At 37.5% G+C, this 72,089-nt stretch overlaps 1 protein-coding gene and 1 pseudogene across 1 annotated transcript in view; one reads left to right on the plus strand and one right to left on the minus strand.

Moving 5' to 3' along the window:
- The first annotated feature begins 27,005 nt into the window (after nt 1-27,005).
- On the plus strand, nt 27,006-58,782 carry LOC102426135 (annotated as a pseudogene).
- Nucleotides 58,783-69,853: 11,071 nt separating this feature from the next.
- LOC102426456 (cGMP-dependent protein kinase 1-like) overlaps nt 69,854-72,089 on the minus strand; it is a 79,655-nt gene continuing 77,419 nt past the window's right edge. The window contains exon 3 of the mRNA XM_014446130.2: nt 69,854-69,957. Within this exon, the coding sequence (XP_014301616.2) occupies nt 69,854-69,957 (104 nt within the window). The remainder of the gene's footprint in view (nt 69,958-72,089) is intronic.

Consider the following 72,089-nt stretch of genomic DNA (forward strand, 5'->3'; position numbering starts at 1 on the left):
TACTGTCTTATTAAGCATAGTGGTGCATTCTTTTAGCCCTATCTTTGTTTTTGAAATTTCTTCTTTCTCAAGCAGCCCTCCCCTATCAATTTTGCTGATAAAATGTTACTAATTCTTTAAGATTTATCTCAAGTGCTCCTTCCTACACTGTAGGTTTTGTAGCTTCATTGCATTATGTACTTTAAATATGTTTTATCTTACTCACCTTTAACAAAACCATGTAGTTCCGAAGGCCAGAATCTCTCTTTCAAATCTTTGAGTCCTCTCCAGTGTCTAAGAAGTGTATTTACCCAATTGAATATATTTATTCAATTGAAGGAATGCCTCTACATAACACAAAATGATATAGGAACTAGAAAAACGTCAAAAGAAATAGCACCATGAACACAAGGGGCGGGTGAGAGTGGTTCCTCAGCCTGGTCTGCACCCTCTCCAATCCTGGACCCTTTGGGGGATGTCTGACTGCCTGTGGTATCGGGCCTAAACTGGCAGTCGGACATTCCTCTAGCAATCCAGGACAGCTGGCTCCTAACCGCTCACCTGCCTGCCTGCCTGCCTGATCGCCCCTAACCACTCTGCCTGCCTGCCTGCTGATTGTCCCTAACCACTCTGTCTGCCTGTCTGATTGCCCCTAACCACCTCTGCCTGCCTGATCGACCCTAACCACCTCTGCCTGCCTGACTGATCAGCCCTAACCACTCTCCCCTGCTGGCCTGATTGCCTCTAACAGCCTCTGCCTCGGCCCCACCACCATGGATTTTGCCCAGAAGACATCTGGTCTATCCAGTCTAATTAGCATATTACCCTTTTATTAGTATAGATTAAACCACAGCTATTCATTCAACAGACTATGTTGAGTCCCTCTGATGTGCCAGGAAAGTCTCTAATAGATATAAGTAGTAATATTCGTGACATCTAAACCAATCATACTCAGATGTGAGAGATTGGAGGCCACTTGAGTGGAGAGTCTCAGAAACATATTCTGTACCTTCCTTAGGTCTTCAGTTACTAATAAGAAATATTTCTTGGAAATTTCTGCATGCCAGACATTGTGTTACATGCTTTTCACGAGTAATTGGGTTAACTACCATGCTAGCCTTATGAAGTAGGCACTATTATCCCATTTTACAGCTTAAGGCTCCTAGGTACCAAATCACCTGCTCAAGGACATACCACCAGAAAAATCACAGAACCAGAATTCCAACCCAGGGCCTTCTTCTTCAAGAATTAGACTTTCAACCACTATGCTACATCGCCTCTTCTAACCATTTTCTATCCATGCAAACCCCCAAATCCCTTCATTATAGAGAAGTACTCAAGGTGTGAGAGCATGGCTCTCAGCTTCTGTTTCTCCATCACGGACCTGCCCAGCCATGGGCAGCGTCAAGGCATCAGCCTCACTCTCTCAACACAGAAGGTGTCCAATCTTTTTATAGCTGGAAATATTTTCACACATTATCCAAATGTGCAAATAAAACTAAATGCCTAATGCCTCTATTTAGCTGTGTGGCTAAGTGTGCTTTTCATAACCTCCTTACACAGCCTGTTCTAAAAAAGGACTATCTGGAAAGCACCAATTTGAACTTTTATATATACTTGTTAGCGTGCCACTCAGGGTCGGAGGTATTAAAGTTGGTCCCCTGCTACTTATTTTTATATTTTCTTGAAAAAAAAATCTCATGAAATCTGGCTTGTTGCTGTATTGTTTTTATATGTTCCAATATTTCTATCATTTAGTTCTGGTTTCTGGGCTACAGATGCTATTTAAGAACCAGTTTCTTTTTGCAAGGTTAGAGAGGCTGTGAGTTGATATTTTAGTTAAGAACATAAGTTCTATTTTAATTTATTTCTACAGAGCAGCTGGCCAAACTCCAATTTTCTAATATGTTTATCATGTTTTCTAAAACTAGAGTTATCTTTCAAAGAGAAAATTTTCAATTATTATAACCTCAAGTCCTTTCTGTTAGTCTTTTTTTTTTCATTGATTATCTTAAGCTAGCTATACTCCTGTTGAATTTACTATTTGACTTTGGGTCCACACATACCAAATGAGGAAAACATGTAAAAATTATTTTACAATAAAAATAAATGATTTGTGTAATTGTAAGTGTGTTTTAACTTGAGGACTATATTCCAGAATTTTCAAATAACTCTTTATAATTTTATTTTACTTTTATGATTTTTTATAGATTTTTAGAGAACATAAGGGAGAGGAAGAGAGAGAGAGAAAAAAAAACATTGATTTGAGAGTGAAACATCCATCAGGTGCTTTTCCCCCACTGGGGATCCAGCCTGCAACCCAGGCATGTGACCTGATCAGGAATTGAACCAGCAACCTTTCAGTGCATGGGTTGATGCTCTAACCAACTGAGTCACACCTGCCAGGGCACAACAGCTCTTTATATCTATAATAATAAAAGCATAATATGCTAATTAGACCAGATGACCTTCAGGACGAAGCCGGGGCTGCAAGGGAAGCCAGGGTCCCGGGTGCCTGCTGGCAGCCAGAGAGAAGCCCAAGTCCCGGGTGCCAGAGGGAAGCTGGTGCCGGCAGCTGGGGGAAGGAAGGCCTACTCCTGCACGAATTTCATGCATCGGGCCTCTAGTTTTAAATATAAAATCCCTATGTTGAAACAATGTGTGAAAACATTTGTAAATAGCAACAATATTGTCTATGGTGATTTGACAAACTGCATTATTGAAAACTGGATGCTCTCTAACATTTGAAGGTTCTGCTATTCTATTACTACTTGTAGGTAAGTCAGTGCTTTCCAGGATATAGGGAAAAAAATCATGCTTCCAACGAAAGCAGCAGAAGTTAGAAAATGAGTTCCAATAATTCTTACATTGGAGTGTTAGAAGTATACTCATAAATGAAAAATAATAATTAAGTATCTGTGTTTTAACAATGAGCAATTCAAATGAGATCTTACTTTCTCCACCTAGAAAAATACAGATATGTCAAAATAATACTGTACATATCAGCAAGTGAGATAAATCTGGACTTCATTCATTTGTAGCAATAATACTGTCTAAAGCTGCATCTAATCTACAACTTGAAAGTCCCAGGGACATAAATATCTTAAGGAAAAGACAGTAAAGTATCAAAGTCAATGACAGGATGTTCTTTCTTCTTCAGGGGTAAATTTCCAATGAGAAAAATAACTATCACTTGTGTCCGAACTGTTTGTGATTTTCTAATCAGAACATACTATCTGTGTACATATTTAGAGAGGTACTGTGGCAAGCATTTTATTTCTGTCAAAACACTCTCTTTTATTTATTTAGTTGATTATTCTCAAAAATCTAAAAAGTCCATTTTGCATGTGCCCTTTCTCTTTAGGGGAAGCCTCCTAAGTCCTTGAGCATGGCTGCCCTACAGTGCTGTATCTCTCACCACCTGGATCACGCATTAGGATTCTTATAGGAAGTGGGATCCATTGTCTCCCAAACCTTCAACATCAGTCTATGTTAGTCTTGCTAACTGACAGGTCCCATTAGGTATGTAAATGTGTGCTGGGCCCCATGGAAAGGGACTGCTATGACATCCCCACCAAACCTGTGTGTTCCCCCAAGAAAATGCCTTTGGAGCCTTGTGCATTCAGGGAGTGTACATTTTTTAGCAACTCTTTCATGCAAATAGCCACCCTGGGCCCCGAGGATACTAAAATGTTATTTCCAATGGTATCAATTAACTTTGTTGTCAATATTTGGCATCTATCATGTAATACTTTTTCCAACTTCCCATAAACGTGGAGATGAGGGAAGTAGTTTGCATTCTGAACACAAATTTGAGGCATAGTATAGATGTTAACCCATTTAAGAACCAGGTTCTTTTCAATTCTGTAAAATTCTAAAATAACCCATTTGAATTAATTAACCTACATAAAGAAGCAATGTGACAATCAGAAAAAGGATTGGACAGTCTTCATCCCAACTTCTGGTCACAAAGCTATTCCCGACGTGAAGATGAACTTGGAAAGTTTTAGTTAGAGTGATCATACCTCCTTGTTAGCCTCGTCTGGTTGTTCTGGTTTATGTCTGTTGTTCTGGCATAACTATGAATAATGCCCTCTTCCCTTTCAAGAGTGCCCTGTTTAGATAATATATTTTATATGATCTTCTGTCTTTCAGTACAACTGGGGTAGAAAACACTACTAATTCCAAAACAGAACAGAGATTCATCAGTTAAAAGTGGGAGTGGTCTCATAACCAGAAAGTGTTTTTCAGAAAGATTGGTGGGTATCATAGCAGGGAAGTGGGCTCCACTATCATGCAAAACTTAGAGAGGCAGGAGGATCCTGGATGACCATTGGTGATTCAGACAGGCTGGCCTAAGCCAATGGCCTTGAGAAGTTAAGGAGTTTGTCCAAAGTCATGTAGCTGGGCAAAATTACTCCGTGGATAGATTTAGCACTAAATAGAGGCAAAATTATTCTCACTAGTGTCCCTTTAAAAGTGCAATAGTATTTATCAAACTTCCTTAATTTATCTCAATCACCTATGATGGATATCTCTTGCATGAATTTATCTGAGTCCCTCATTATACGCTAAGCCTAAACCATGCACTGACTTAATTAATTCCATACCCCCTTCCTGTTGGAAGTAGTGTTGCTCAATTGAATGAAAATAATCCTTTTCAAGTCTTAAGGAATGCCATCTGGTTCTGATATTCAAGATTTTGGTGAATATGTTCATATTTACTCTAGACTTATAAGTTTTAATAACATTCCATCTGGAAAACATTTCCCATACTGGAACACTACTTTTATTACATCCTAATATTGTATCCCTTCTAGTATTTTGATTATCTTAGGGGCTTTTCCTAGAATAATCTTATATTGCCTATTTGAGTGTGGAAATAAATTCCAAATCATGGTCATGGACACAAGAGCATGTTATAAAATGGAATATACTCAAGACTCTTGATTGTAGAAAACAGAAACTCATTCCAGATAGCTTAGATAGACGGGAGTTTATAATGTGGATAAAATGTCAAGCATAGTCTTAGAGAAACTCGAAGAATGTCAAATCCTGAAGGGGATCCTTCTAGCTCTCTCTTTTAATTCTGCTTCTATATTTTCCACCTCATTCTTTTTGCCTGCCCTCCCATCCTCACCCATTCACCTTCTAGTGCATGTGTGTCCTGCATATAGTCTTGCATACACAGACCATTCTGTGCGCCACATACCAATTTTGGAATTCATCTCTGACTGGCTCAAGTCTTTGTGCCACTTTGTTCAAACACTTGAGAGAAATAATACGATTGACCTCTGTCCAATAAGTAGGTTAGCTCACTTTTGATTAGGACTCCATTGCTAATGAATTAATCTGGGAGAGTAACAGGGAGGGGTCACCTGATAGGTGTGGCTACCCCTTCTAGGAGCCAAGGGAGAGGCAGGACTGCGGATTCTAGCAGGCAAATAAACATGTCTAGTTCAGGGCAGAAAAACAACTCACACTTGATTTTAATCCTTTTTGGGGTGATGCCCTATATTCCAGAAACAGCCACCACTTCTGTTTGATCATTTGTCAAGAATTATTATTTGTGTCATTGTACTGAGGCACCTTCACAGGTCTTTTCCCTCAAAGGGCAATAAGATAATAAATATTGTCACTGTTGATTTTATAGCTTTTCAAATGATGATATGGAATAACAATCATCTGGGTGTGAAATGCTTACTGTGATATTACAGAGCCTGAAAAAATTAAGCATAAAACATACACAGACACAACACACACACGCGCACACACACATACGTCCAAATATATACAATTTAGCATCTCCTTTTTGCATTTTAGTGTCTGTATTTATTTTTAATTTTTAAAAATTGATTTCAGAGAAAGGAAGGCAGAGGGAGTGAGAGATAGATACACCAGTGAGAAAAGAGAATCATTGATTGGCTGCTTCCTGCATGTCCTTTACTGGGAATCGAACTGTGACCTCCTGGTTCATGGGCCGATGCTCAACCACTGAGCCACACCTGCCAGGCCAGTGTCTGTATTTCAAACAGGAGCATACCATACTTGGTAAACAGCTGCTTCTTGAGTAACCAACTCTAATTCCTTATTAGAATAAAACACAGCACAACCAATGATTCTGTATTACTCATATCTGCAATTATTAATGTGTCTCTCATTAAAAGGCCATATGTGAGGTTTTGCCAACAAACCAGTACAGAGGTTCGGTTGAAGTACATTGTCCCAAATAAATCAGTCTGTTCTACTTTTAGAGTCCTGGATACTGGCTCTGCTTGAGATCTCAGATTTAGTTTGTACGCACACGTGCCCCCAGAAATTGCTCCCCTGCATACACAGGTCTCCACTGGGAACCTCTTTTTATTGCCTTTAGTTTGCCAAGTGAAAAGCAGTTAATCAAAACCACTTGACGATGTGTCAGTGGTGGAATCTTGTAGGACTATAAAGGTATGAGCGTTGGCTATTTTCAAGAATATAGGCAGTAAAAATGAGGCTGGTGTACAATGACCTTGACAATAAGACATAAAACCCCAGATTGTTAACCAGGATAAAACACTGTGTTTTTATCTGGGGTTTACATGACAAGGTACAATATATTTATATTGTGATGTAAAGCTTAGCTTGAGGGCAGCTGAGGACTGCCAGATCAGTTACCAACACCCCAGAAAACATCAAATCCACAGAAATCTTAGAGAAAAAACATCTCAGACTTTGCCAAATAGCTCCAAAATGGTCTGAGCTCATCAGAACATCCAATTCAAGATGGGGCTTGTGTGTGTGTGTGTGTGTGTGTGTGTGTGTGTGTGTATGTATGGTCACCTCATGTTCAATGGTAGAGCTCAACAAAAAAGGAGAGTCCCAGTGAAAGGCATTTTTATATACCCCCAAGGATGAGAAAAAGGAACCCAGGTTCAAGCAGCAAATAAGGGACCACGAATTATGTGGTAGGGAAGTAATATGCTTTGAAGAGACTAAAAGGCCTCCACAGGACAGATGTGAAACACAGACACATAATTCAACCACTAACGCTGACCTGGCAATAAAGACAGAACGCTTCATGAGCCCCCCAAAATGGATCTCTTTTAACACAATCTGTTCAATGCCCCAAATACTTGTTTCAAGCACTCATGTTACCTTCCCTTTTTGCCATTAACATTTCTGTATCTTTTAATTTTTTATAAAGAAATTATACAACTTTAGTAAGAAAGCAACTAGGAATTGTCCTCTAAAAAATAACTTCGGCAACTTTATCATGAAATATGTTTGTTGGGATCATATTTGACAGAGAGACCTCGCCTAGAGACTTTTTACCCCCTGGAATGAGGAAAGGCTGGGGCAGACCTTACCAGTTGATCAGGACCTGCTGTTATATTCCAGGCTACAGACCACGGCTAATGGTTACTGGGCTGTCAGGGAGCAGCTGAAACTTTGGTGATAATCTTCCAAACTGGGAAACCCTTTTCCAGTGCACATCATGGCTGCTCCCCACTTTTACAGAGACCAATTAACTCTTCCGTATGTTCCAAACATGTTCCCATAGGGCAGCGGTTCTCAACCTGTGGGTTGCGACCCCTTTGGGAGTTGAACGACCCTTTCACAGGGGTCACCTAAGACCATCGGAAAACACATATATAATCACATATTGTTTTTGTGATTAATCACTATGCTTTAATTATGTTCAATTTGTGAGAATGAAATTGGGGGGTCACCACAACATGAGGAACTGTATTAAAGGATCGCGGCATTAGGAAGGTTGAGAACCACTGCCATAGGGTCTTATTCTCACAGCAACCTAAGAGGATACTATTATAGTTTATGAGATTTTTTAAAGTATGTAAGCAGTAGGTGACTTTGAAAAATGGAAAAAAGTAAACTATAAAATGAAAAAAAGTAAACACTACTGCTATTCACACATAAGGAGGTAACCACTATTCCCTGTGCTTTGGGTACCTTTCAGAAATCTTCTATTCATGTGTCTTGGCTTTTTTTTTTCAGTCTTTTGAAACATTTTATTTCACACTGTGTCTTGGACATTTCTCCATAACTATTTTATTTGCATTCCCCATATCAAATTCATTTTCCCATTGCTAATTTCCACATCTAAGTCATTTGCATTCTTTTATTGGCTGTATAGTTTTCCACTGAATAGAGACTGTATTATTCACTTGACCAGTTTTCTCAAAATTTAGTTTCTAGTTTTTCACTATTAATAATTGTACTTCTTTGAATATTATACTTGCAAGTGACACTGCTTGGTTAAAATGAGTAACATTTTAAATTTTGATAGGTATTACTACATTTCTGAGGTGAGGATTTCAATGCCGTTTTACTTGGTGGGGAAACGAGGCTCAGAGAGGTTAAAATCTATTGCAAAAGTCACAAAGCTGGGGAGCTGAGTTGCAAAGCAAGGATTTGGAATTGTGTTTATCTGATCCCCAACTTCACCATGTCAACCCTTGTCACTTGATTTCATACAATCTTAAAGGTCTAATAAGTAATCTAGTAAGTCATTCTTCAGTTTCTGGAAGGAACAGAATCAGTTTGGTACTAGCATGAATAATAAAAAAATTTATTCAGGATAAGACAAACTAATGAAGGGACATAAGATTCTAAGAATGTTCAAATATGATATTTACCAAAAAATAATTTAGCACCTATTCTCTACCAATCATGGTTGTATGCCATTGAGATCCATGGTAAACAAAACTGACAGGGTTTCTACATTTTAGTTGGAAATTAAGATATTAGCCAAATCATCCTAAAAATGTAAAATTATGCAGTCGTGTGCTGCCTTAACAACAGGGATAAGCAATTTCATCATTGTGTGACCATCATAGAGTGCACTTACCCAAACCTAGATAGAGTAGCCTATTGCTCCTAGGCTACAAGCCTGTACAGATTGTTATTGTACTAAACACAGGAGGTAATTGGAAAAAAATGGTATTTGTGCATCAAACTTAAAGAAGGTGCATATAAAAGATAAAAAAAGGTACATGTGGACCAGAGGGCACGTGCCGTGAATGGAGCTGCAGGACTGGAAGTTGCTCTGGGTGAGGCAGTGAGTGAGTGGTGAGTGCCTGTGAAGGCCTAGGGCATTACCGGGTTGCTTTATAAACACTGTACACTTAGGCTACACTAAATTTATAAAACACAAGATTAAATCAAGCACAAGGCAAAATGCAATCAGAGACTAGATAAACACAAGATATATGAGGGTGCCGCCAGAGTAACGTGGCATGCTGTTTTATAGCAAACCAGTTTTCATAAGTAGAAAACACACACAAATAATGATAAATAGTATAGTACGTACATAAACTAGGAACAGCCATTTGTTACTATTATCAAGTATTATGTACTGTACATAATTATACATGCTATAATTTATACAACTGGCAGTGCAGTGGTTTTGTTTACACCAGCATCACCGTAACCGTGAGGAATGGGTTGTGCTACGACATTATGATGGCAAAGACATCACTAGGCAATAAGAATTTTTTAATTCCATTACAATCTTACGGGACCACAGCTGGATATGCAGTCTGTCATTGACTGACACGTCATTAGGCAGTGCCTAACTGTAATTGACAACTAAAATCACATCAGTGATGGATGGGCTTATAGGCTAGGACTCAGAATGGAATTCTTCCAGTAAATGCTGATTGTGCTGAAATCCATAGGGCAGGTGGGAGTGACTAGAGGAGGAAGGAAGAAAAACACTTTCTGTTCTGGGCAGAGAAAAAGTATGTGTAAAGACCCCGGTGAGAGGAATCGGTGCAAGTTCTAAGAACTGAACAAAGCCCACGTGGTTCTGATACAGGAATGGAGAAAATGTAAAGAGGTCCCAGGGCCTGGAGGGCCTGGTGGGTCTAGGGAAGAAATATTATCTTTAGTAAAACGGGCCATGAAACTGTTTTTAGGAAGGTGTAAATCAAATGGCAGCAGATTAGACGATTATTTAGCTCCCAGATGCAATGCTCAGAAGAATATGAAATAAAACTACAATTGAACCATACCTGATGAGCTCATGCCCTCTCTCTTTCACTCTCCCTCAAAAAGCAATTCACTTAAATGACATTGTTAAATCAGAAGCTACAGTGTAAAGTATCACCATCAACATCAGGGGACAGCAATAAATATGAAGAGTTAAATTAGAGAGCTTTCCAAATCAACTTAGCAGCAAATGCTGACATCAATTTAAAATTAGCCAACTACATAAGCAGTACAAGTAGCCACTTGGGGAAGCACATTTTAGGAAGAATTCACTTAGGCCAAATAAGTGTGGCAGCTGCTTCAGGAAAGAGACTCTGTCCGTAACCCCATAACCTCAGACTCTCTCTCTACGCCTTCTAAATATTAAGGTTTCAATGCAAAGTCGAGTTTTCCAGGGGCAGACACAGTAACATGGGTCCTTGGCTAAACTTCTCCCTCTCAGACCTTTAAACAACTTGAAAGGATAACCCAGACATTAACACTATGCAGAAACATCTGGAATGCGAGCCTCTATGCCCAAGAATACAAGTGTGATCTCCACCTGTGGTACTGTATGGCCTCCAACCCAAATACTCCAAGTCTAGTTCACAAATGCTCCCCCCGCAAAAGTCTCTGAAGACGATGATCCAACGATAGACAATGCTCATTAGACTTGTCCTGACATAGAACAGCCATAAGAGGTGTCCATAAGATAAATTCAATTGCCAGGGTCCTCAGGCCCCAAACGGCATTGTGTGGCACAGCACTCAAGGCCCTTACTCAATAGTCTCAGCTGTGATTACAGCCACACATTTCTCAGGCACCAATGCAAATAATTCAGTGCCTGAAAATACTATTTGCTAAATCTTTGAGCATAAATACCCATTGCTAGACAAGTACAGCTTTTTTCTTTAAAGAGAAGCGAATGGGGACGAGGCTGAAGAGATCCCGAGGATGGAACCTACGGCCCTGAAAGAGTCTGCCTGGTGCTCAGGTTCTAGAATATGTGGTCTCATCTTTCCCTGACTCTAGTGATTCTAGTGATGATGCTGATGACACTTGAATTAACAGATACAAGAAATCCACAAGGTCTCACTGCAAACGCTGACTCTTCCCATATATGTCTAAACAGAGACACTGAGAAACAGGTCTAGATGAAAGCAACGTCAGACTCTTGCAAAACTGCAAGGTACAGTCTATCTTCTGCCTTCTTCAGCAGTGCCTTTTCTGCAATTTCTCCATCCCCCATCCCTCTCTCCAGCCTGTGTGTCTTTAATGCTTCCTTCTTTTTATCCAAAGATACCTTTTGCCTGATGAGAAGGTAGGGGAATTATCAAAACCTGCTCCTAATCCAAACACTCTTTCCTTCAGGTCCCCTCACTGCACCAGTGTATTCAAAGGAAAACAAATTCACTACATTTTATCTATAGCTAGACACGAGTGACTGCCGCAATTTCTTCCTCAGTAGAATATCTGCACTACATTTGTGAACCAACACACTTTTACTCATCAATTCTAATTCTAAGGATTTGTTATTAGAAAATAGCCTGACTGGCATGGCTCAGTAGTTGAGTGTTGACCTATGAACCAGGAACTCATAGTTCAATTCCCAATCAGGGCACATGCCCAGGTTGGGTGCTCAATCCCCAGTCTGGGGCATGCAGGAGGCAGCCGTTCAATGATTTTTCTCTCATCATTGATGTTTCTATCTCTCTCTCCCTCTCCATTCCTCTCTGAAATCAATAAAATATTTTAAAAATAATAATTAAATATGCAACATGAAACTATGATGTCTTTCTTGAAGAACTTTTTGATTACACTAACAAATTAAAGAATGGGCATAGCCCCCCAAAATAATATGGCCATTAAAATTACATTTATGGGAATGTATATATGTATGTAACATGATATATATATATATATATATATATATATATATATATATATGTAAAAAGACAACTTTTATTATGCATGGTAAGATCCCATATAAAAATGTTTACATTTATTTATAGGTACTCACTTGGGTATGTGTGTAAATGCACCAGGCATAGTGCTAAACATTTGGTAAACCAGAAAACAAAACCTAAGGCTGCTGCCCACATGGAATATACAATGTGGTGTCAAAGACAGATGTTAACCAATGTCACCAGACAACAATTTCTGTCCTCATGGAAGTAATATAACTTTATTGCTGCTATATCATATTGGTCACACAGACCTGGTATATAGAGGGAGGGGACTATATGAGGCTGTGAATTCCAGGAAAAAGAATCACTGGGGCCCTATAGAAAGCTGGCTACCACAGGCAGCCTCTGGCCCCCAGTGGTTCATATCTCTTTCAGTGCAAAATGTACCCATCCTCTCCCAAAGCCAGCGCATACCCTCATCCCATTACCAAACCTCATCCCATTACAAAATCTCTTTGGCTCAAAGTCCAGAATTTCATGTAAATCAAGCCCAGTCATGGGTGGTGCTTCTTACATACAGCTCCTCGAGTACAGTCCTCTTGGTCTAAAGACCTACGACGTAAAAAGTCAAGTTTTCTGCTCCCCACATAACAGAGAGTGGTGGGACAGGCATAGGAAAACCACGAGAGACATTCCTGTTCTAAAGGAGTGGCGACAACAAGTATACACAGATCACGATGGAGCAATTAGGAAACCCAACCATGAAAATGTGCCAAGTTCTTTGATTAGACAGTTTTCCTGGGATGACTTCTCATTGGATCTGGATTCTGCTCTCTGGCTCATCCTTTCTTTTCCATGAAAGGTAACCTGGGTTTTTAGTAGCATAGTTTCTCAACCTGCTTTTGATTTTATATTGTCATCATCTTAATCTCTATCAGCGTTCAATAGGATCATCAAAACCAGCCAGGCTCCAGTGAGGGACAGCGGCCCAGGGAGCACCAGGGACCTACAGAGAGAAACTGAGTTGTGTGGCCTCAGGGTGAGGACTGGAGGGTCAGCCGCCATTGTCCCTGTGTTGAGCCCTCTTCCCACTTACATTTCATTCTTATTTGTATCTTTATGCCTGGCCCATATTATTCATGATATAAATAATAATTTTCAACTGGTTTATAAGTAAAAAGTGTTCTTTAACTTCCCAGTTTACTTGAAACACAATCAATTAAATGGCAGAATTTAGAAAATTTAGCAGTGGTATATGTGGAATACCACAAATCTGGCCGCTTCTCATGAAATTGTCATACTTATGGTAGCCATAGAAGATTAGACAACAGACAACAATTTCCATGCCTGGATAAAGTGAAGACAGAGTGAACTGTTTCTCCATTTCCCCCAAACAATCCGATTTTCCATAGGAAAATGAGGGGATAAAACTTAAAGGGAAGGAAAAATACGTTTGATTTCACTTCTCTTTTATACTGTTCTACCTCTGATGCTTGCCTTTGTTTAGACATTGCTTGATGGGATTATAATTCCTATTTCTAGCATCATGAAGCCATACAACTTCGTTCTGTGAATTTCCCAGTGTTATTCTAGATCAAGTCTGTAAACAACGGGCAAACATTATTTATGAAACACATACACTAAGCAAGATTTCTCAACCTTATTAAATAAATAAACCAAGAAAGTTTTACTAAAGAAAGGGTCAGGACATCTATGGAAAGGTCAGAACAGAAACCAATTAAACATTTCTGACCACAAGCATAATTAGAAAGTCTTGGAGAGTTAATGTCAGAGTGTGGCATTACCAATTAAACCACCAAGATAAAGAGAGACAACATTAATTAATGTTCTAATTGGAAATCTAGTTTTATTATCGTTCTGTTGAAAAGAAAAGCAGACATACAACTTTGCTTAAAAACCCCAAAACCCTTTATTTTGAATTAACTTGTGTCTTCAGGAAGACAAAGTGAAGGCAGAGTGAACTATTACTCCATTTCCCCCATACAATCCGATTTTCCATAGGAAAATGTGGAGATAAGACTTAAAGGGAAAGAAAAATACGTTTGATTTCACTTCTCTTTTACACTGTTCTACCTCTGATGCTTGCCTTTGTTTAGACATTGCTTGATGGAAGACATAATTATCTTCCTTTCACTATTGTTAGCTTATTTAAAGGAATTTGTTGCCTTAGCTGGTTTGGCTCAGTGGATAGATCACTCAAGGGTCCCAGGTTTGATTCAGGTCAACAGCACATGCCACATGCCTGGGTTGTGGGCTCAATCTCCAGTAGTGGGTGTGCAGGAGGCAGCTGTCATCATTGATGTTTCTATCTTTTCCCCCTCTCCCTTCTTCTCTGAAATCAATACAAATATATTTTGTTATATTTTGTTTTTAAAAAGGAATCTGTTTACTGTCTCTATTTGCCTGTGTGAAAAGGTGTGCTCAACTTTCAAGTAAACATGGGGTAGAAAAAAATGGTTTATTTTCATCCATCTTTGTTTCTTTTTTTAGAATATACTGCATTCACTTACTGTAAATTATCATTTACACACATTACACCGTGTACTATTAACCGAGTCAGTGGTTAATCGTGCTCTTTTATAATTTTCAGAATTTATAGACAGAGAGATTGGGGGATTCATCATTTTAATTAAATTGTGCACATTTTAAATAAATATTTTGATGTCAGAGACCTAGATGACTGGCATAATAATATAGGAATAATTTAAATCCTGTTTAGTCACTTGAGAATTTTAAAGCATTTACTCCTAATGAGATATGAGAGACTGTTTTATAAAAAAAAATACATCAGGGAAGAGCAGTCCTTGTCTTTTCAAAATAGCATTTAGTAAAGAAGCAGGTAGGGAGTTATAGTAAATATGTCTCATATTTTTAAAAAGATATGAGAAATTAAAAGTTATATGTGGCAAAAAATATATTGATTTGAGTTTACCCTAGTAAAGCAAGTATATCCTCTAACTCAGAAAAATCTATTTTTATTAAAATGCATTTTCTCCCATCATTGGAGAAACTTAATTACCAAGTGCAAAGTGAAACATACGGAAACTAAGCATATTATTTAAAATATTATATGACTAAATTTCTCCATACTAAAGTCTCACTACAAAAAAAGTACTCCCTTCCAACTTGCCTTCATCTTCTTCCTGTGATTTTAATTTATCATAAATTTTAGTGTACATTATTTCCTCTTCCTAAGTTTGAAATTACTCTCATATATTTAATTTGAACCAACTTTACTAATCTTTTATTCAATGGACATTATTCTCACTTCTCCAAAATGAAACCTCCTTAGACAAACATGATCCTTAGAATATCTATGACTGAATAAGAATTTTTACTTCTAATGAATGTTAGCCATTTTATTATTCAACCACTCCAGACCATGAATAACTGCTGTTGATGTCACACTACATGCTTATCTGCAGTTCCAGAGCTCTGAGTATATTGATAATTGCTCTCCCTAAGGCTGGTGTAATGTGCCAGGATTTTCTGCATTTTTCTGTGCCTTTTTGACGTCCCTGTTATATTTTCCCACAAGCTTTCTTTTAACTGGCCTCCCCATTTCTTTTTCTTCTCCTGCCTAAATCTGTAAAACACATCCTCCAAAATTATGTTAATTTTCTGTTGCTGTGTAACAAATCGACACAAACTGAATGGTTCAAACAGCACCCATACATTATGTCCCAGTTTCTGTAGGTCAGACATCCATGTGGGTTTGGCTAGGTTCTCAGCTCCAGCCCTCACAATACCAAAACCAGGGTAGTGGCCATGCTGGGGTCTTGCCTGAAGGACCTCTGATAAAGAAACTACTCACAACCTCATTCCAGCTCTGGGCAGAATTCAGTCCCTTGTTATTGTAGCACTGACTTTTAGCCAGACAGATCCCTGGGCTCCTTTAGGCATTCACACCTTCTAACCAACAACAAAGTGTATTTCAATTCTCTCTGCTGTGCTCTTCTGCTTGCTTCTTCTGCCAGGAGCTAGGGAAAGTTCTCTGCTCTTCAGGACTTATTTGATTAGTTCTTGGAGTTGATTCCTGGAAATTCTGCCTACCACAAAAATCCAACTCAAATTCCAACACCTACAGAAAACCTTATGGTGTCCACTCATTCATTTCTTCCTTCAGTTTTTTCCTCCCTCTCTCTTTGCAGAATTGTCCCTTCCACAGCATCCCCCTCAAAATTAAAGCATCATCACACTGTAGCACATGCTGTTTGTCTGTCTGTCATTCTAGAAGAATCCTTAGCTATGTAACCCTAGTTCTGAGGCCAGTGACAAGCAGCATAATAGGTGCTCATCTGATAAATGCATGTTGAAAATTTGTATGTGCCTTTAAAGTCTAAGAAAAATAATTTGTGTGCAATGTAAACTATAGTATTGAAGTGTAAGATGAACAGTCTTCATTCATAGGTAAAATTCTTAGCTAAACCATACTGCACATTTAATGAAAATTTTACATGCACTAAAAGTGATTAGAAAAATATTTGGAAAATGATTAAGCATACATTACTGATGTGATAATTGCTTTATCTCATTTAATCAAAACAATTCCATTTTATAGATCATGAAACTGAGACCTTAGGCAGCGGTTCTCAACCTGTGGGTCGTGACCCCTTTGGCGGTCGAACGACCCTTTCACAGGGGTTGCCTAAGACCATCCTGCATATCAGATATTTACATTATGATTCATAACAGTAGCAACATTACAGTTATGAAGTAGCAACGAAAATAATTTTATGGTTGGGTCACAACATGAGGAACTGTATTTAAAGGGCCAGAAGGTTGAGAACCACTGCAGGCTTTGAAGTTGCCTGAAGTGAAGCATCTACAAAGTAAGAAGCCACCATAGGACCTGGACATTCTAGCTGCTGAGCCCCTCTATTATTTTCTTTCCTTATTAAACACTTATTATGTTCCAGGAATTGTTCTAATATTTTTATTAATTAGACTTGAGTCCCCAAATACTGTTAGAAATAATATCCTTATCATAAGAATTTATAGCACTCACCACATAAAATCAAGCCATTACTTTATAAAATGAAATAATATTATACATTGGTGTTTATGTTTCATAAGCATTTAAATACATCCATCACTGACCTTGATTTTATGTGCGTACTGTATATTTGCAAAGACATGTGAATTATAATGACAGTACACTTCCTGACGTGCTAGTCCTTGTAAACTGTGTGTGGGAAAAACCGATGAGAAAATTTAAACAAGGAAATTCCATCTTGCCCAACTATGATCTCATGATAAGGAGGACATTGTGTGAACCACAGAGGGTGAGAATGAAGAAGCCACTCATTTTCAATGAACAACTTGTGTGTTTGTTGTTTTTGTTTTTGTTATAAAAATAATGTCATAGTCAAATATTTCATATCTTACTTCTTAGGGGCTGTAGAGCAACATTCAAAACCAGCCTATCAAAGCTACAGAGGACAGAGCATAAACCTGGCCAGGAATTATATGACTTCCTGAAATTATACATTTCACAATATAAATCAGTACCATACTTCCTTTCTAATACAAAATACATAAATATGTGTCATTGCATTCCTGAAATGGCTCTGAAAAAGTACAATTGCTGAAACCATAGTGAATTATGAGGTTTTAATACAAAAACAAAACAAGCAAAAACAACAAACAAAAAAGACACCTCCAACGCAATCCTTAGGAGTTACTTTATAAAAAGAAATCCAAACGTTAAAAGACTTAGATTTCCCATCTTACTTGCTGTAACTTTGCCATTCATAATCAAGTCTGAATTCACACAACTGCGAAGAAATGTTCATTAGAGAGAAGAGAGAACCAATTTATGTAAATAATAAATCATGTTTACAACGGCCTTCCGTGTGAGCCCAGAGCTAAGGCCAGAAACAGAATTGCCAATTTATACCACAGGAAAATTGTTCCTAACATAAAATGACTGTTTGTAGGTATAGTCATTTAATTTATGTAATTATAAGTAGAAACAATATCCTACATTCTCAAAATAGATACTGAATTCTAGTATATAAACTTCCTGGTGATCCAACCTCCTCGCAGTGTTCATTTCCAGTCACCACCAGTTCTCGCATTCTGTAATCATCCACTTGCATAATTTAATATTAAAAGAGAAAGAGTGATAGATTTTGTTTTCTTACCTTTTCAGGCATTTTTTTCTCCATCAAATTTTATGTGAATAAGCATGCAATTTTAATTTTTAGGAGCTCAGCATGCAGATAAATATTCACCTGGTTGCCGCATCAGATTTGAGCTTTCTGTTGCCATCATCACATCTTTTTAATTTTTATTATTGGATTAAATTTCAGACACAACTCATGAATTGATCATGCCAACAATGCCAAACAAGCCTGGACTGCCTCAGGAGCTGACCTGGGAAGTAAGTCTCAACTTCATTCGGTGACGAGCTCCTCACGTATTTCAGGTATCGCCAAAGAAAAAAATTGATTAAGATGCTGAGAAGACATGTAAAATTTAATATGTGTAAAAAATGTTCTATTCTTTCCTTTCATATAAATCCTGGGAATATTCCAGGTCTATTTTTAAAAAAATATGTTTTCATTGACTTTTGAGAGAGAGAGAGAGAGAGAGAGAGAGAGAAAGAGAAACATCAAGGAGAGAGAAACATTGATTGGCTGCCTCCTGGTAGGCCCCTACTGGGGGTAGAGCCCACAATCCAGGTATGTGCCCTGACCAGGAATCAAACACATGACCTCTTGGTGCATGGGTCAACACTCAACCAGTGAGTCACACTAGCTGGCCATCCAGGTCTAATTTGTTATGCCTTTTAAAGAAGGTATTACAATTGCAATTCAGTAACAGAATACATAAAAGACAAACTAACACAAATGTACACATGCATCTACACACAACTCTACACAGTCAAATCAAATAGCCTCAGTGAATTTTCATTTTAACTGTATAGCTATCTTTTCAATTTGACTAGCTGCACATGACATCATTTTTTAAATGAAAATAAAAGCTAAAGTGTCCTCTATTTTTATCTCATAAGATAGAAAATGACACTGATTCAATTCTCATATCTACAAGTTGTATGCCCAGCAGCATTTCGGGGAACAAGAGGGAACATATTAGAATAATCTGATATTCAGCAAAAGACATTTTACCACCAAATATATGCTTTTAAAACTTCCTGAAAAAATAATTATGAAACACATACCCACCATTTGAATAAGTGATTTTACCCTTTTAGAATCCCTACGTTTCCATTCGTATCTCAGCTCAAACATCCCATCTGTGAAACCCTCTGTGACATTCTCAAGCAGTTAGTTCCCACAGAGATTTGAAAGTGATGATGACTATGACAATGATCACAAGAAGATCTCTACGGTGCCAGGTACTGCTCTAAGCACTTCACATTAACCTTCTGAATGGGTTAAATCCATTTAATTTTTACCGGCGGGGAAACCCAGGCACAGAGAAGTTAAGCAACTTGGTTAAAGTCACAGAATTGACAAGTGAAAGAGCTATGACTCAAATCCAGGCAACCTGGCTCCAGAGTCCAAATGATTAACAATCACACCATGGTACCTCTCTTGATTTTCTGGTCATATAATGGGAACAATAGGACAGTATATGCCCATGACAGTGCTTTCTAAATTAAGTCAGATCATTTATGTAAAGACCCTAGCACTGTGCCTGATGTATAGCAGTACTAAATGTCATAGTACCGAATGTGACAGCATTGTTACCAAGGAAAGTTATTTTTAGTAAGGCCTCTGTTGCTTACTACATTGTGAATTCCTTGAGGATGGGGTCTGTATTTATTCATATGTTCATCCATTCATCCCCCAAATATTCATTGAACAAGTACTGTGGTCCAGATGTTATGACAAGCCCTATAAGTTAGCATTCACCTTTGAAAATTCAGTACTGGATAGAATAATGACACAGTTCTACCCCGGGGCCTTTGCACTTACTGTTTCCTCTGTCTGAGCTATTCTTCATGTCATTTTAAGGCTTGCTTCCTCACTATATTCTCTCTCCTTAAATGTTATGCCTCTAGAGAAATCTTCCCTAAATGGCTCATATAAAGTAGTGCTTGGCAAGACTGTGTATTTTCTTAATCTGCTTTATGTTTTCCACATACTTTTATCACCATCATACATATTAGAATGTAAGCACCATATAGACAGGATTGCCAATTCTATATCCTGAATCTAGAAAGTAGGCTGGTAAGTATTTGTTATATTGTGAAGGAAGGAGAAGAAGGAGGGAGGGAAGGATAGAGGGAGGGAGGGAGGGCAGGAAGAAAAAGAAAGGGAGAGAATTTTGATTAATGGATGCTTTATAAACATGAATATGTCATCCATCCCTTCTTGACTGATGACCTCTTACCTCTTCTTATGAATAAAAAGAAAGCCAATATTCTTCCCCTCCTTCCCTCATCCTTTTCTCCTGTAAAAATCCCTAAGAGTGCCCCAAAGCTGCTCTTGTCCTCGTTACAAGCCTGTCTCTCACCATTTAAATTTCAACACCTATTTTTGCTCCTCCTATGAGAAAGCTGTACCTGACCTTCACAATAACCAGCTTTCTTTTGTTGCCAACCATGCTGAAGGCTTATAATTTAATAGCTTCATAAGTGGTGGGTGTAATCACTTGCAATTTATCATTCAACTAGCACAAATTCATGATTAAAGAAAAGGTTCTCATTTTTCAATTATTCAAAATATGCATTTGTGAATTCCTTCTTCAAACCTGACTTCATTAATTAGCAGGACATTTACTTTGAACTTCTTTTCAATAATAGTAATGAATTTACTCTAACTCTTTCCCTCCTGGCAACACTCTAATCATTGAGGGTCATTCTGATTGACATTAGCTTAGTCACAGTTATTTTGATTTTTCTCTTCATTGGAACAAGGTAAGGATAGCCTCCCTGACTCTTTTGACAATGGATGTACTCCTATCACTTGCTCTGGTCATGAGATGAGTGTACAAGTGACATTAGTAACTTAAAGGCAGAAGATTTCAAAGAACAAATGGTGACCCTTCATTTCCCCTCTAGAGGTGATGTGGAGATCTGTGACAAGAAGTCCCCATCTGTGTGGGTTTCCATGACATAATATTGGGCAGAGGCCCCATGCCAGTCCATCGGAGACATGTAATGTAATTGAGAAATAAAACTCTGCTCAGTTAGTTCACTGACATTTTGAGTCTTTCTTTCTTTTTTTCTTTCTTCTCTTCTCTTCTCTTCTCTTCTCTTCTCTTCTCTTCTTCTTCTTCTTCTTCTTCTTCTTCTTCTTCTTCTTCTTCTCTCTCTCCTTCCTTCCTTCCTTCCTTCCTTCCTTCCTTCCTTCCTTCCTTCCTTCCTTCCTTCTTTCCTTCCATCCATCCATCCACCCATCCATCTATCCTTTTTTTCTTTCTCTCTTTTCTACATCAATACCTGGTCCATCCTGACTGATAAAGAAAAACAGTGGGACCAATTGGAAGCTAACTCATCCTGCTGACCTCATTCCATCAGTAGCATAAACTAGGTATATTTCCATCATTATATTAGAATACCATGGAACAAATAGCATAAGGAACAAATTTGCATGGGTTATGAAACCATGGTAGAACAATTATTTTCATGTGCTCTTTTGTCCGCCTTGAGGCTTTTTATGAGGCTATTAAAGAATTTATGTCACCTATTTTGTATCTTTTAAAGGTCTTTTGGGGGTGCTAATACTAATACCCATTCTTTCAGCATGATAAATAATTCTAGGTGCTTTAGTTCCTCTAAAAAATTATTTGAACTTAGTTGTAAAAATTTTAACTACAATATCTCACTATGGAAAAAGGTCTAAATATTATGTTACATTCTTTTTGTTTATAGAATAATAATAAAAATCCCATCCTAAATGAGAACTACTGACCCTTTAAGCCACTCTTTTCTCTCTACATATTAGGGATATATCTTCAAAATATTGGAAATGTTCCCTCAAATAATGGATGAATAAAACAACTCCCTATTCTGGGACTTATTATTGAAGTTTCTTAAAATGTTCTTTCTCTTTCACCTCCATCTTCCTCTCTCTCTCTCTCTCTCTCTCTCTCTCTCTCTCTCTCACACACACACACACACACACACACTCCCCAAAAATGCAATAATCCAAACAACAGCAGGTTCCGTTAAGTCATTTTAAAAATAAGCTGCTATCTTCATGGAAATAATATTTTTAAAGAATTCTGCATTAGTTTCAACCTAATTACAACAATGACTTCACCAGGCATGGCTGTTTAATATATTGCAAATTCTCCTGACATCTGCTCAATGGTGAGTAATTCCAAATGAGTGGTTACTCCATATGAAATGCTTCAGTTATCTTTTGCAGAGTCTCACTAATAGAAAGACATGTATAACTATTCATTTAGTTTTGAAGGAAAAATTTGCCGGATGTATTCTAAAAGGCTGGGGAAATGGTTTTCAAACGCTATGCCACAAAGAAAATAGGATTAGAAAAAGTCAGGGTCCACTTCTACCGTTCCCAAGCAACGAAGTCCAGGAAAAGTAATACGTATGACTAATCACTTCAACTACTTCAAGTTCAATGAAAATTGCACCATAATATGTCCAGGGAGAATCTGAGGGAAGTGGGACTTGTTCTTAGAAAACACTTCAGCCCCTTTCGAAAAGACATATAAGGAATGAAATAGCACTAGTCCAAAATGTTGGATACTATTTTTTTTTGCTTCCTTGCTTCAATAATGTTGATCTGCTCTTTGTGATAATTACGTAGTCATAAGAAAAAGGCCAAATTCAGCAAGAATGATATCGCTAGAAAATAAAACATAAATAAAAAATTAAACCCATGTTACTTTTTTCAATTATTGGGAATAGTTCTAATTAGCAATCAATGGTGTTAATAACCATTACAACAAGAACATAAATTAGGCAATAAACATGGACTATGTGGACAGAATAAGAAACTCTTTCCTGGGGAAAGTTCACTAAATGAGGTAGGAGAGCCCTTTTCTTTCACCAGGTGAAAGCTGCAATGCCTCAGCTGAAGTCATGGTGTTTATCCCACACTTAGCTGCTCACTGGATTTAAGGCTGGGCAGTCCCATCAATGCCTGGGGCCATAGATTACAATTCAGGCTGGATGAGGCTGGCAATTGAGCGATGAGTGCTAGGTCAATGCATAGCTCCACATTTTAAACCAGTCAAGGAATGCATTTCTGCACCCTTTACAGGGAAAGGAAAAACATTTCAGACAGAAAATAGCTTTCGTCAGTTTGCCAACACTAGTCAAAACAATATCTTTCTGTTTCTCTCTTCCACATAAACACAGAAACCTGAAGGGAATATATCATGGATGTTTTAAGAAAAACCAAAATTTCCATTGCTGCAGGGGTTTCTCCTTGACTTTCCAGACCCGTTTTCTAAATCTGCTTGCTTCCGTGCACCCATACCCAGTGAGTTCTGCAGTGATTATAAGTCTTAAGATTCTTTCAGGAGAAAAATAAATTGATCAGGGCATGAAGGAAAAAGTGCGTAATGTAATGTCAAATATCCTTTCCCAATATTCTACATGATATGTCCTTCCAGGCAAGCAAGTGAGAGGAATATAAAATTCTAGTGTTTTCCAAAATGTCAAAACACCAACACATGTCAAAGACATCACTGGTGGAGCATGTCCAACGTTGCAGTAACAAAAATCCTGTTGCCCCAGCCCAATGCTGTGCCATATTTTCATAACTTCCTCTCCTCTATGCTCTGAGTCTGACCTGTTCCCTCCTGGTACCTTCCCAAAGCAAAGCTCCACTAAGCCCTTGACTTTCTGAAATCCCCTGCTCATTATTCAAGGAAACAAGTGACTTATTTCCAAAATCATCAACCCTTTTCCTCATCCTTAAGATTGCAGAAAGGAGTCTGCACTTTCTTCTAAGAAATCCATTCCTGCCTGCCGACTGGCAACAAGGGTCTGTGTCTGCCTGATCCCCAGTCCAGACTGACTTAGGAAGAATTAGAATTGTATGCAGTCTGAAACCCCAGAACATCGGACTTCCTTCAGTAGTAAGCACCCCGATTCCTTCCTCGACTTCCCTAAACCACACAATTTGACCACCTCTGAATTACTGTGTAGTTTGTAACTAGTATCCCATGTCTTGTGCTAATTAAACAATGTTCCATATATTCTTCCATCATCTACATAGATAAGAATTCCATAGGCACACACTCCAGTCAGCTTACTTTTCTCCCAGTAAAGTTCTGATGTCAAAGATTATATCTTCTTCTCCATTAATAGAGGAAACGATAAAATACAGTAGTCCTCTCTAATCTACAAAATATATATCCCAAGACCCCCACTAGATGCCAGAAGCTGCAAACTGTACTGAATCCCATATGCTTTTTCCTATACATACACACCTATGATAAAGTTTAATTTATAAGTAAGGCACAGTTAGAGATGCACAACAATAACTAATAATCAAATAGAACAACTGTAATAATGTACTGTAATAAAAGTCGTGTGGATGTAGTCACTTGTTTCAGGGAATCCCTTGCTGTAGACTTGGGGAAAGGCTCCATGCATTGTGTTGCAACACATTGCCATCAATCAATTTCCATTCATTATCTCCTGTCCACAAAGGTGATGCTTTTTCTATCTAAACTATGTACTTATCACACACCATGGCTGTAACTTTCACAGTGGGAGGTGTGACAATAAAACTAGAAGAGGTTTCTTTACTCCTCTTCACAATCTTATGGGTAGATTTGTTTTCATCTTGTAGTTTATAGCAATCTCATATGATTTTTTATTTCCTTATTGAGAACTTTCACCTTTTCACTTAAAGGCAGCACCCTATGGTTTCTCATTGGTATATCCGAAATGCCAGCATCAGGACTCTTGCTCTTGGAGACCACTGTTAAGTAAAATAAGGGTTAATTGAACACAAGCACTGAGATAATGCAACAGTCCTCCTGGTAACAGAGTGGCATCTAAGTGACTAAGTCACATGGTGTGTACAGGCTGGAGACACTGGACAAAGGGCTGATTCCTGTCCCACTGGAGAGGGACGGTGCGAGATTGTCTCATGTGACTCAGAATGGCACATAATTTAAAACTTATAAATTGTTTATTACTGGAATTTTCCATTTGATATTATTGGACTGAGGTTAGCCATAGGTAACTGAAATTGTGGAAAGCAAAACTGAGGAGAAGGGGGGACTATACATTTAAATTACCTACATAAAAAAAACTCTGGGAAGTGGGAAAGATCATGAAAACTGAGTTTTGTTCAAATGTAACTTAAAATTTGTTCAACCAGCCCTGAGTTCCTACTGCAGGAAAGCCACTGAGTTGATTAGACCACTAAGAGTAAGATATAGTCCCTTTAGAATAGGGGTGGGGAACGTCCAGCCTGCTGTCCATATAAGGCCCAGGAAATCATATAAGGCCCAGGAAATCATTGGTCTGTCCCGGCCAAGGCATTAGGGGTGAGTTAATTAAATGTTTGACCAAATATAGCAGGCTAATTTTTAAGTTGGTAATTTTGCATGGCCTGTGAATGAGGCTCTAAATATCAAAATGGCCCTTGGAAGAAAATAGGTTCCTCACCCCGGGTTAGAAGCTTGCGATTGTTGGGAGGGTTGGGGATGCATCACAGATAAAGGCTGGTAGTATTTTGGGAGAAGACGAAGTTGTATGTTCTTCGGAGCATCGTCGTGGTGCCTTAGTGGAATTGGTGCATTCCAGCAGATCTCTGTGATGCCTATGTGGAAACCAAGTCCATGAACCCGAGAGGACCAGAAAAGCCAGGGAAAGACAAACATTATCTGCTGAGACATGTCCTAAGAGACACTCGGAGCCAGTGCAGAAAGTGGTGCTGGGGACCAGTCAGTCACCCTGCCTTTTCAGGCCTCTCACCCAGGTGCGTCATTAGAGATTTGGCAAATAAGAGCAGCCCTGGGCACCTCGCATCCTTTCGTTAAGGGAGAAGGAAACTGAAACACTAACATAGGGAAGGAGGGAGGTAGCTGAGAGCTACTCAAGCTAATACCTTTCCTTTGGAGAAAACTGGCAGCCTAGAGAATATTATAAAGCCTGGAAATAGATTTAATGATCTGGAGCATAATCCCTTCTCCCCAGTCACTGTGCCCCGGCAGTTCCCACACTCTGACTTGCAGGGTTCAGACTCTAGCAACTAAAATCAGAAATGATTTCACTTAAAAAGAACAGAATATATAATAGCAACTCCTTCATAAGATTTACTCAGAAATATTCAGTAAGAAATATTACTCCAAACTTCCAAACCATAACTGTTTTTTAAAAATAACTAATTTGAGCCCTAGCCAGTTTGGCTCAGTGAATAGAGCATCCACCTGCAGACTGAAGGGTCCCGGGTTTGATTCCAGTCAAGGGCAAGTATCTCAGTTGCAGACTTGATCCCTGGCCCTGGTCAGGGCACATGCAGGAGGCAACCAATCAATGTGTCTCTCTCACATTGTTCTTTCTTTCTTCTTTCTTTCTTTCTTTCTTTCTTTCTTTCTTTCTTTCTTTCTTTCTTTCTTTCTTTCTTTCTTTCTTTCTTTCTTTTTCTTTCTTTCTTTCTTTCTTTCTTTCTTTCTTTCTTTCTCTCTTTCTTTCTTTTCTTCCTTTCTCTCTCTCTCTCTCTCTCTCTCTCTCTCTCTCTCTCTCTCTCTCTCTCTTCCCCTCTCCCTTCAACTTTCCTTGGATAAGGATTAATAACAACAACAAAAAACTAATTTGACTCATGTTTTCCAATGAGAAGAGTGAAATTTCATATACCCAGGACAAAATGCATATTTTCATAGGCTCTATCCAACATATGAACTGATATGCTAGCACTAGATTTCTGATTCCATTTATTTTATAAAAAAATGATCACTTCTGTCTGAATTAGTGAAGTCCTCCCCAAAAGATGCAATTGCATTTGAGTTTCAGCTTTAAAAAAGCCGCTGTCAATTTAAGAGACTACTGTATTTTCTGGGTTGAAAAAGGTGCCACCAAAGTCATCCAGGCAAATGTCAGTCAATCTTTCTGACTGTGTCTAGAAAAACTGGACAACAGACTTCAAGCTCTATGCTGGTCTCTTCGACAGCAGGGTGGCTGCCAGCCCTGTGCAGCTCAGCAAGCTAACCTTTAGGAGTATGTTTTTGGCATTGAGGCTGGCCTTTGATTCTCATTCTGACTTGAGCAAACTTAAAACACTCATGGTTCCATCTTTGGTAATGGGTACGTACATTCCTGACAGACTAGTTGCCCATCAGAAGTGATGTCATGTTTAAAAACAGAGTTACAAAGTATGCATGTGACCAAGTATAATAAAAATCAGAAGACAAAAGATTGAAAACTAAATAAGACTATTTTCCCAGCTGCTTGCTTAATTTAAGACGCTTTCAATGAAAACAATAAATGTAATTCTATTTCAGGCAGACAACTTAACCTCCTACCAACAAATATTTGTCAATCCCCTGTTTGGGGTTTGTACACAAGGGTGAGAGCTGCAAAGGACACAGAAACACTATGAAATTATAATTTAATGTATAAGAAAAAATGTGCAGAAAGAACCATCATACAATACAGAATGTGAAAAGTCACATGAAATGGAAGCATAGAAGAAAATGACAACATTGGTTGCTAGAATAGGGAAAGGCACACGAGAGGATATAACATGTGTCCTAGGCTTGAAGGTAGTTAGGATTTGAGGGTAGACATGGGGCTATGTCTTGGAGGAAAGACAATGATGTAAGCAAATCCATCGGTGTGGGAAAGCACAGACATGCTTAGAAAGGGCAAGTAGGCTCTTGGTTGGAACATTGGGTCAGACAGTGCAACTCAATGTTTGCCTGGGCTCACAAAACTGAACTGAAGAAGAATCAGGCACTCTCCCATCTCAGTGTGGCTCAAGGACACTCTCTTAGGGGTGTTGGCACATAGATATTTAAAATTCTTTGGGGTCTTGTGAAAAGGCCCCCAGCTGCAGCCAGAAAAGTGACTTCCAGTCTTGACTCACTTGCCAACTCATCCAATCCCTATTGGTCCACAGATTTTTCATTTGTAAAGAGAAAGCAATACTAGTCTACCTGCAGTAGTGTAGCTAGGAGGCTAAAGAGACTCTAAGTACAAAATGATTCTGTTGAAAATGGCCTGTTCAGAAGTATAAGATAAGTATACTATTGCACTCGGGAAAATATTATCAAGCATCAAAATCCTTTCCTGGAGGACATGAACAAAAAAAGGAACACAAGAAAGTACACACACACACACACACACACACACACACACACACACACACTCAGAACTGCTCAAAGAATCTGAACAAGCTGTTCCAACAACAACAACAACAAAAATACCAAAGAGCTGGTCACTTTTCATCTTCCTATCATTTTCAGGAAATTCCAAAAAAGTAAAAGTAAAAGATGCAACAACAGTTTTTCCACAGGCTAAGCCAGCTGCTACTACCTTAACAGGATACTGTTGTTTAAATAACATAATAGAAGCCAGAGTCCCATCAGGAGTAATGCAAAGCCTTCTGAAGAGGAGGAAACTAACCATCCATCCTAAAGGAAATAAATAAGTCTCCGGGCAAAGCCAAAACAGATGTAGAACAAAATAGTTTATAAGAACAAAAAGCTCCCAATATACCTCTTCGTTCCTGTTTCTTATTGCAGAGAGCAAAGCAGAAGAAAGACTATCATTTCTATCACCCAAGGCAAAACTTCATCCATTCATCCACGTCACAACTTTAGCGAACAGTCACTACAAGACAGGAAACATGCTGGGGAAAGAGGAAAAAATCATTTTTGCTCTTGAGGAGATAAGGCCAGTAAGAATAAAACCTACATTCATTTTGTAAGTATGAGGAAAAACTACTCCCATTGTCTCTCATAACACCCCTTTGGAGAAAGTACTGCCTTACGGATTTGAAAACTGGGGCCCACAGAGTTTACACGACTTGTCTAAGCATGTAAAGCTAGCTGTTGGCCTTAATCAATAAAGAAATTTAAAAAAAGTTAGCTGTTGGTGGAGCCAGGATTTAAACCCAGGCTTTCTGACCCAAAACCTTTCCCCAAGGGTTTGCAGGTAAGGCTTTTCTTCAGCATCACCACATAACCTGCTGAGGCCTTTCTTATTTGCATAGAAAATTCCATTTAGGCACCCCATTTCCTCTTGGCTTGGAGTCAGAAAACAGTTTGGGACTCAGTCATAAATCATGGTAACACAGCATCACATTACATGTAGCAAGAGCTACTCCAAATCTGAGGAGAGATGCAAGCACAATAATGGAAGGAATGTTTGCTTGCCTCTCTCAGCCCATGTCAGATACAGTCAGCAAGGCGAGGTGATATTTTCAACTTTATTCATCATTTTAGAATGAATGAAAATAACATTGAGCTGTCATTCCTCCCAACATTAAATTGGCACGGGATTTTCAAAAGGAATAAAACTCAGTGTTGGCATTTATAACAGATTTTTTAATGTGCATATCTTTGAATGCAACAATTCCATTTCTGGGAAGGTATTAAGAGGTCACCATTCAGACAGGCTTAAAAGCTTTGAGTCACTGTTTTTTTTTTCTCTCTCTCCCTTGCTCTATATACCAATTATTTGCCAAGTCCTGTCAATTCCACTTCCAAAATGTCTCTCACATCTATTTCTTACCCCATTGTCACTGTGGAACATCTTTTTATTCTTTCATTTGATTATTAACTTCCTTACTGGTCTCTTCAATTGCTATTTTCCACCACATAAATTTATTCTACGTAGTCATCAGATATATGTTAAGAAGTAGAGTTCCAACAGATTCACTGTAATGTTAAAAAATATGCAATGGTTTTCCATTGCCTTTTTTTTCTTTATTGATTAAGATATTACATATGTGTCCTTATTTCATTGTCCATTGCCTTTCAGAGTGAGAACAAACATGTTTTCCTAGCTTCCCAGGCATACCCCAATATGGCCTCATCGTTACTTTCTACTTATTCCCCAGACAAAATGGGGAACATGTAATTCCTAAACAAATCTTAAGTTATTTTTCCTCAAGGATGTTATGCCCCCTCCATAATCTCTGAGCAATTTCTTTCAATTCCCATAGTAGTATTCTTGTAACTCATATAAATCATAATTACGTTCTAGCTTAAAGTATTTGCAAACTTGGTCTACCCTTATACTAGATTATTCACTCCTTGAAAACATCCTGTGGCTTATTTTCCTCTGTATCTGTATTCAGTAGGGTTTCCTGAAGCAGATCCTGAGACAGGGATTCTTGCAAGAAATATGTTAAAGCAGTGCCCTTGGGAGAAAGTGGGGGCTGTGAGAAAAGCAAGATAAGCAGTGGAAGGAGCCAGGCAAAAATGCTGTTTCAGGGGAAGTCTAGCTTCAGCCTGACCCCATGGGAGCTCTGAAACAGAGTATGCACCGCAGAATTGTTGTATCTGAGGCGAGAAAGCTGGGCTGTTACACACTGCATGGGTCACCACTGGTCATAGGCCACCTTTGGGGGCTTGAGGGGTGTAAATTCCCAGGCATCTCTGGTCTAGGGACCACCTATAAACCACAGGCAATACTCTGAAGCAAACCAACATCTGCAACAGCTGAGGGATAGGTGCATCCACCCAGTAAAGAAGGTCTGCAGAGTTCACTTACATCACCTGCCATAGAACCCCCACTTAGACCCCCTAGTATAGCGGTTCTCAACCTGTGGGTCGCGACCCCTTTGGGGGTTGAACGACCCTTTCACAGGGGTCGCCTAAGATCATCCTGCATATCAGATATTTACATTATGATTCATAACAGTAGCAAAATCACAGTTATGAAGTAGCAACGAAAATAATTTTATGGTTGGGGGTCACAAAATGAGGAACTGTATTTAAAGGGCCAGAAGGTTGAGAACCACTGCCCTAGTAGCTCAGAGCCAATAGTAGATGCTCAGTAAGTAGCTGCTAAAAGAACGGCCTACAAGAAGGAATGACTTTACAGTAGTATTCTCCTGTTTGAAGTACATTCGTATAGTCTTAAAAATAGCAACCTGTTCACTTAGTATCTTAGATCGGGCTGCTATAACAAAGTACCATATCCTGGGTGGCTTATAAACACTAGAAATGTATTTCTCACAGTTCTGGATGCTGGAAATCCGAGATACGATGCCAAGCGTGGTTGACCTCTGGTGGGGTCTTCTGGGGGTGTTGCAGATGGCCTATCTCTCCTTGTTTATCTCATGGAGAAAAGTGGGAAGCTGGCTCTCTGATTTCTACTTATAAGGACACTAACCTCATTTATGAGGGCTACAGCCTCATGACATAATCACCTCCCAAAGGCTCCATCTCCAAATGCCAGCACACTGGGGATTAGATTTTCACATAAGAATTGGGACACACAAATACTCAGTACATAGCTCTTATTCTTCCCCGGTAAACAAAGAAAGCAATCAGAAGGAAAAATACATGGGATTGTTAAATTGCATGTACTTACCCGATTTAAAATAAATTTTTGTAGTCGCTAGGAAGTCTGAGCTAGTACATTTAATCGTAGATTAATTCATACCCATGAAAAATTGAAAAGTTGGCACTCTTAGAGATTTTAATACAAACATTAGTGAAAACATTGAGGACAGTTTTTGATGAAAGTGATTATTTTCATTTTTAAGAACAGAATGTCTACTAGTGACCAATCAAGCTGCTGATTATGACAATAAATATTTACAGAAGGGGCCAAATCCTTCTCTATAAACCCCAAGAGAGTCTCTTAGCTGTAGTCAATCATTGTCCAAGTCGAGGTCTCTTTGGATCGATGAGTAATAAATGAAAAGTGATATTTCCATAGGCAGCATATTAAACCCATCACTGGCATTGGATTTCTGCTTTCAATTGTATCTTGTTTAAATCAATGTTTGGGATAAAATCAGTATGGTTCCATTTTATTTTTTTATTTATTTGTTTACAATGTTTTGTTTTATATATTTTTCAAATTTTATTGAATTTATTCGGGTGACACTGGTTAATAAAACAATACAGGTTTCAAGTATACGACTATGACACATCATCTGCACACTGCATCATGCGCTCACCACCCAGAGCCAAGTCTCTTTCTGTCACTATTTATCCCTCCTGTGCCCTCTTCCACCTCCCTCAACCCCCTTTCCCTCTGGCCATCACCAGACTGTTTATCTGTGTCTCTTTTTCTTCTTCTTAATTCTTTCTACCTTTTTCATCCAGCCCCTCAACCTTCCTTCCCTATGACAGCCAGCACGTTGTTCTCTGTATCTATGAGTCTGTATCTATTTTGTTTGGCACTTTATTGTGTTCATTAGATTTCACACATAAGTGAAATCACATGGTATTTGTCTTTCTCAGACTGCTTATTTCACTTAGCATAATACTCTCCAGGTCCATCCATGCTATCGCAAAAGGTAAAATTTCCTGCTTTTTCACATCAGAGTAGTAAGCCATTGTATTAGTGTAACATCATACTCAATGAGCAAACACTAAAAGCATTCCCCTTAAGATCAGGACCAAGATAGGAATGTTAACTTTCATCCCTCTTGTTCAACATAGTACTGGAAGTCCTAGCCATAGAAATCAGAACAGAAGAATAAATAAAAGGCATTCAAATTGGAAAGGAAGAAGTAAAACTGTCATTTTCAGGTGACATGATACTGTATATAGAGAACCCTAAAGATTCTACCATAAAACTACAAGAACTGACTAATTAATTCAGTAAAGTAGCAGGATACAAAATAAATATCCAGAAATCAGTTGCATTTTTATATACCAATAATGAACTCTCAGAAAGAAAAAGTAAGAAAACAATCCCATCTACAATTGCATATAAAATACCTTGGAATAAATTTAACCAAGGATGTAGAAAACCTGTACCCAGGAAATTATGACACTGAAAAAAGAAATTGAAGAAGATACAATTAAGTGGAAGCATATACTGTGTTCATGAATAGGAAGAATTAACATCATTAAAATGTCCATACTAGCCCTGACCGGTTTGGCTCAGTGGATAGAGCATTGGCCTGCGGACTGAAGGGTCCCAGGTTCGATTCTAGTCAAGGGCATGTACCTTGGTTGTGGGCACATACCCAGTGAGGGGTGTACAGGAGGCAGCTGATCGATGTTTCTCTCTCATCAATGTTTCTAACTCTCTATCCCTGTCCCTTTCTCTCTGTAAAAAATCAATAAAATATATTTTTTTAAAAATAAATAAATAAAATGTCCATACTACCCAAAGCAATCTATAGGTTCAATGCAATTCCTATCAAGATAACAATGGCATAGTTCACAGACCTAATATAAATATTTCAAAAATTTAGATGAAACCACAACAGACTCAGAATAGCCACAGCAATCTGAAGAAAAACAAAGTTGGTGAAATCATGCTACCTGATATCAAACTACACTACAAAGCCATAGGAATCAAAACAGCATGTACTGGCATTAAAAACAAACATATAGATCAATGGAACAGAATAGAGCCCAGAAATAAACCCATGCCTTAATGGTCAATTAGTATTCTACAATGGAGGCAAGAACACACTAGTTGCTACATGTCTAGCCCAAAATGAAAGGGAGGGAATAATTACCAGTACCTGGTAGGAGTCAGCAGAGAAGGCTACCTTTAGAGGATCAGTGACATTCCGTAGATAAACAATGTTAAGCCAGGAGTGTCACAGTGTCACAGGGAGAAGAAATACACTAACCTCACTTTCCTCTCCCTCTTATCCGTTCTTGGGGTGCCGCTGCAAGAAGCTGAATCCCACTAAAAATATAAGGGTCAGGGTGCCCTTGTGGCGGGGCAAATAATGTGGTTTGCAAGAGTTAGAGGATATATCTGCAGGGCCAAAGGGACGAAATCTGCCACACTCACATTGTATCCATTTCCAGATTCTGAATTCTTTAGAGTCAAGAGTCCAAATTTGCATACAATCCTGCTACTTAAGACAATATCTGAAACACAAATGTTTATGAAGTACTTTGTTACTAGACATTGTATTATAAGACCAGGGCAAAGGGATTCTAGTATTCAGATGAACACAGGTTATATGGGACTGAGAGCTTGCTAAGTTATCCATACTGAAGATGCTAATTGTTGGGTTTATAATTAAGCAAAACTAGTCTGGTACCTCATGCCTATTCCCAACTTTTTCAGACTGAAGATATAGACAGACATTTGGTTAGTTGGTTCAAATGGAAAATAGTTTCATGTGTAATTCATCCATTTACAATTTTATCCCAGAGAAAAAATGAAGAAGTAAAGATACAATCAAAATTTTTTTAAATATATATAGTTTATTGATTTTTCACAGAGAAGAAGGGAGAGGGACAGAGAGTCAGAAACATCAATCAGCTGCCTCCTGCACACCCCCCACCGGGGATATGCCCGCAACCAAGGCACACGCCCCCGACCGGAATTGAACCCGGGACCCCCCAGTCCGCAGGCCAACGCTCCATCCACTGAGCCAAACCGGCCAGGGGTACAATCAAATTTTTAAAGTCCCTTTGCAACTCTGGCTTTTCACTACTGTTCCTTATCAAAGATGATGGTATTCTTTATGTCCTTCTCCAGAGCACAGTATTTGAGTTGCATTTCCAGAAGTGTTAATGGGTAATGCTTGATTTTTGGGGTGCTAATTTACTAGAGGAATATAATGGATTAATGGGATCTACAGATGATTGTAAATCCCACTTAAGAGTCTCAACATCCTCTTCTACCAAACTTTTAAATGAAATTGTAACTGACAATGTAATTGACTGACTGGTCTTACTAACTTTCAACTTCAATATTCTTATCAAATAAATGTTGTAGGAAATGCCCCAAAGGCTGATAACATAAGAAAAATTCAAGGTCTAAATCATCTATAAACTGGATAATCGGTCACTAAATTATTGAGGTAAGTGTATGTTATGAAGTCTTCTTCCAACAATGCCTTAAGGCAATTTTTATAGATGCTTTATAGGTTGTACAAAAAAGCACTGCTTTTGTAATTCAGCAGTTTTTGAGATCAAGCATTCTCCCACTGCATATTTTAAATTAAGTTATAGACTTTCATGGAAGAACAGTTCTTAAGTTTTTAGAGCTAAGACAGTCAATTTGGCTTCATATTTATTTGAATGGAAAGTCTTGCCTAAAGTTTTATAGGCTTTAAATGATTCAGCCCAAATATCTCTCCTTAAACAACCATCCCTATGATGAGACAAATATGTGCAGCTACCCTAAGCTCTACACTCTAGCCTCCACCCTCCATAGGAGTTCTATTGTCCTGTAGGGAAGAAAGGAGGAGGAAAGATAAGATGATTCTAGTTGAGACTAAGAAAGCCTTGAGGCTCATCTCCACACAAACAACACATAGTTCCTCCATCACCATTGTCCTGACTATTCTGCTGCAAACCATGGCCGACTACTTGCAAACATTTCTTCTTAAAAATAAATAAATAAAAATATATCGATTTCAGAGAGAGGATGGGAGAGGAAGGGAAACATCAATGATGAGAGAGAATCATTGATCAGCTGCCTCCTGCACGCCCCCTATTGGGATCGAGCGTGCAACCTGGGTAGTATTTGCCCTGACCAGGAATCGAACCCTGACCTCTGGTTCATGGGTCGATGCTCAAATACTGAGTCACACCAGGAGGGCCAGGCATTTCTTCTTTAACAACCAGGGAATCGTGCAATTTATAAACAAAGTAACCTAAATTTGAAATGATTACAGGGCACTCAAAGCTACTGTCTCTGTTCCAACCTTCACCACAGCTTTGAGAAGACTCCAGGAAGCATCTTGGGCTTCATGGAAACAAGGTGAAGCCCAATATTTGTCCAAGATGCTATGGCACTCTACCTTCTAACCCTACTTCCCAAGCTGCTCCTTGTTACTTCTACCGAAGAGCCCTTATTTCACTTAAACCTGGGTATCCCAGAAAAGGTACATCAGGGCTAAATAGCCTGTGATACACACCGAATATACCAGTATTTCTACATATCTGCACCTCAATCCTGTGCATTCAGTACAACCCCGTAATAAACACAACTTCCCAGAACACACCATCATCTATTTTATCTCCTTTTTGAAACTTTCCTTTCTTGCCTTCTCGAAATCTATTAATCTATGCCTCAATCTTCTACACAGTTACCACTATTCAGTCCACAAGTTGTTTGTAGTAGTGTTTTTTATGAGTAAATAATCTCACTAGGTACTGTAGAAATCAAAGCAGTTATCAGAGACAGCCTTTGCCCTCAAAGAGCTTACCACCTATTCAAGGAAATGACATGTGTAAATAATCAGAACATACTAGTACATACCAAAATCAAGATATAGCTTGAGTACTTTGGAGAGAAGGGAGTTATTACCTCAGTATGTATCATGCTTGTTATAAAATGCAAAGCTATTTCAATGCAATTCATATGTTAGGGAACAATTTAAACATAAAGCAAATTTCACATTTGCTTCTGTACAACTTTGTCGGCAGAAAACTGCCCCCATTTGAGTTGAGCTATAGAAGAATATGAAAAACACACACGTGCACACCCCTTAAATATTTACCAGCTGCCTTAGTGTGCTAGGAATCACACCTAGCCACATCGAAGATCGAAATGTTCTGTCCACTTTCAGATCATCTTCCTTCTTCCACTTCACATTAATTCACAAGCTGCAATCCTCCTGTTCCTCCTGTTGTTCACTTCCACTTGCACACTTCAGGTCTTCACCAAAGCAAAGTACCAAATTTACCAGAGTATTTATGTATTTCTTGCCCAATGAACATGCATAAAAGCGTGCTCCCATTTTTACTAGGTTCCTATCTTCATTTCATGTCAGTGAAGGTTTTGAGTGTTATATCCCCAACTCTATTCGTCCCATAAGCTATGTTGCGGTTTTTGTGAAATTTTCATAATGTGGTCATTTTTAGAAATTCATATGTAGTGTTAACAGAATTGACTGTATATGCTCATATTATTTGAAAAAGTACTTTTTTGAAAAGAAATGTTTTTTCTATAGCCTTCACACACATATATTTCTTCTCCCCCCCCCACACACACCCAAACATTAATTTCCAACGTGGCTGATACAACTAACTCTTTGTTGGGGGTAAAGAATGGTTCTAACCTCCTGCAAAGGCCAGTTTATGGTCGTCTCCCCCTCACACCAACTGTAGGAAGGATTGTTCCCTTCTATCCCCTTCTCTTTAACTCCAGATTTGGAGGAGAGGATTTAGAGTCCACAAAACTGCAGCATGGTTTGAGTTGTAATTCCACTGCAGCCCAAGAAAAACTGTGTTCCATCTAACCCAGACCTCAAACATAGTCATCTCAAAAATTGTATTTTTTATAACACTTTTATCTCCAGTTCCAACCACAGTGCCTGACACACTTTACATATTTAATAAACATGAGTTGAAAGTTCATTTAGTAGAATAATTACTTCTCATTATTCTGTTGCTGTCAGCACATTTATCTCCTTCAAGTGAGGTGCTTAAGGCCTGTGATAACTTTCCTAAAAGATACAAAAGAAATTATATATCCAAACTATAATCGGATATATAAAGAAATGGAAAACTAAGATATGATCTGTTTTCCTAAAGTTAACATTGATGTCCACCTTAAAATGACCTTATGTGAGCCCTAATTTATCCTTCAGCACACTATGATTTTATTTCCTGTTTAGGAAGTATTGACTAATAAAAAGAAAAGAAAATACATTGCCCATCCTTGCTTTTGAAGAGTGTAATCAAAGAAAGCCCAAAATAGCCAACCTTGTTTCTGAAGTTGTCAGAATGTGGCACTTGTAACTATAGGAACAGAGCCAGTAATTATTCGTCTTTAATTCCTTTGATTAATTTAAACAACCAAAGAATTAGAAAACTGATGTTTGATGTGAATTAAGGAGGCAATTCAAATGCTGGTAACAATAACCTGCCTCAGGATGAATGAGGCCAATTCCAAGATACTTGATAAGAGAAAGATAACTAAAATAAGCATCAATTGATGCACAAGATGTCCTCATCAGTGGCTAAAAAGCCCAAGAATCAAATTTGGATCCATCTGAATTGAGGGTGTGTGTGTGTGTGTGTGTGTGTGTGTGTGTGTGTGTGTGTGTTTAAATAGAGTTCCTTGTTTCTCAAATGTTTCAGTCAATTTCTAAAGCCTAAGCTGAAGACTGTGGGTTTCCTGAATGGGAAAACCTATATGGCACTGGTTTAGACACACATACCATGAAACTCCTAAAACATGACACTTTATCTAAGCCCAAATATATTTTTTCATTCAATGTAACCCAGAGAGAGGCAGACAGTCCCAGAACTTTTGGAATTCCTTTCTACAAAAAAAAAAAAAAGAAAGATTGGAAGTTTTATTATTCAACAGAGGACCAAAACTACCTAAAAACTGGGACACAGAAACTTGATTATATTTTTAAATATTAAAACCTGAAACTAAATATTAATATCTTACTGTGTGTCTAAAATGTACCACAGTATATAGAGTATTAGATATGATTTTCTTAATACAATCTCACAAATATTATTACCAAAGGATAAGAAGAGTGTTATCTTTATGGTGCAAATATCTATGCTAATAAAAGAGAAACATGCAAATTGGTGCCACTCTGCTACGCCCACCAGCCAATCAGAGTGACTATGCAAATTAAACCAACAAAGATGGCGGTTAATTTGCATATGCAGGCACAGAGCGAAGACTGAAGACTGAAGAGGCTTGGCTTCTCCACTGTAGCCTCACTGCAGCGGCAGCAGAGGAGCCAAGCCTCGCTGCGGCCGAATCAAAGGCCTGGGTCCCGGGTGCCAGAGGAAAACTGGTGCTGGCAGCCAGGGGAAGAAAGGCCTATTGCATGAATCTCTTCATGCAACGGGCCTCTAGTGTGATAATAATACACATAAGAAATATAGAAAAATCATTTGAAGGAAATGGATTTGAATGGAGTGTAAAGGTTATATTTCAATACAAATAAGGATATGCAGAAAAAAGCATTCAGCCTTTATTCTGAATAACTCACAGAAGTGTACCTGACCAGCCCCAGCAGGAGTTTTTGAGGGGAGCTTCGGGATTTGACTTCCCATAGGAACACTTGCCAATTCCTGTCCTCCTCCTCCTTCCTGCTCTGTCTTGTGACTAGAGGCACAAATATGCAGACTGGCTGACTGGAATTAGGGGTTGAGCAGGGGTTGTGGGTGACTGGATAAAAGAGTGAAGTTAGTACACCCTGTAAAAATCAGTCTCCTTCCCTTGGGATATGATCTCTGGTGACCAGCCACAGAGAAGCTGGTTTTGAGGATGAGAATGGAATAGTTAGAGCATTAATTTTGGAAGTTAGTCTTTTACCCCTAGGTAGAGTCCCCCCAATTTATAAGCATCTAACTTAAAACCAACATTTCCTATCGAAGCCTTACCACTTCTGCCATGGCCGTATCTGAAAAACACTGGAGTTCTCCAATAGAAAACTGATGGCTTCAAAGCAGAAAAATGCAAATAAAGTCTCACTTCACTTAAAATTGAGGCAGATTCCCCAGCAAGTCATTCCATGCTTGTCAAGGTCCAGCCCCTTCCCTGTTTCTCTTCACCTTCAATCACTTTCCAATATAAAACTTGTGCTGGTGATTCTTAAACTTTATCATATATATCACCTGAGATACAATGCTTATTAAAAAGGCCGAGACCCCTTGACCCTAGCCTTGTGTTCTGATTCAATGGGTGTAGGGTGGACCCAGATCTTTACATATTTAAGCAGTACCCCCAGGTGGTTCTGATGCATGTGGTTCCTGAGCCACATCGATAAAAAGTACCCCAGGCTTAAGCTGCTTTCCCGAATAGTCATGCTCCTTTATGTCTCATGACTTCCTTCTCCACCATCTGTCATTCATACACAGTGGGGCCTTGACTTATGAGTTTAATTCGTTCCGAGACCGAGCTCGTTAAGGAGCTCGTTAAGGAGCTCATTAACTCAAATTACTCTATCAACTCAATGCAAAAAATCGGCCAAGAGACAGCTGGTATCTCAAAAAACTCGTTAGTCGGGACACTCGTAAGTCAAGGCCCCACTGTAATAATTACTGAGCACTGAGCACGAGTCTCAGCAAACTCCTCTTCGTCTTTGAAACCTAACTCAAGCATGAAGCTTCCTGGAGCAATTTCATGAACCTAAAAGGGTAAATGATAGCTAAGTTAGATGTCCTTTTGCTCACCAGGAACCCTGAGTGTAGTATTATTCTAGCATTGAACAGCTATATTACAAAGATTGGTATACTAAGTTTCTTCCACTAAACTATAGACCTATTATAAAGCAGAAGTTTCCAACAAATACTTGATTAATAGATGAGGCTAAGTGAGTGAGTGAATTAATGAACTAACTTGAAAAGTAGAGTCCAGATATCAATGGCTTGTCTAAGTGATGCTATTAAGCTTCATCTTCCCAAACCTCCTGCTCCCAAGCAATCCCCTGTCACAGGATATTGAAATTCTTACTTCACTTTTTCATCATATTAACTGCTAATCATTAAATTAGAAGTAATTTGGGGTTAATGAACAGTTTCCTTTTACGATGAAAATCTCTCTACAAGGTAAAATATCTAACAGGTTTTTATTGCAATATAGAATGTTCTAATCATATTGCTTTTCCCCAGGCTCACTTTCCTAACTCCCTGGAACAGTTCTAATTTTGGGGGGTAGGTTATTAAGTCTTGAGATTTTAAAAAATATATTTTTATTGATTTCAGAGAGGAAGGGAGAGGGTGAGAAAGAGAAACATCCATGATGAGAGAGAATCATTGATCGGCTGCCTCCTGCACGCCCCCTAGTGGGGATTGAGCCCACAAACCCGGGCATGTGCCCTGACTGGGAATAGAACTGTGACCTCTGGGTTCATGGGTCTATTCAGCCACTGAGCCACACCCGCCAGACTCAAGTTACTTTCTTCACCACCCCATTCACTGGAAGAAAATTGCTAGCACCTTAAAGCAAAGTGACTACAATATTTACATTTGTGCCTACAAATCTTGTTGTTTCTTTAATTCTATCCCATATCTCTTACCTAAGTACCTATTTTTTGTCCTTAATAAGAACATCGATTTTTTTCTTTGATTTATAGAAGTCAGAAAACTTGGAATCTTACACATTTTGATTGTATAAAGTCAGTAAAGAATATTTAACCTAATCTCATCACAAGAAAAAATAGTTAAAAGTATGTGTGGTAATGAATATAAACTAAACTTGGAGTCATTTCACAATATATACATATGCCATATCATAAAGTTGTACCCCTAAAACTGATACAATGTTATATGTCAATTTTATCTCAAGTTTTTAAAAAAGCTTGCCAAGCAATTTTAATGTGTAGCCAAGAATATAAAGTGAAAATGAGTCTTATGAAAATATTGTCCAGAATTCAGGGCTATGAGTACTACCATTCATATCACTATGTAACAATATACAGTTTGAAGGTATCCAATAGTGTCGCACATAATGGCCCTGGTAGTAATGCAAAATGTTCTATCCTCTGACCCACTGCTTCTAAAAGCATCCCAAACATGTAAAGATATTCTATGTACCTTCAAACACTATGAGTGTGCGGTGCTCTTTGCTTTTTTTCACAGGCACTGGCATATCTTACCGCTTCCATATTTTAATGGCATTTTCTTTTAGAACATCTAAAACTTGTCCAGAGTTGCAACTATTAAAAACCTATTTATCTTAAAAGCCACCAGCAGAAAAAAAAATAGTATTTACAGAATTCCTATTTTGCATCGAGCATTGTGTCAAGGTCTATGGAGGAACATAAAAGAAATATAGGGCATAGTCTCTACTCTGAAATGACTTATTTGGGACAACTATAATAAACTAACGTTCTAAATAAAAGAGCTAGAAAATAAGTAAGTGCTAACAGGGTAGTATTCATGAAAAATATAACATGGAAAAGCAAGTGTGATTAATAAGGACAGTAATAATAATGACAACTTATCCTTATTGAGCACTTACTATGGCCTGGCACTATTCTATGTGCTTCATTAATATTAACTTATTTGAGGTTCTTAACCCTAGGAGCAATGATCTTCTCCATTTTACCGATTAAGACATTGAGACAATGGTGACAAAGGACTTGCTCATGGTCACAGAGCAAGAGGACAGTGTTGCCTGGATTCAAACCAGTGACCTTGCTACACAGTGAGAAATAGCTTCATTGAAGGAAGTGAGTCTTGAGTGAAAAGCTAAGATTTCCCGTTTGTATTTATTTACATGAAGTGCAAGGTATAATCCAGAGCTTGTCCCCCCACTCTGCCACACACTGCTGTATGACCTTGATCAGGGAGCCTGCTCTCAAGTTTCAGTGCCGACACCTATAAAATGCTGACCCGTGATCACTCAGATGCCTTTCAGTTCCGTAGCAATCTGAGTACAGTGTAAATGAACAGAAGAAATATGGGCGCATACTACAACGGCAGACATAATGAGCAGAGGTGTGCATATAAAGTGAGAGCGAGGAGAATGCGAGCAGAATGCAAGCAGTCAGAATCAGCTCCCAGTGTTTTATGAAATGCAATTTACTGCACCATCACAGCGATCTTCTTAATAGCTTTTGTGTCATGAAAGATATACACCATCTAGACATCCAGGTTGCTCTGAGTATCTTAAAGAATGAGTGAGTCTGGGAAAGATAAAAGATGGGCATCTGAAGTCTCCTCTCCTAGGGAGAGGGTTTTTCCTGAATCCCCGCAGATCAGGGTCACAGCTTCCTCCTCAGAGAAAGGCTTGAGATGCCAATGCCCCTTTTCTGAAGAACCTGTTCCCTTCCTGACAGCACTTTCCAGGTTTTGAGGACCAACTTCACCTTTGTTTCTCTGGGTTATGACAAGACCTTCAAGCGGTTAAGTCTATGAAAAGCTTGCAGAGAGTAACACTTCGCAGGGATATCTTAATGCAGCCCAACCTTATCACACAAAAGGTGGCTAGGAGTAATAAAGCCAAACAGCAGACACTTCTGCTTCATTCATAAGTGATCCACAATCCTACTCAACTTTCTCCTTGCTCCTTCCATCTCAGCTCTATTGGAGATTCTGAGCCTTTCATTGACCTGATTCTAGTCTGGGTCTTGCCCTTGGAATGTGGTAACTACAGTTCATTGCCTAGGGTTTTCTATGAAACTTGATACAGACTTATCTTGTGGGGTCTTTTCATTTCTGTATACTTGGGTTAGGGCACCAACCACAGTTCACCTTCTAGGTTGTCAACCCTCGCTGGATAAGAACACTCAGTCTCCCTTAAGTTCCAGGTATTAAGTAACGTCATTCAAAAAATGTGACCAAATTTCAAATTATCTTCTGAAGTATCATCTTGTCAGAATTTTATTCCTATATTTGTCTCAATTGTGTCTTGAGAAAATAAAGAGGAAACATGCAAGAAAATATATATTTAAATACATATTTGATCCAAACAATCATGTAAGATAGATACTGAAAGAACAATTTGGGCTGCTTTTGTTAATGTAGAAGAAACTGTGAAATGAAACGTTCCATATTTGGGGTGTAGAGTTATTTGTCAAGATGCAAAAGTACATGAAAAGCTTTATGATCTTGTAAGTTATGCATGTGTGTTTTTCTTCTTAGAATCTGTCATCAAAAAAAGCCCATGGCTGGAGGAGGTTAGTTGTAATTAAAAGACCTTTCATAAAGACAAGACGGAGGGCAGCCAGTCGTGAATAAACACAGCTGGCTCAGTCAGCCCTGCACTTCCTCTTCAGTGTTTATCATAAAGTGGAAGAAAATGGCATTAAATGTTCAGAACCTCAGACCAAATCAACAAGGAAAATTCTATACTCCTAATTTTCCATTCACATTGTACTAATCTTGGGAGCAATAGAAGATAGAACATAAAGAGCATTGTATCAATAAAAATCATGTAACAAATGAAAGCTTACTGACATAATGTCCTTTCTACCAGCAGAATAGCTCTTGTTTTATAGGTCAAATGTATGCAAGACACCAAAGCAAGATCTAACAAACTTCATATAGTTTTCACCATCCTAGTGGCTCTTAAACACATTAAAAAAGAACATTTTCAAAGAAGGGAGAAAATTCCCATTGTTCATTCTAAATGGTATATACAACTATGATATTTAGACAATGTAGCCTTATTATCTGAGAAGTAATAAAGTCTGCAGCACTGTAATAAAAACTTACAAGATGAGTCATTTATTTGGAGACAACTGGGCCACATTTTAAACCCTTCTTTGCGTTATAAAAATGAATTATTCTCATTTTTACCTGAATCATTTAAATTTGCCCAAGCTGTTCACTTAGTAGCCAAACACACTGAAGCACACTCAGAATTGGGGTGGTATGACAAACCTCTGACTCCACTAAAGTTCTTGAGTAAATTCACTGAAACATTTCACTGTCCGAGGGAAACCAATACAAGGGAGAAACATCAGCCATCAAATAATTCTAGTCTATTTTTATGAAGTCTTAAAATGTTAACATTGTCATTTGGTACCAAAATTATATTTTCTTCCTGTGACCCTGTTCTCAAAGGAATGATAACCAAGACTTTAAAATTAAATGGGACTCAGCCCATTGCTCTCAGTCAGATGTGAATTCTATTATGAAAGTTGCTTTTGCACCTTTCCAGTGAAGGGGCAGGAGACATAGGCTTCCCTCACTAGAACTTGTGCACTTAACTTCAAATGTATTGACTTTTCATATGAGCTTATGATTCACACTAATATCAAGATTAATAACAATATTTTTCATGGCAATGCTGATTAAATAATAAGGAAAATACCAATTTGGACTTCAAGCATATACTAGTACAGGACTGTGCAAATCAGAATATTCCCTTGGTCCTCCCAGAAAACATCTAAAAGCAATGAAGACATTAAAAAATAAGACCCTGTAGGAATAAGGAAAGTTATGATGGTGACGGAAGAAGATTTGACTTTGGGTGGTGGGCACACAATGCAATATACAGATGATGTATAAGAGGATTTTACACTTGAAACCTCTATAATCTTATTAACCAATGTCACCCCCAATAAATTTAATTTAAATGTACCTTAAAAAATAGAAAAGTTTTGTATTACATACAAGAATATTCATCACTAAGATAAATTCTTATAATGTTATTAAAGATACAAAAAGAATTCTTCAGGCAATCAAGCAAAATATACATATGTAATTTAGCAACAGCAACTATAAAGAAACAGTAAATGAAAACAGCTCATATTTCATAAAATATGTAGGGAATGTTACCTAGAGCTATCACCAAAAAAGGAAGCAATAGGCCAAAATATTTTAACAGATTTCTAACAAATCTTTAAAGAATAAACAAATTGCAGGCTAGTCAGTGTTTCAGAGCACAGAGAAATGAGGAAGTGGTCCAAATTACTTTTGTGAAGTGTGCATGACATTGTCTCCAAAATAGAGTAAATGCTCATCATACATACACACCCAGAACTAGAGAACAATCTCACTCAAGACAATCTATACACAAACCATAAATATATATTAGTAAACATAATAGAGCAGCATTGAAATATCAAGAATTATTCCATTTTAGGAAATCTCAGAATGTAATTCATCATAAAAGGAATGTAATATGATTATCTTACAGCTCCTAAAAGGCATCTGATAAAATTCAAAATACTTCCTTAATAAAAACAAGCACATGAACACAAAAAATCAAATAGAAATAGAAATAGATGGATCTTCCCCTAACAAAATTTTGGTGTGTTTTTTTTATGCTTAATTAGAAACTTCTCAGTAAAGTCAAGCAGGATACCTGGGGAACAGTACATTTATGCAAAAGAACACAATTTCAATGATTAATATTAGAAAGGAGGAGGCTGTAACTATTCCTATCTGTAAAGGTTTTGACTAATACCCAGAAAAAAAGAGAATCTAACTGAAAAATTACTGTTAATCATGACAAAATTTGCTAACATAATGACATACAAAATGAATATCAAAATCAATAGCTTCCATATAAACTTAAAAAATGTTAGAGCATTGGAATATATAATAAGAGAAAAAACATTTACAGTGAGCAACAGAAAGGATGTAACAAATAGCAATAAACTTAACATGCAATGTTCAAGACATATATAGAGAAAACACTATAACTCTGCTGAATGATGCCAAAGAAGGCAGACCCTACATTATAAAGTTGTCACTTCTCATGGTAATCCATAAATGTAATGTGATTCCAGTGAAAAAGTCTAACAGGATTTTTTTTAAGACAAGTTTTGGAACTAGACTAGCTATTTCAGAATAATATGTGAACAAAAACCAAAAGACACCATCCAGACAAATTCTAAAATAGAAAATAAATGAGCAGGGACTTTTCCCACCAGATATTAAAATTTATTAAATCTTTAATAATAAAGGCAATGGTGGCACTGACACCCAGAAAAATGGGAGAGGAAGAAAAATCCAGAAATAGAGCCAAACAAGTTGGCATTTAGTACATTATGATGAAGGTAGCATTTCAGAACAAGAGATAAAATGGGGCTGGAAAATTTAGGGCAAAAAAGAGCTGGATCCACCTCTCCTACCTATGTCAAGATAATCTAAATAGATCAAAGATGTAAATGCAAGAAAGAAGGGAAGGAGCTACTTTTTATTATTTTTTTTTTATTTTTCAGGTATTGATTTCAGAGAGGAAGGGAGAGAAAGAGAGAGAGATAGAAACATCAATGATGAGAGAGAATTATCAATCAGATGCCTCTTGCAGGCCCCACACTGGGGATTGAGCCCGCAACCCAGGCATGTGCCCTAACCTGGAATCGAACAGTGACCTCCTGGTTCATAGGTCGATGCTCAACACTGAGCCGAGCCAGCCATGCAGGAACCACTATTATCATGAGAGTTCTGTGAGAACAAGGGACACAGAAAATTAATTCATAATCTCAGTAATCATATCCCAAAAGTTCATAACACGTAAGTGAAAAGATTGACAAATTCAACCATAAAAATATCTACAGTGTTTCTTAGTCTTCATGCCAAAAACAAAGCCAATACCATAAACAAAGTGAAAAGACAAATGCAAATGGCTTCTATGAATAAGGTTCTCAATCTGAAATGCAAATTACACCCACTTTGAGACACCATATTTTACCTAGTCCACAAAAATCCAACCATTTGATAACATCTTCTTTCAGCAAAGCTGGAGGGAAGAAGGAACACCCATTCGTTGCTGCTGTCATTGTAAACTGCTGAAATCCCTAAGGCAGGCAGTTTGCAATATTTATCAAAATTATAAATTCATATATTCCTTGATCAGCAATTTTGCTTCTAGGAATTTATTCAACAGACTTAAAAAGTGCAGATAGTGCCTATTTATTACAGCACTGCTTGTCATAGAAAAAGGTGAAATCACCTTCACATCTACCAGTGGAACTGTATGCAAAAATAAGAATAAGATGTACTTTTGAGAGAAGAAAGTAGTACATGGATCTTATATGCTTCCATTTGTGTTAAAGAGTCAGCAAGACAGTACATGTTTTTATTTGCTTCAATATACTGTAAAAACAAATCTCTGGAAGGTTAGAAAATTATTGAAGAGGAAGCAGAGATGTAGGTAGATGGGTTGGAAATGAATCTACACTAATAAAAGAGAAAGATGCAAATTGACCGTACCTTCACAACACCCACAAGCCAATCAGGGGTCAGTATGCAAATTAACCCAACAAAGATGACGGGTTAATTTGCATATGCAGGCACTGAGAGGCTGGGGGCAGGCCGGGACGCCCCAGCTGCTCTGGGCCTCTGGGCAGCGTGGGAAGGCAGAAAAGCAGCTGCGGCCAGAGCGAAGGCAGTACTGGCAGCCAGGGGAAGGAAGGCCAATTCTTGCACGAATCTTCATGCATCAGGCCTCTAGTGGATGAATGATTGTGGTGAGAGGCTTATCATGTACTAGGTTTTTTATTTTGGTACTGTGTGAATCCATTACCTATCTTTAAATTACTCTTAATTAAAACATTAAAACATACCTACCCTGTGATCAAATAATTCCATCTTTAAGAATTTATCCTAAGGAAATGATTTAAAGTGTGCAGAATGATGTAAGTACAAGAAATACTCACTGCAGATCCATTTGAAATAGTGAGTATAAAAGAAAAAGAGTTAAAAGGAAAAATAATTCAAATTCCAAATGCCCAAATAGTATACTAGTAGGATTACTTAAATATTTACATTATAGAATACCATGAAATCTCTAAAAATTATGTAGCAAAATACTATCTAAAGTCTTGGTAAGATATTCCCAATAAATCTATGGTCTCGTTAAAATAAATGAACAAGGAGGCTGTTGAATTAGGGCTGCTCTAATGCCTTAGCAGCCTATATAAGCAAACCAAAACCTAAGCCAGAGTCAGTGTACTCAAATGAGAAAATAAAACTGAACACAACCAATCACAGTCAACAAGTCTTTCCAAAATAAGGCAACCACTTATGCTAAAGCCCATCCAATTACTTCCTTGTTGTGCATTTCTGTCTACTTGATAAAAACCTTTCCCCTAGCTCCCCTTGGGGGAGTCCTCCTAACCACATCCCGTTTGGTGCGGCAATTCAAATTGATGTTTGTTTAAATAAACCATTGGAAATTTTGAACCTAAGTTCACCTTTTAATAGTTCCAAAACATAAATAGTATAATTCCATTATTAAAAAGTGTTTATGTATATACTTATACACACACTGGATGAGACTCAAAGGCTACAGACCAAAATAGTAATGGCGGCTTTCTTTGTATCACAGAATTAAGAAAGATTTTCATGTTTATCTTTTTGCGAACATATATATTCTACAATAAACAGATATTTCCTTTGTAATTAAAATAAGTTGTAAAATCAAAGAATAAAACATCAAAGTAAAATAAACCTTAATTCAGGTCTGTTTCCATATAGTAATGTGGGATCCATTTTGTCTTGGTGCTTTTATGAATAGAATACCATAATATATGTTAGGCTACAAAATAAAAATATCTGTCTTTACTTAAGGATAATTATAACTGATTGCAGAACAATATTCATCAGATGCTTTTACAAATGTTTCCTTGATATTATCTTCTTTAATTTTCACAATACCCCACTGAGGTTGATATTGTTATTGTCCCATTTTATAGAAGATAAAAGTGAGTCCTAGTGAGGTTAAATAACTTTCTTAAGATAATGTCGTTTGTAAAGCAGCAGAGCCAGGACCTAACTCCATGAAATGTTTGCAGGTTTAGCTATTCTATATGCTGCCCATACTGGTAAAACAAACTGAATATTTGTCCCCACTTGATAATATTTGAACCATCATCATCAGACTCAATTTCAGGAGGTTGTAGATGTTCTGTAAAGTCAGTAATCCAAATGGTAAAAGAAAGAGTCTGGCAGTCTCTGGAAACTGAAGGATCAATTGGCCTGTCCTGCACCTTCTGACAGTAGGTTTTTCCTGAGGGATGTAACTGCCAGAGCTGCAATTCTGTATCTGAAGAGTGGCAAAACTAATAACATCAGTCTCTTGACCTGAGTAACGTGAGCAGCAAATAACACTCCTTTACACTGAACTTTCAAAAAAATAGGCCAAAGAGATGCACTAATTAATATTATGGCATTAGCTCAGTGATATTGCCTAATCAGATTAGTTTTTAAACACTAAAAAAATAATAAAAACACAACTGCAATGATTTTTTTAATCTAGCTAATCATCTTAAAATAAAAATAGGAATTTTCTCATTAGTTTTACCCCAGATATTACTAAGAGGTATATAAGGCAACTACAAGTTGTATAGTTAAGTTCCCACTTGCTTATTTCTTCTAAATGATCATGACTACACAGGATATAGATACATAAAGTATAGCAATGTTTGAAAAGAAAATATGGTGATTCCTACTGGTGCATGAATTTACTAAATGTTATACTTAAACAAAAAGCCACTATATTAAAATATTTTGTTTTTCAAATCTGGTGAAACCAAATTTTTCAAAAAAAGTCAAGATGTAACATCATCGTTTATGAATAATGGTCCATCAAAAAAAGGTCTGGGAGAAGGACACAGATAAATCACCTTTATCTTATGAATGTTAAGTAAAAATGGACTTTATATGGAAAGACTTCAAAACACCATGAACATGCTGGTTCACATATACTATTCATCTTTGGAAGTAAAGATGTCATAAGAGATAAATGTCTGAGGAAAGACTGAGGTAAATGCTGTGTGTGCTTGTGCTGGAGGACATGATTGAGACAAAAATAAATGGTGGTTCAGGAATGGCAAAGAGATTTAACTAGGGAGCCAATACCAACCCATTGCTTGTGCTTCCCTAGAGTGATGGGCTGAAGAGATAATGAAGCTGAATCTGGCTCAGTGAGGATTGCTGTGATTGATTGGCTATGTCTGCCAAGGGCAAGGGATAAATACAGGGGAGGTCCATGCTATAAATGTGCCATCCCTAGACTAGTAAATTAGGCAGAGAAGGAAATCACAGCTAGAATTAGTATCAGAACAGTAAAGGCAGCCCAAAACATGCTTTTCAGATTAAGAACATGTGTGTGTATATTGACACCCATGAAAAAGACATTTTCTTTGGATTAATATATAGGGCAAATGGAAAGAAAAGGCAATGGAATGACTGTTGGTGTCCCTGGCTTACCTTGGTATGTCCAAGCTTCATGGTCTTAGGTGACCACTCCTGATTGAAGTTTACTCATTTATAAATTACAAGTAATAATACTATGTATCTCACAGGGTTCTCAAGGATCACAGGAGATCATGTGCAATAAATGGTAGTTATTAGAATATGCAAAACAGCGCTAAATGTTCAGAACGTCTGCCTAACAGGAAAGAGGCGAGCCCTTGGGAACTTAAGGGGTGAGATCCAGAGGACTAGCTAAGTAGTCAGCCTTGGAACTACAAAGTTTAATATAGAACAGCACATGTCAGGGAAAAGCAAAATGATTCATTTCCCTCAGTAATAAATTCCTTTATGCATAGTCTGTGCTTTCTCACAACCCAACATCAGCTGCAAACTACGCTAGAGCTTGCAGGTTTGTGTGACATTGTCATTCCACTTGAAGCAGTGTAATTACTGTTGTATTACTATTTTATCATTTAATAGTAGTTTTAATATTTCTACTGAAAAGTTCACTATCCATTCAGCAATAACTTAAGGGAGAAAAAAAAAGACCAGAGACATTGTTATTAATCTTTTCTCCTTACCAGAATATGTCTTGCAAAATAGTTTACAAATGTCACTCTTCTTGATCAGTTCAAAATGCATCTGCAATCGGTAAGATTTCTGCCAATCTACTTCTTTACAGTTCCCCTGGAATTTGTCCTATGTTCAGCATCTCATCCCAGGGCTGTCCATTCTCAGGAGTACGGATAAAGTAAAGCCAAGAGGAAAGGGCTTCTGGCTGAGAAAGAATTCAGTGTCCCATGGGGGCTGCTGGATTCAAGGTGAGTGATGTCCCTGGACTTTACAGTTGCTGCTCATCCAACCATCAAACTTCACAGACTCTACACCTGGCGGTCTTGCTGGGTTTTGCATGCAAATCAGCTCTTTGATGCTTCTGTTGAATTCCTAAATAAGACCCATTAGGTTCAATCCATTGGTATCTGCTAGAACCTAATAGGTAACTGAAGGGACACACTGCTAGCCACACTGGGTCCCATTACCCATTCTATCCACTGAGACACACTACCAGTTATAAATACCAACAACAATAAGCCCAGACTATGGTTTGCACCCATCTTTTTGGCCACAAACAGATCTGCCCCAAATGTGGTGCAGAGACCCCTTACTAAAGAAGTGTGGGTGAAGAGAAATGGACACAGTAGAGCTGTTCTGAGACAGAGAAACGTGTGCCTTTTGAGATGAAAACTTTAGAATTTATTCTCAGGCATATTTTACATGTCTTGATATAATTAAAATAAGTATAAAATATCAAGAAAAACTTTGATTTTAGGAAGAAACAATTCCATACCAGAATTCTCATTCTTTATCCCAGAGTCTTTAACACCAAAAAGGCATGACCTGAAATTTCATTAGTTTGAAAGAGAAGCACTTTTTTTTTGAAAAAGACATTTTGTGCTCTATACATGAGATATGTTATGTTGTATTGGTGTTTATATAATAAAAAACTCTTCTAAAAATAAAAGAGGACTGTGCATATAGTCATAAGGAGCCTCGGCAGGACTTGACTGAGATTACAATGTACTTCACAAAAAGTATGTCTGATTGTTGCCATATCAAAATCATTTTTTAGTGAAAATTTGAATTTGATTCTTTAGTATACCACCAAAAGGTTGCAATCCAACATATATATATGTATATATATACAGCATATTGCCAAGAGGTAGTGCCATATAGAGGCTAAGTATACGGACTCCTAGTCATGTGTTGAATTCCCCATTTAGCAGGAGGCAGTGTGGGCAAGTTAACCTGAGCTGGCCATTCCTCCTTATAACATGGGTACAATATAACCTACCTCTTTCAGGACTGCCGTGAGGGTTAATTGTGACAATGCATGTGTTGTGCTGAGAACAGAATGGCTGGCACAAAGTAAGCATTGGTAAGTACAGCCCTCACTATTTTTATGTTCTAAAAACAGCTTTTTGTCTTTCATCTAAAATAAAAAAACCACAACGCTTTCTGCAAGCTATTTTACAAAATTTTCTTTAACAATCTTCTGAGCAACAATCAGTTTTCTTTGCAAAGTATTCCCTCAAGAAACAGAACTAGGTTTTCTGGCTGTTGTGTTTGCATTGAGTAGGAATGAGACCTGATTTCTCTCAGCAACCCTGACTTCTCCTCAGTGTAGTCTGCATGGCACTCCCTGATCCAAAGGTAATGGTAATAAATGCCCTCCCTGATAAGAATTATATTCTAAATAAGACCCAAATGTTATAAACATTTAAATGACACTATATACACAAAAACAAAAAGTAGGTGTATCAAAGAGATCAGCCATCCCACCCCAGAACTCATTTTTGCCTCTTTTTGAGTACTTTCATAGTAAATTAATCTGCCTAAAATTCTAAGAAATAGGCAGATTGAAACCTCTCCCCCCACCCCCAATTTCTGCTTAATTGTGGAAAAGAGCTATTCACAGCAAGTCTAGAAAGTAAAGTTTGTCTAGGAGATCTGCTGCTGCCAGAGAAAGAACCCTAATGAGGAATGCCATATTTTGTCGCAGCAGCTGGGTCTATATGCAGACCTACTTATTCTGAAATCATGCAAACTCATCTTAATAGGGGTCTGAGCATGATGAGCAGATAGGGGGAAATTCACCATCTTACTTGGTTCCCTGTTTACTAAGGAAGCACACCCAATCATTAGGTTGAATTAGATTGAAATTATACGGTAGAATTTCACACTTCAAATTTTCATAAATGTTAACTGGGTTTCACTATTTACTAAATATGACATATCTTCTATATCAGCTGCCTTTTGTCAAAGACAGAGATCTTTGGGATAACTGGTATATGGGAAAAGTATGTTAAAACGAAGGGAGGCAGATGGCAAAGGCAGACCAAGTCTACTTAACAATTTTTGCCTTTAGGCCTGCCCTGGGGTTAGAAGTATAAAGGAAGCAGACAATAGGCACGGGTGACATAATCTACCAAGCTACTCTTACATGTACAGAGACTAAGCCTCCACGGGGTGATCTGAAGAGTTCTGACAGATTTCACCCCACTCATAAATGTACCCACGGGAGAGTCATTGAGTGGCACTGACAAGTCCCTCAGTATTTGTTCCTGTGCGTTAAGTCTTTGAAGATCCCCATTCAAATGCCATGGGGCAGAAGAGGAGATTATAACACATTAAAACCTTGCCAATTATGATGATCTTCATTTGAATTAAATCTAAAGAATAGGTATGTGGCCAGCTCACAGAGTTCTGAAGGACGAGGAAAAATAATAAAAGGAGAACAGCAACTTTTGTAGAAGGCTATCTCTGTGCCATGCCATGTGTGGAAAAACTTAAAAACTTAAGTTTATTAGATAGTAGGGATTGTTACTATAAAGTAGGGGCTATGATTATCTCCTTTCACAGAAGAGGAAACAGATGCTCTGAGAAGTTCACTAATCTACTCAATGTCATGTGGCTAGGAAGGGTCAGCACAAGCATATTTATGACTCAAGAGAATGAGTTTTTTACTACTATCACAGCATTTGGGAAAGCACATTTAGATTTAAGGAAAGCATCCAAGAAAATCTTAGTATAGAATAACATGTCCACAGAGTAAAAGACCAGAAGGAAAATCCAGACCAGTATTTGGCAGCATGTGTCTGAGGGATTAGTGCACAGAAAGGCAAGGAAGTCAGTTCACTATAATTTTGTAATTAAGTGAATCCTACTAATTAATAAGAAAGACCAATCTATTATCTCACAATTAGCATGACTAGTAGAATCAAAAGTAAGTCTTTCAACCTTCCATTGGTCCTGCATATCTTCAGGCTATTAATGTTCCCAGCAGTTATATTCCATTACATCTAAATAGATATGTATGGATAAAACTGAGAATTAACTATCATATATTTACCACTTGTTCTATAACCTTATCTAAATCACAATTTCTACCTTCATTTAATTTTTGTATGTAGATATTATTATATATTCTCCATTCAAAAAACTTCTTTTTAAGGAAGCAAGATTATAGATATGGAAGATGTTTTAACTAGTCTTGAAATAGATGCTGAATGAAACAAGTACAAAATCTGTAGAATTCAAAGAATTTACTTTTTAACATATTCTTTTATAATAGTGACCTCTCAGAATTTACAACAAAGTTCCCGAGCAACCCTTGCTTGACTATAATGATGCCTGTAATTGCAGTCATTAGTTGCTCATGAAGCTACCTCTGGGTGCTGTACGGAAATATTAAAAATTTACTCATACATAAAAATTAAATTTCAACAGTATAATATAAAAATAGCACACCAGTGTCTTTTATTTGACTGCATTAAGCTCTCTTAGCCTAGTGTACTAAAACCATGTGCCAAAATGTTATGTTACTGGGTAGAAGGCCAGCATTTGGGAAGATGTAAGGTATATTTTTTCTATAACCAGATAATAAACAATTACATTAAAAGCTGTCTACCTAACAGGATAATATTATATCTACTATTATTCTCTCACTGTTTCCTGAATTATCTTTCTCTAGCAAATTTGTATTTCACAAACAAGTGTGATAGACAGATGTGCATGAAGACACAAGTTCCTCCACAGCATAATTACACTGAAAACATATGGAGTAAGGATTAGGAATATTTACATTTAATACCAAATGTTTTAAAGTATGCATTATGTGTGGAATATTGTGGATTTATTATCTGTCAATTGCATCATTCCTCATTTAATTATAATTATTTCCTAGAGGTTACTTCTAAGATTTATATTAGGTGCATACTGTAATTTATAATTACAGGTTAAAGGTTAGTGTGCAATTATAAATATGTAAGCTTATTTCTTTTAAAAAGTCAGCCCAAATTATATCTACACAGAAGCATTTCTCCCCTCTGTAAACTAGGAACATATGGAAGGCAAAGGCATTTGAAGGTTGCTTTATCACAATAACTGTCTTCATTGGCTATTTCATTTTATGTGAATCCAAACTCTGCTACATCTCAATGATGCTATAAACAGAAATGATTTTATACTAGTGTTTTAGAGCAATGCAGCAATATTAGCTTATTAAGTTTTTTATACACTATACCTTTGATAGTTATGGGCAATATAGCTATAGAGTGCATAACATATAAAAGAGCAATTATCCTCAATCTTAAGACTTCTACAATAAGTTTCATTTTTTTTACTCTACTCATAATTCTACATGACATTTGATTTCTACTCATAATTATTTGATGGATATGTTAATTTCTACTTCATTCAATCATTCATTTGACAAATGTCACTGGTGCTTATCATTGCCAGGTTTTGTGCTAATTCCAGGAAATGCAAAAGAGGATATGGTTGGGTTATGCAGAGGCTTATCATCTTTATAGTACAGCAACTAACAGACTACACTTAGTCTTATAGTCAAATAAGGAATACGTAAAGTATGTTAACAGGAAAACCAATTAAATTGAATATTTACAGTTTTACATAGTAATGTCTTCCAAAGATCTACTTAGAAATAACAAATATTTTATATATATATATATATATATATATATATATATATATATATATATTGATTTCAGAGAGAAAGGGAGAGAGAGAGAGAGAGAGAGAGAGAGAGAAACATCAATGATGAGAGAGAATCATTGATTGGCTGCCTCCTGCATGCCCCCTACCAGGGATCAAGCCCACAGCCTGGGCATGTACCCTTGACTGGAATAGAACCAAGGACCCTTCAGTCCACAGGCTGACACTCTATCCACTGAGCCAAACCAGCTAGGGGTAACATAAGATTCTTATCACAATTTCATTTCACTTAGCACTCACCCATTTTATTTAGTGATTCAATCACCACATTTCCATCCCACTGGTATTACAACTGTATAAAAATGATAAGTATGATTAAGAAAGAATGTGAACCAAGGTTTTCTAGGAGAAATGCCACTGTAATTCAGTTAGGGAAGAGTTCAAAACCTTCACTGTGAACAAAAGTGCCCCAAAGTCACCTCAGTTATTCTTAGGTAGTGTTAGAAAGAAGAATTAGAGGATATTGTACTGAATTCAAGTTTGTTTAACAAGCTGACTCATCCCACCTCTAAGTTCTTCAGATTTATGTATTTTCTAGTTTTTACTCTTAAAAAGTACTTATTAGATATCAAACTTACTACAAGCTGTTGCTTTTATTTGGACATTTACATATACTTTGCTTTATGACATCAATGCCATTTTATAGATTTATGTGGGGAACACAAACACTTAGGATTAGGTGCAAACTGACAGTACACGTAGTGTCACACTGTTCTGCTGATGATCCTCTCCAACATCCTGCAAACATCATCTTCAGGATGACCCACTTGGATACTTCCAGTGACAAGGATCTCACTCCCTTTCACAGCATGAGCAAGCTACTTACACCTCAGGGCTTTGGGCATGTGGGTTCTATGCCTGGAATGCTCTTCCCCCCAGTTTGTCACCTAGCCAAATGATACTTGTCATTCTGGATCAGCATCAATGCCACTGCTTTAGAGAAATTTCCCCTGACACTCAATCTAAACCTGGTATCTTCATTATAACTCTCATCGCAAGCCTGTCTTTCCATCTTTGCACTTTTTACAATTTGTGATTGTCTTGTTTAATTATTACTTTGACGTCTATCCTATTTAATCATCATAACAGCCCTAAGAAGGACTAGGTACTTTTACTACCCTCATTCCACAGATGAGGGCATTAGCGCTCACCTCCATGATGCCTCACTCTTATTTCTGTATCATAAATAACTGAATACATTGACTGAACCAACCATCTACTAAAATTGAAATTAGACTCTGGACATGATGGGGAAAGTCAGTAAGAGAGAACAGAGTTTGAAACCTGCCTGACACTATGACCCTGATATATAGAGAGAGATGTACATACATTTTAAGCCTCACTTTTTCATCAGTGAAATGAATATAACACTTATCTCACAGAATTGTTGTTAGGATTTAATGAGCTGTGTAATAAAAATAAACTAACCTTAATGAGCACTCATAATTTATATCCCAGCCCGTCGATGTTTAAGAACACATCTCATTTCTCTTCCAAAGGAGAGTCTTTCAAATAAAATATCTCACCCTTAATTCTTCCAGTTCATTGGCCTGGTTTTCTTCAATCGTCCTTATATCCATTGACTTATTAGTTCGCTCAACAAATATTTATTGGGTCCCTACTATTTGAAAGATATAATTACTCATAAATCCTGGTCCTGCTGAAGCACACAACTAAATAGAAATCCAAACTGTACCATCAGTCACTCAGAGCCAGGGTCACTCAGAGGACTCGTTACAATCAGACTGCTGGGCATTCCCCCAGGACTTTCAGATGCAGTACATCGTGGGTGGGCCCTGAGAATTGTCACTTCTAAAAAGTCCTCAGCTGGTGCTGACACTGCTGATCTGGGGACTGCATTTGGTGAACCAGTGAACTAGAATATGGTGATATTTTCCCAAGGATGGGGATGAAATTTTGGGAGAAAAGAATTAAAACAAAAACTAAAAAACAAAATTAAAAAACACACACAATGTACCAGGAGTTTGGTGAAGGAAATGGCATTAGCTCTGGCCTTAAAAGGTGGGAAAGAAGAGTCTTTGCCAGACAGTGGCATGGTTTCCTGCTTTAAATGTGCTTGGACAACCCCATCCTGGAGCCCCATCCCAGCCAGCCTCTCAGATCCAGACTTCTGCCACCTCCTCATAGCACGCCCACTCCCCCACCTGCTTCAAGGCCCGTGCCACTGTTCCCATGCTGTGCAGCCACCTCTTCTCAGCCACCCCTCTGAGGACCGGATCACGCAAGCCACCCCCAGGACTCGGAGGCCACCATCAACCACCAGAACAACCTGGAGCTCTACGCTTCCTACGCCTACCAGCCCATGTCTTCCTACTTTGACTGCGATGGTGATGCCAACTACTTTCTTCACCAATCTCATGAGGAGGAGGAACATGCTGAGAAACTGATGAAGCTGCAGAGCCAATGAGGTGGCCGAATCTCCCTTCAGGATATAAAGAAACCAGACCATGACGACTGGGAGAATGGGCTGAATGCAATGGAGTGGGCATCACACTTGGAGAAAAGTCATTACTGCAATTGCACAAACTGGTCACTGACAAAAATAACCCTCAGATGTGTGACTTCATTGAGACTTACTACTTAGAGCAGGTGAGACCCATCAAAGAATTGGGTGACCACATCACCAACTTGTGCGGGTTGGAGGCCCCTGAAACTGGCATGGCTGAGTATCTCTTTGACAAAGCATGCCCTGGGAGACAACGAAGAGAGTTAACCCTTAGGCTGGCTTCCCACAGACAAGGGGGCGACTTCCCTGGTCACCAAAGTAGTACATGCATCTTGGAGTTACCTTTACCTTTTCTATAAGTTGTATCAAGTCATCCACTCAGGTTCTTTCATTTGAAACAGTCTTTCAAATAAAGTAATTTAGTACCCCCAACCCCCCAAAAAGATGGGAAATAATTTGAAAGGAGCTTCACGTTTTTTATATTTGAGGAAACAATCATTTTTGAATGAATATGACAACAGATACTTTCATAATTTTATGATTGAAAACCAACTGAAGAAAAATATAAAATTCTATTCAATGGAAATAAGTGGCAGTTATTACATCAAAAGAACACATGCTATAGGTTTATTGGTAGGAACTAATATATACCAGTGTGAAGAAAATCAAGGGAATTATTAATCTAATCATATTAGCTAATATGTGCATGAATTTAAAGTTAAATGAGACAATCTACAACCTGGTACCATACTGACTCTGGACTAAGGAACACATACTGTGTCTAGCCACCCATCTTAGCTATCACACTGTTGGTGTCTTTTTATTCCAGAAATGATCTGCTCTAAAAATATATATATTTCTAAGCAACCTTATTGGTAACTTGATAAAGAACTATCTGGTTACAGATTAGAACTCAGTGGGAATTTTACATTGTCTTTCACTGAAAAGAAAGTCAATGTACAAATAAAAATATTACCATGTATAACCCTGCATGCCCCTTTGTGCACACAATGTGTTATTCTCAAGTAGGGCAAATCCAGATTCTGAGTCAGTTGTAACCTCAAGTGAAAATTTGACATATACTCAAAAGTATGTGTCAAATTCGTATACCAATTCTGCAATTGTAGTTATGATTGCCTAAGCAATTCTTTACAAACTGGAATACTCAGTGGTGTGCCAAAGCTGACTCAAATGCATTCGGGCATCATATGTTGGTAGTCTGACATTAGCCACGATGGGAGTGTTCATACCATGGAAATTTGTAAAGATTGCAAACAAAGGCATTTTTTTCTGTGTTTTTTTAAAAGCTGAATATTAAACATTTACCATTTTCAATTTCAAGTTTTCATGCCTTGGGACTAATACAACAAGACTTGATTATATGCACGACTTTAGGAGAGAAGAAAGTTAAACAGTTGAATTTCCTTTGCTAATTTTCTATGCAGAGAGAAGAATTAGTATACTTTTTTTAAGTGTTTACATTGTCCCTTAATGGAACTAGATGTTTCACATTCATGATTATATGTATTCCTTCTCCCAAGCACTCTTTGAGGAAAGTATTATTATTCATATTTTACAGGGAATGAAACACAAGTTCAAGGTTAAATAATGTGCCCAAGGCTTATTCTTGACTAGTATACATTACTGTCTCCCTAAATCAAAAACATACTTGAAGGATTCTTCTTTCTCCCTCAATCCTGGCAATAAGGATAACTGAACTGAAGTTGATAACCAATTCTCTATTTTGAACACACACAAAAATTGTAATTTGATTTAAAAAGAAAGTTTTAGATTACATTAGTTTAAGTAAGCATAATAAAAAAAACATTCTTAAAACTAACAGATTTTAGGAAATTTAATTCTCTCAAACTTTTTAGGACATGCAGCTTGGCCTTACATAATTCATCTAATCAAGCCTCAGGAAGGATTTGATCATTTTTTGAGGCTTCTTTCAATCTAGCAATTCTGTGACATGGCCGGGTGTTTTAGAAAGGAATATATTTGGTATGATGCATTGAAGAAATACATTTGTCATGAATGATAAAAATTTATTAAACTTGGTTTCATTTTTCATAGTCAAGGCATTATAGAGTATAGAAATTTAAACATTTTTTTCACATTTTTAAAAATGTTCTTTGCTTTCCTTAGGGCAAAGTTTAGCTCAACTGGTTACCTCTTGAGCATAACTGGGATAGGCGTCCACATTGATGGATGATTTATACATAGTTTTTGGAATCTTTCTATTACTGGAATCTTAAATATACCAAGTGATTCATGGCATGACCGCAATATGGTATACTGGCCTTCAAAATGTCATCGTTACGAAGTTGAGGATTTATATATGTGTATATACACATACCCATGCACACACATTGCTCTCTCTAAAGATGTTAATCAAAAGACTGCACAGTCTGCCCTGGCTAGTGCTGTTCAGTGGTTAGAATGCCGGCCCATGCATCAAAGGGTCCCAGGTTCGATTCCCAGTCAAGAGCATGTACCTGGGTTGTGGTTCTCTCCGTGCCCTTGGTCGAGGCACATGCTGGAAGCAACCAGTGGATATGTCTCTCACACATTGATGTTTTTCTCTCTCTCTCTCTCTCCCTCCCTCCCTCCTTTCCTCCATTCCACTCTCTTTGAAAAGAAGTAAAAAAGATATCCTCAGATGAGGATTAACAAAAAAACACCAAAAAAACGAAAAACAAAACAAAACAAAAGTCTGCATAGTCCAAATGACACTCTGTTAGGTCAAACAAGCAATTGTTTAAAGCCTTGGCTTATTAAATTTCAACAGAGATTTAGAGCTTAAAAGACTAAATGTGGAAGATTTTAAAAATTAAATAAAGTTTAACCCACAGGGAAAATAGGTAGATAATTTTCCAAATGAACTAGATGCTTAATAACTCTTAAAAATTATCAGAAGTTATAATGGTTCTTTATTAATTTTCATTATCTGTAAGAAGATAATTCCAGATTTGAAGGGAATTTAATATAGGAGTGTGTGTATGTGTGTGTGTGGGGGGGGGAGGGGTGTATTTTGGTGTAGAGGAGTATATTTAGCATTGAAACAAGATTGATTACCAATGATTATTTAAATGAGTGAAACACTATGTGTTAGCCCAGGGCTTGGCCTGGAGGAATGCCCACATGGTTTCTACCCACATGGAACTTAGAAAGACTGGTGGGCCAAAAACTTTCTTCCATATCCATGTTTTCATTTAGTCTTTTGAACTGAAATTCTACTAATAAATTAAGAAAACATATTTGATACATAGACCTAGGCTTGAAGATTTGCAAATATACACAGAAATTCAATCTTTCCCTTCGGCAGTGTTTGGAAAGTAGTGTGTGTTGTTCCACAAAGGGTGACCTTACAAGATAAATATACACACACATACAGATCTTGGAGAGAATATTGGGCCAATTTTCAAAATGGCATATTACAAAGAAATAGAAGCTATTTTTCTTTCATACTGATAGCCCAAACTCAAGCTTTCCAAATGAAACATAATGCATCCTGTGTGTCATCTCCCAGTTGCCCGGTTGTAAAATACTTTATTCTTTCCCATTTTCTTGGTAAATTTTATCTTCACACTAGGTTCTTTATTTCAAAACATATTTTAAGTGATACATGGTTTATGACTCTTTTAGTTAAAAAACACACATTTAAACCTGAATAGAAGTTCTCTAACTCTTAAGCTAAACAGTAGTAGGGAGAAACAGCAGCACTTGGTTTAAGAGGAAGGTTAGGTGAGGTTTGCAGAATGAAACAGTTTGGAACAGGTGATGCAATTTATTACATGGAAGTGACTCATTCTGTCACCACTGAGTGCGAAATTGTTATTTGGAAGTAAATGCGTGAAGTCAATACTCTTTCGAAAAACATAAATAATAGCTCATCATGATTTGTTCATCCTAGAAAATAAACATAAGACACCGACTTAAAGATAAATGAAATGCTAGTTTTTTCCATTAGCGATAGATACAATAAAAATATGCTTTGAAATGAGAAAAATGAGTTATGAAATTAATTCAAAAGTTCATAGGAGGAAACACAATATCCAGTATAAAATCATTTATTTCCCATATAATTAACTTAGTATTAAAAAATCAACATTTAGTGAACATATGCTGTGGGCAGGCACTGTGTAAATCCTGGGGTTACAGAGAACATAAGTAGTTCCTGTCCTTAAGTTGCTTATGAGAGAGAAACAAATATGGTAATGTGTCCCCTAAAATTCATTCTCTCCCTTACTTTAGCAAGAAAATGTCCAACCAATTTTTTACTGGATCACAGCTACCTTTGTAGAGGTTGCAGTTTTTAGTTTTTCTTGAGCTAAGTATTGGACAAGAGGATGAGAGCAGATGCAGGGTGCAACTTCACTTCGAGGATGAAGCTCCTTGCCCTGCTACTCCTCTCCTTTCCTTCTCTGGGTTGGAACACCTGTACACAGGCTAACGACCCCGCTTCCACTGTTTACAGTGGTCACACCTAGGTAACACAGAAGCAACAAGATGGAACACCCCTGAGTGCCTGAGTAACCACATGAAGCATAGCTGCTCCACCAGCACCTCTTACTCAGTTCAATACCACATGAAAGACAAACTCCTATCTCACGTTAACCACTATTTTGAGCGCTCTCTGCTACTCCAACACAGTGAATCCTAATACAATAAATAAGCAAAAATTGCACACTAGATAGTTGCTGACAGTCTTGTGCCTCAAATAATCTTGCCAATTTCTATAAAGGGCAATTCCATTCTTCTACTTGTTTTGGACAAAAAGTTGGAATCTTTGACTCCTCTCTTTATCTCACATACTGTTTTCAATCCAGTCCATTATTAAGTACTATTGGCTGAACTTTCAAAATAGTTTCCAAACATAATCTTTCTTCAAACCTTAGCCCAAGTCATGCTTATCTCCCTTCTTGACTATTTCAGTCAGCTTCCAAACTGATAACCCTGCTTCCCTCCTTGCTATCAGAGTTTACTTTTCATAGCTGCAAAAGAGCCATAAATTAGAGCATGTTGCTCTTCTACTCAAACCTGCTATGGATTTCTAGCTTGATTTAAATAAAATGATAAAAGTCCATAACATGGCCCACAAGGCCATTGGGGCTTGGTTATATCATTGATCTCTTTACCTAACTTCCTTACCTCCAGCTCGTAAATCACTATCTCCCCTTTAGCCACACTTGCTTCCATACTACTCCTTGAAGATTGTCTCAGGGCTTTGCACATTTTTATTTTCTCCGCCTAAAATGCTCTTCCCCCATGCGCTAACCGGTTTGGCTCAGTGGATAGAGCATGGGTCTGCAGACTCAAAGGTCCCAGGTTCGATACCGGTCAAGGGCATGTACCTTGGTTGCAGGCACATCCCCAGTAGGAAGTGTGCAGGAAGCAGCTGATGGATGTTTCTCTCTTATTGATGTTTCTAACTCTCTATCCCTCTCCCTTCCTGTCTGTAAAAAAATCAATAAAATATATTTTTTAAATGCTCTTCCCTCAGATATTAGCATGGCCGATTGTCCTCGTTCATGTCCCTGCTTCTGCTCAACGTTCAATTTATAGAGGCCTTCCCTGACTGTCCTCCATCACACAGCAATTTCTTTCCCACCAGGCATGTCGCTCTCTCTGTCCATAGCATTTATCACCACCCAATTTTACTCATCCCAAAAAATGTATACACACATTTTGAATAATTATAAAGGCAGTGTTAATTAAAATACATTTCATTTGGGACACCCTCCGCATAGCACCCCCTGACCGCTGAAAGTCAATCTATTGTGAGAACAGGAAATAAAATGTACTTTTGCAGAAAACACTCAGCTATAACTTGCATAAAAAATAAGTTCTAAAATTAATTTCTCTCACAAGATAAAGTCATATGTGTTCACAGTTGGAGTAAGCCTTTTATCTCCCAATGTTACTTATCTCATAAGAGCTGCCTTTGGGAGAAGAAGAAAGTAGTGTATCTAAGAACAATAAATGAAAGTGGCAAGGTTGCTTTTTAGTTTTTTAACTTATCTCAAGAAAATGCTTAATAGCGTGGTACTGAGATATCAAAACAAGCAAATACACTAGCAAACGAAAAAGCCTCTTGCAAAATACATCATAAAAGAAATTTATAGAGATTTCAAACATTTTACCTAGCAATAAGAATTTAAAAGGAGACATCCAATGAATAATTTGCAATTTAGGTTTACATATGCACTGAGATTACTACACTGGGTCCACATATAAAACAAGATTCTTTTTTTAAATTTGAAAGCATTTAAGGTATTAAATGAGTTGTTGTACTAAGCCTTCAAAACACACAATGTTACATCTTCTAGGATTTTTAAGTGAGAAATAAGCCCAGTATAAAATCATTTCCTTCTCCAAAAATGATAACTAGAATTCAAATAAAATTTCTTCTACTCCTTTAGAACTATAATTAAAGTCTAATTACAAAAAAAAAATCAGTATTGTACTACACTAATTCAAGATAATCATTGGGAACCCAATTCAATTCCCAAATCATGAACATTAGAAAGTGTGCAAACAGAACCACAAAATGCTTCAAGGATACCTTTCAGACTGTGAAATGGAATGTAATTAAGGGAATAATGAGCACTTCCATGGAACAAACTTGTCCATTGTTGGTCTGTTGGCTATTTGCTCTAGATTTAAATGCAGGCCTTTACAGAAAAATTTTTGCTTCTAATTTACCAAGATTTTATTTACAAGACAGTTGTTTGTGACATGGTCCTATTTATGTACTAGTGGCCCGGTACACGAAATTCATGCACAGGAGGGGGGGGTGGCTTCCTCAGCCCAGCCTGCACCCTCTCCAATTGGGGACCTCTTGGGGGATGTCCAACTGCTGGCCCACAGGGATCAGGTCTAAACCAGCAGTCAGACATCCCTCTTGCAATCTGAGACCACTGGCTCCTAACCGCTCACCTGCCTGCCTGCCTTATCACCCCTAACTGCCTCTTCCTGCCTGCCTGATCACCCCTACCTGCCCTCCCCTGCCAGCCTGATCTTGCCCCCATCTGCCCTCCCCTGCAGGCCTGGTTGCCCCCAACTGCCCTCCCCTGCCAGCCTGATCACCCCTAACTGCCTCTGCCTCGGCCCCCACCACCATGGCTTTGTCTGGAAGGAAGTCGGATGTCCAGAAGATGGCTGGTTGACCTGGTCTAATTAGCATATTACCCTTTTATTAGTATAGATAGATTATATAGGATAGGACTGCTTAAATGGGGGGGAAAGCCTTTTCCAGCAGGAGGAGATGCTCTTGGCAGACAAAAATACATAATCCCTATATCTGGACTGATAGCCAGCCATATGCACTATACTGCCAAACAGGTTATTAAAAAATTGAACCGCTTTCTTACACCTTACACCAAACAGCTGTTGCCCTTAAAACCCCTCCTCAGCCCCCAATTTAGGTTCTGCCTTCGCAGTTCACCCAGATTTGGTTCTGATTGGTCGGTTTCTATGCCAGTGAGCATTAGAAGCTCCGCCTCCTAGACAGCCATTGGCTCCTCACAGTTCACCCAGATTTGGTTCTGATTGGTCAGTTTCTATGCTAGTCAGCATCTCCGGGACTATCTCCAGGCCTGATCCGCAGCCTCCTTTGCAGTCGGTGCTGGGTCGCCACAGCAACCCCGCACTGATTGCAGGGCTGACTTCTGGTCGGTCAAGCCTTTGGTTGTTTTGGACATTATGGACCCTGGGTTTTTATATATTAGGATTATTTGGGGGAGGAGGGAGCAGATATATGATAATTTGAACTTCAACCCCAGTTTCTTTTCTGAAACAAACATCCAGTCGGTCATATTTGTCTTTATGTCATATAGTTTAGGCAGTATTCTCAAACTTTTAGTCCCAGAGCCTGTTTATCAGAAATTATTGAAGACCTCAGAGAGCTTTTGCTTATGTAGGCTGATGTTTACTCCATTAGAGCTTAAAACTGAGAAAATTTTAAAATATTTATTCACTTGAAAATAATACATTTATTACATGTTAAAAAATATATTTTTATAAAATTAACTACATTTTAAAAACAAAGAGTTTAGAAAAACCATGACATTATTTTATACTTTTTGGGAATCGAATTGATGTATGCCTCAGTAGAAGATAGTTGCATTTTCTGTTTCTATACTTAATTGGCTGCTATATTACACACCATGTGCCTTCTAGAAAACTCCACTGTACACTCACGAGAGAATATGACAGAACACAAATAACATGCTTATGTTATTATGAAAATAGTTTTGACCTCAAGGAGCACCTAAAAGGTCCCCAGACTATACTTTGAGAATTGTTGCTTTAAGGATATTAGTTGGCAGAAAATAGGAAGAAATTTTCAGTTTACTGCAAAGATTTTTTTATGGAGAATTAAAACATTTTTACGACTATATCTATTAAATCTGTTGAAATATACAAAAATTTCCATTTAGTCTGTTGCATATAAAACTATTATAATTAGGAGAACTACATTAACTAATCTTCCTTTTAAACCTGGTTTGGTTAACTGAATACTCCTACCTCCACACTCTGACTTCTTAACTGAGATTTCAGACATGTGTATCCCTTGTCCTTGAATTGACATCTCCAATGGGATGCCTAATAGCCATCTGACTTCAGATTGTCAGAACAGAACTCTAGATTTACTTCCATAAACATGAACGGCTCTCACTTTTGTCCCTCAGAAAATGGCACCACCATTCACACAACTATTTAAATGAAAAACTTAAAAGTCATTCCCAACTTCTCTTTTTTGAGCTGCATGTGACATCTCCTATATGAGCTGCCAAAATAGACCTCTTTCCTTTGGATCCCACGCTGCCATCCTAGCCCTAGTATCCCCATTTCCCCACAATGTTATATTTTTTCCAACTTCTGATAAATAGTGTAATTAATTTATCTACTTATAAAACATAAATCAGATCCTATCCCATCTCACCCTAAATTCTTACAATTCTATATAAATTTCTTGGAATGAAAATTAACTACTTACAGAGTCCTACATGTGGCGTGGGCTCTACCAACCTCTCCATCCTTAACTCACACCATTGCCTTCTTTCTGTCCCTTTAACTTTCCCCACCATCTAGCTCAGGGGTCCTCAAACTACGGCCCGCGGGCCACATGCAAATACAAATATTGTATTTGTTCCCGTTTTGTTTTTTTACTTCAAAGTAAGATATGTGCAGTGTGCATAGGAATTTGTTCATAGTTTTTTTTTTAAACTATAGTCCGGCCCTCCAACGGTCTGAGGGACAGTGAACTGGCCCCCTGTTTAAAAAGTTTGAGGACCCCTGATCTAGCTTCTCTACTTGCTGTTGTCCTCATCTGGAAACCACCATCCAAGCTTCTGTGTGCCTGGCTTCTTCCTGTCATTTAGGTCTCAACTCAAATGCTACCCTCTCAGGGGAGCCTTCTCTGACCCGGTCAGTCATTGCTAGACCCACCTTTATGATTCTCTTACATCACCGAGTTTCACCTAATTTATTGGTAAATATTTCACTATATGAGGGTATTTGGCTTATCTCCATGCATGTTCTTTGTCCTGTTCCCCTACAACCATCACGAGAATTTAAACTCTAGAAAAGCAGGGACTGTATGTGACTTGTTCACAGTTGTATTTTCAGTGTCAACCCAGATATAGTCAGAATTGAATTATAGGAATAAATAAATAAGCAAATGAATTAATAGGTGAATCATAATCAAGACACTGTATTGCAAAAATAACTTAATTAAATGCTGTCTTTGCTATTCTCAATTACCAAGGAAAATACAAAGAATTTCATATATTCATGGACTACAGCTGTCTGCTTTATCTTTAATGCCTTTCTACTTTTGTACTAACTCACCATATGGAGGGGGAAAAAGCATGGTAATTCAGCAACATCTTGTATATATGTAACCTAATTTTCAAAACACACAAAAATTTGCTGAACATTTTTCTTATTTCGTGTCTTTGATCTTTAGAATTAATGTAATAAATAAAAATTTAAATATATATGACTAAATGAAAAGATTTTAAAGACTTTCCAAACAAGTCATCTTAATTTTTTAAGAGAACAATAAGCAAAATGGTACCAAAAAAGAAAAAGAACACCTATAAACTAAGTCAGTTTCTTTGCAGACTAATTTTTAATTCACTTAAGAGCCTTATCATTGATGTTTATTATTGTTGTTATTAATCTCTTTCTTATAAATTTCAATTTACCCAGAAGTAGAATCCTATATATGATATTATGATCACCCCATCATCTCCTGCAATATAATCTAAACTCTAAGAATGAATAATTTTATGTAAATTCATACACATAAATATGAGCACACAGTACAAATATGTACATATGTATATTTCCAACAGGGTGTCAATAAAAATCTCTGCACTGGAAATACTGAAGCAAATTATTATAAAATCTTTAAAAAATTGTTTTAATTTGAGGGCATGTACCAACATTGAATAAACCATCAGGGACAGCATAAAAGTATATTAAGATCATTGCTGAAGGTATTAAACACTTCAAAACATTATGAAATTTAATGTAATAGTAGTATAAAATTGTGCTCTGTAAACATGATCCAAATATAAAATTTAACATTGAATTATGCTAGCCATAAAAATATTAATATATATGATAAGTATGTGTGTGAATTATGTTCTAGTCATAAAATGAATATACTGCGTTTGGTAAATATGTGTACGGCTTTCAGTGAAAGGTATTGCAACAGACAATTAAACTCTCCTAGGAACAAATGTTCTCTTTGTTCTTTTTACCAGTGGGGAATAAAAGACATTTTAAAGAAGCATGCTCAGTTTTAAAAGGAAAATTTGAAACACATTGACTATTAATTATAACTTGCATAAAGTTTTAGTTTTCCTCTGTAAATACATCATCATGTATTTGTGAAATGGGAAACCACCTTTCACAAGAGTTGTACCAACTTCAGTAGATGCTTTTTCTAATATGACTTTGCTATTGATAAGTGAACAGAGTAACTTCATTTGCTATGATATTGAAAGTATACAGAGTAACTTAACTGTTCTTATTACAGTATACAAATAGCAAACAGCAAACAAATAAAATAAATTTGGTTTTAAAAGCATTTGCTCCTATTATTCTTATGAATAACTATAAAGAAGTTTATGATACACAAAAAAGCAATTCACCTTAATAAAGTTGGGCAAATTAAGCAAGAAAAATGGTTCTAAACAAATCATTAATGTAAACATCAATAATAATTCCTTGATATTTTAATATGCTTGAAATGTGAATTCTCAGAAATTGGTCTTAAGACCATTTTAAGTCATCTATGATAATTCAGAATCTCCTTGTACTACTTACAAAGCTTTAGTACAAGAATATTTTTGTTTTCATCAGAAAGGAGTTTATAGAAGGGGCTAAGTATAAAGATCAGATTCAGACTGCATCCTTCCAAAGCTATAACAGTTAAATTCAAATAGAATATGTGCAATTACAGGCTACTTTCTGAAATGCAGATCAAGGGAGAATTCCAAAGAGACCTATTCTGATACTCACTGGTAGGAATGGGGTGGGCTGTTGCCATGGTAGACACACCATGAAGCTTCAATGTGCTGGGAAGAAGCTCCAATCTGTCCTGCCCTTTGAAAGTGTGCCAAAATGATTACTAACCATTCAAGGATATTTCATTAGAGGGATGGATATTAAAAGCATTACTCTACCCAGCCCTCCACAAAAATCTTTGAAAATCTTGTTAGAGACCTTGAAGAAATACATCTATGTGTTTTTAAAATGAACCCACAACAATTTTAAAATCCTGTTTAATGTTCAGCATGCAAATTACTCAACATATCCATGTAATAATGGCTGAAATAAATTTCACCTCATTAGCAAGAAATCAATGTGTCATTACATTATTGCCAAAATGGTACTGACCCATGTTTTATTTTCACTTTTCAGTTATGATGTTTTAATTTTCATTAAAAGTGTATCTTAAACTTTCAAATTTGGCATTTTCTAAAAATTGAAGAATAGAGAAATTGATATTTTAGCAAAATGAGTCCTCATATAAGTGAAAATGCATAACTGTTATGAAGTATAGTAAGAGAAAAAATATATACTTGTATCTTTTTAACATAATCCGTGACCTGCTTTACCAATTTCAGATTAATTTTTTGGAAAAATGATACGTTTTCAAATATCATCTCAGAAAAACAAGCATATAAAATTGTAATTATTTTAGCTTTCATGAGTCTTCAAAAGTAAGGAAATTCACACTATTCACCATCTCAATGTAGTACATTCAATTCCACCATTAATAATTTAGAAAGACAATAGAGAACTATTCATTAGTAGAACTACATGTGATAAGGCCCTATTTTACAAAATCAAACAAGGACCTAAGTAGCCAGATGAGTATTAAAAACACTACCTTTTAAAATATGTCAATATTTTAATAATGATGTTCTTGACCAATTCATCTTGCTCATTTTTCTTGAATTGTACAAGAAATACCATTACTTGATTATGGTACATATACATAAATCCTTATATATGTTAGCCAAAAAAAATATTACTCAGCTTAATCACCTACCTCTATTCATCAAATTTGTCACTAAATGACATAATTATTGCCAAATATAAAATCTACCTTCACAGAAACACATTAACAAGCATATTTAAAAACATACTTACTGCCCCCAGAGGACAATTTATAAATTTTATATGTTGGGGTGGGGTGTATTGCCCTTTCAGCTTCCTACTTGAAAAGAATAGCTCTTTTTTAGACCATAAATGTGGATATGTTCCTTGATTGATAACAGCTTACACTCTCCACCAATGTATGGTCACACATACACATACACACATATGCACAGGCATGAGAAATACTTGCCTTCTATGTCTTACAAAGACACAAAAAGCACCAAACAAGAAGAAGATAGATATATTCAACTATCTTAAAGCTATTAACTTCTGTTCATCAGAAGATATCACAAAGGAGTCAAAATATAAACTATAAATGGAAGGAGATATTTGAAATACAAGTAATTCACAAGGATTAAGCCCCAAAATGTGTAAAGTCAACCAACCAACCAACCAACCAACAGAAAAACAGGTGGAGAATACTATGGGCACTGACAGAAGAAACACAAACAGCACATAAACGTACAAAAATATGCTCAATATCATCAATAATCAGAAGGAAAATAACTGGAAATGATCCAAATATAATCAGTAGTAGAAGGATAAATAAGTTGGGACATATATACAGAACAGAATATTGAAGAGCAAAAATTTAGTAGAAAAATGTACGCAGTCTTATTGATTTTATACAATATAAAGCTCAATAACATTTAAAAGTAAACATGCACATGCCATGGAGGAGGGTGGTTGTGAAGAGAAAACCTCTGGAAGACTGGGTTCCCATAAGCTCACTTGAAGGCTATCCATTCATGGACCCGCAGACAGATCCTGGCGTTTGGAGAAGGGATGGGAGGTGTGTTATGAGTCAGCCACAGGGAATCCTCCACCTGCACAAAGTTTCCCCGTGCAGCTGCTATGCAGTCACTGCTAGAATGCCTGCTGGGTGG

Source organism: Myotis lucifugus, unplaced genomic scaffold (assembly GCF_000147115.1).
Source record: "Myotis lucifugus unplaced genomic scaffold, Myoluc2.0 scaffold_506, whole genome shotgun sequence".
Lineage (NCBI taxonomy): Eukaryota > Metazoa > Chordata > Mammalia > Chiroptera > Vespertilionidae > Myotis > Myotis lucifugus.